Source organism: Lactuca serriola, chromosome 1 (assembly GCF_051521515.1).
Source record: "Lactuca serriola cultivar US96UC23 chromosome 1, Lser_US96UC23_V15, whole genome shotgun sequence".
NCBI lineage: Eukaryota > Viridiplantae > Streptophyta > Magnoliopsida > Asterales > Asteraceae > Lactuca > Lactuca serriola.
In genome coordinates, this window is record NC_136408.1 from 193,153,680 (window position 1) to 193,225,768 (window position 72,089).

Consider the following 72,089-nt stretch of genomic DNA (forward strand, 5'->3'; position numbering starts at 1 on the left):
GATTCATCATAAACCCAGTAGAGCATATTTTTTTAGAGAACATCGCAAAAATTCTGCAACACTGGAATTTGTCTCACTTGGTTGGTAGGTGGCCACAATACCATCTTGAAAGGCTCATTAGTTCTTGGATCCAATATGTGACAGTGTGTTTTGATGATAGACTCAAAAATATTCATATCAGAAAACCCTTTCTTTACTTGATTCTCTAGGAAGATGTTGAAATGGGTTGCTCGTGGATCATTGAATGGATTAGCGAATGGAGCATTAGCAAGTTCAGAGAGATCAACTCTTGTCCATGAGCTGAAATCATGAAAGTCCCTGTAATACTCCACATTTGAACTTTTACGTTTCACAATCCACATGTTCAATCTGTCATGAAAGCCCCACGAAACAATCCCTGATCTATCACCATACTTGTGACCAAATTGTTTCTTTTCAGATCAGTTACAGTGATATTGGGTTGATCTCCACGGACATTTTAATATGAACTCTTCTTGAATAATAGTTGCGGTTTCTTAGCAGATGCTGCCAATTTGGCACGTTTTAGCGAGACTATATGAAGAGCTTGAATTGGCTCCTTTTCAAATCTATCAACAATTCGAGTTGTTCTCACAGTAGGTGGGTCAACAGGGGGGTCTTGAGAAGCCTGGCCAGCACTAAACTATGTAACTGATGATTTGAACTTGTCTCGAAGTTCCTCAGCCAATTTTCTTTTCAAATCATAATAACATGCAGTTAGAGTTCCAAGACGTGTCTGCAGATCTGAAATTTGCTCCCACTTCTGAGCAACATCTGCTTCAAGCTCAGCAATTCGAATGTCATGTTGTCCGATTAGAAGGTATTTCTCTATGTTTTTCTTATTGAGAACAATTATTTCTTCTCTAAGCTTGGACACTAAAGGATCATCATCCCTTGAATGGCCTTCCTCAATATATATTCCTTTTACACGGGAGGAAGGCACTGAACTTTGTTCATGCGCCAAGTGCATTGCAAGCCTCTCAGACGCAGCATCATGCGAATGCCTTGCTGGAGACGATCCTTGAGCAGCTGATGGGCCATCAGTTTCATATATCGTGCTTGGGCCTTCTTAGGTTGGCACATGTGATGCAGCAACAATTGTTGTTGTTGTTGATTGAGTTGGTGGGGCATGTTTCAGAATCCGTACTCCCAGCCTTGGATCATTTATTCTCATTTTTAACGGAGGCTAGGAGGTTTGAGTTGTCAGAATATCACTCACATATGGTACAGTAATTGGAATAGCACCATCAAGGGGAGGAATCCATGAAGTTGTATCTATTTGACTTGAGGAATCATCCATCTGCTTTGAGGTAGGAGGCATAGTTTCTTGAACATCTTCAGGATCCCTTATCTGCGTTGCTTGTTAAGCAACATGATATGGTCAAAGAAAGTGTCATGGTATGTATTTGATAGGAAACCCTCATTGCTAAAATTTAAAGGAATGTCATCCTTATCAAAGGCTGAGAGATCAATATCATTAAAAGAATCATCCTCATCATCATTTACAATAACATCTTCCATCATACTTTCACTGAAATCACTTTGAACTTGCACAGATGTCAAATTATGTTCCTTGGCCACGATTGCGACCGGAGGAGCTCTGTCATCCTCATGTTTATGCTCTGAGGATGAGATGACAATATCCTCAGATTCTGTAGGGCTAGAGAAATCATTAGAACAGGAGCCATCACTTAATTCAGAAAATTTACCAAACTTCACCAATGGATACTTACATTCAAACACGAATTTTCCCTTCCGGTTCTATTTCATAAGACCAAAAGCGCTAGAACCGATGGACTTGAGGTCCAAAGTTTCTCCTCTTATCTCAATCTCTGGGTGGTTGAAGTTGAAGATTAATTGAAGAAACCTTGGATACATAAGAAACTTATCCCTTGTCTTTCCTTCAATGTTCACGATCATCTCATTAAATATGAACCTTGGGTAGTTGAAATCCATGACCGAAGCAAGAGCTACGATTGCACCAGTGTTGAGTAAGGAAATTTCATCAGCTCCTGATTTTCGACCAGAAATACAACTCACAAATACGTGAGCTAAATATCTCCAATACGTAGGCAACAGTTTCTTAAGAGTTGGAGGAAACACCCCTTCATATCCTATTTGATATGTTATTTCTTGAGTTTGATCCATATCAATCTCTGTTGGAAATTCTGGCTCATCATTAATTTGCAACGCCTCACGGATGATCTGCTCAGCCACCAAAATCTTCTTTCCTTTGATAGTGGCTTCAAGGGACTTTGTTTCCTTCTTATCTGTAAGTAAAACTACATTGCTCCAGAATTCTTCTATCAATTACTGATAAATAACAAGACTGGTAGTAAGAGTAGTAGACAGACAACATTTTCTCAATCCAAGGACCATGGATTTGAAATCAGAGTGAAATTCTGGAGGATCAACCAAGAAGATGGCCAAGTTATGAGCATCAACAAACTTAAGTCCGGCCATTTGTTCTGCACAAAACAAGCTAAGTGAGAAAAACACAAATTTTAATCAATAAAAATCGAGTTGTTCCCGTTTATCAATTGATTAAGCTTTTTAATTTTGAGTTGTTAAAAAAATTGCATTTTAGGGAAAAGTTGGGGGTCTACGGCCGTACACGGTTCTATGGCCATACACGGGTCTACAACTGTACACCCTTCAAGGGCCGTACACCCTTCAAACGAGACGAAATGACGATTATATTCAATTAACCCTCGAGTTATGGTTGGTTTTGTTCAATATTAGCATCTTTAAGGTTGATTTGATGATACCTATACGAAGCAACAAACAATTTCAGGAAAAATGATGATTCAAAGAGCTGATTAGAGTGAGAGTTTATAGAAGCGTGTACGGCCGTACTCAGTTTGAGAGGGAAAAGTGTTTTTAGCCAGACACTATAGCTTATATACCTTGAACCATACCCAGTCTATCTTTAATGGGCTGCAACCCAAATAGCTTAAGCTCCAAGCCCAATGACACAACTAATTTTAAAACAACACATTTTAAGGACTTAAAATAAAAATTAAAATTAAAATAAAATAAAATAGCGATGAATTAAATCTAATTTCCATTTTTCACTAGAGCAAATAATAATTTTGTGTGCTTGGGATCAAAGCTTTTAGACAGTCCAAATCCATTTATCGGTACCTCTACCTTCATGTCTAGATTTGGTCGATCGTCAATATTGGGGTCCACATAAGCACGAAAGATCATGACAAAATTTTGACATACTATTAATGACAAGGCATTGTGACCTTACGTTTCCAGATTAAAATTCCTAAGGACCATTCATCTAACGACAACCAAGGATATTGTTGTCCACCTAAATTGAGCAGTGATATCTACAGACAACCTAGTGATAGTTCAATTTTAACTCTACTAGAACATGTTTCCCGCTTCCTAACATACCCCAATAATCAGAAACTTCCAAGGTACTCCTTACTTTAGGTGAGCAAACAATTATTACGAGAGAAGTTAGATTTAGAATGTATATGCTATACACCAAGGTCGGATCTCTTCCAATCTTGCAGAGGGTGAAACATATGACTAACCAGATTTAGAGGGATTGAGAAGTAGAATGGTGCATATGTTGTGTACCAGTTTGGATGTATTTCAATCACACAAAAGAGACAGCATATGTCTAACAGATAGGAAGAATTGCATAGATAGAAGATGCAGAGAAATAGAATTGCATACGGTGCAGTCCAGGTCGGATGTATTTCAATCACACAAAGGAGGCAATATATGACTAACAGAAAGGACGCAAGAAAATAATTCCCTACAGACCTACTTTATCGGAATTCCCCAGTTGCCCCATCAATATCAGAATTAAGGACAGAGTCTGTACATCGAGGAAGAGTTAAACCACGGTTCTAGATACGAATTACTTTAGTGTGACCAGTGGATTATCATGTATATCTCCCTGCTCAATCTACCTAAGCGTTGCATCATCAGGCTAAATGGAACTAACTAAGTTAAGATTTATCAAATCTCTAGATTCCTTAAGTTCATCTACACCTAGTCAAGTCCATTAAAATCTTTCGTGCCTACCAGCGCATCGAACACAAATTCTAGACAATTTAGCTTTGGTACTTTACACAAATTTTAATTGCCTGTTATCACACGTGTTGATATCACTTCCCATTTCATTACCTGCAAGCAAACATCATTAAAAACATATTTTTTGAATTTGCATATCTTTCTTGTCAAAAATGAAACAGGAATAACATTGTTTTTGAATCTTTAAATTTTCTGATTTTTGTTTGGTTTTTGTTTATTTCTCCCCCTAAATTTGTGCATGGGTGAGAATGAAAATAAAATGTGCAAATTTAAACTATCCTAAAACAAAAAATAGTCCTCAAAGCATATCAATTTCAAAAATCTCACAAGCACATTGAATCGAGCTTTGTTAAACTGTTTTGTAAACAGGTCTGCCACATTATCAGTAGTGGGAACCTGTTCCAACTTCCAACTGAATGAGCAAGCACTCATAACAATCTACAATAAAATGTATTTTGATAGTGATGTGCTTGGTTTTCGAGTTTTGAACTAGATTTTTAGTTATCTGAATTGCAGCCTCATTGTCAGAAAAGATAGGGTTTCTAGATAATTCAAACCGTAATCCAACTGTTGATGTTGGATGTAGATAACTTGAGAACAACAGGCAGAAGCAGCAACATATTCCGCTTCTGCTATTGAGGTTGAGACTGTGTGTTGTTTCTTGCACTACCATGACACCAGCCGATCACCAAGAAATTGACACCCACCAGAGGTTGATTTCCTGTCAAGCTCATAACCTCCATAATTACTGTCAGCAAAAGCATATAAATCTAATTCAGAATTTTTCGGATACCAAAGATTCAGTTTTGGGCTGCCTTTGAGATAACGAAAAATTATTTTGACAGCAATAAGATGTAAAAGTTTAGGATTAGCTTGATATCGTGCGCATTGACAAACCGTAAACATAATATCTTGCCTGCTTGCGGTTAGATACATCAACGATCCGATCATCGATCTGTAGTCGGTTTGATCTATGGATTCGCCATCAATATCCAGAGTTAATAGGGGTCTCTCGGCCATTGGCGTCAGTTCATGTTTTGCGTCTCGAAACCCGAACTTCTCCCACATATCTTCAACATACTTGGCTTGATGTAGCAGGATACCCGTTGACTTTTGTTGGACCTGAAGCCCCAAAAACATGGTCATTTCTCCCAGTGAACTCATCTCAAACCTCTTCTTCATTACGACTTCAAACTCCTTGCAAAGCTGAGGACTTGTGGACCCGAAAATAATGTCATCAACGTAGATTTGAACCAGAATTTGATCAGCACCAACATGCTTGATGAAAAGAGTTTGATCAATTGTGCCTCATGAATAGCCATGTTCGAGCAAGTGCTTCGTAAGAGTGGCATACCATGCTCGTGAAGCTTGATGTAGCCCATACAAATCCTTGTCCAACTTGTAGATGCGATTGGGAAATTTTGAGCTAACAAACCCAGGATGCTGATCAACGTATATTTCTTCCTTCACTGCGTCGTACAAGAAGGTAGTCTTGACATCCATTTGGTAACCCGTGAAGTTCATGTAGGAGGCATACGCTAAGAAAATACAAATAGCCTCCAAGCGTGCCACCAGAGCATAAACTTCGGTGTAGTCTAGACCCTCGATTTGACGAAATACACGTATAACTAATCGAGCCTTGTTTCGCACAATGACTCCTGAATCATCTTGCTTGTTGCGATAAAGCCAACGTGTGTCAAGAAACTTCTTTCCCTTAGGTAATTCAACCAATTTCCAATCCCCAAGTTTTTCAAACTGATTCAATTCCTCATGGATTGCGTCCACCTAGCTGGGCTCATTCAAATCCATTTCAACATTCTTTGGCTCTATTTGAGAAATGAAGCAAGACTAGAGACATGTATTTGTTGGATTAGTATCTAAGTCCATAACTATGTTGGTATGTACTTGGCCCGATGGTGCATGGTCCTTTTGGGTTGCCTTCACCAAAGCAACTTGATAGGATGAATTATGGAGAGAAAGGATTAAATATGATTTATTAATATATTATGGGAATAATATATTAAAGGAGAAATCATATTGTTTAATTAATATTAGCCAAGAATTAATTGGTAATTAGTTTTGTGACTAAAAGAGATTAATTAAACTTAAGGGATTGGAATTGTAATTATAGGATAATTGCAATTTGGGCTATGGATTGTCTTAAATTAAGAAGTGGACGAATTCTATGGGGAAACCCATAAGGAAATCGTCCAAGGCCCTAATTTAAGGAGTCCATGGGTTGCTTAGGGCTTAAGCATCCAAATTAGGGTTTCCTTGTTAGATAACCCTAATAGCCTCACTATATATAGATCCCTAAAGGACCAAAAACGTGGCTAAGATCCTCTAGGGTTTGTAGACATTTTTGGGCAGCCTCCATCCTCTCTCATCTTCATCCTCTTGCTTATAGTGTTTGTGAACCATTAGAGGAGTGACATTTGTGACTCTAGACTTTCTAAAGTCAATACAAGGAGATTTGGGATTATTATTGCTACATAACAATCAAGGTAATATCTTAAACCTATTCTTATGTTAATATGATTACTTGTATGCTAGAATTAGGGTTTATAGTCTTGGATAACTTGCATGTACAATAGAGAAACCTAGATCCAAGCATTAGGGTTTGTATGAGCACATAGGATGTTCTTAGGACCAAAACCCATCAGTAGTATCAGAGCCTAGACTGGTTTCTATTGTATTGATGCATTATGTGTTTGAAAAAATCGATTTTTTAGTTTCTGGAGGCTGGACTCGCCGAGTCCATAGCTGAACTCGCCGAGTCCATGCTGACTCGACGAGTCCATGCTTGACTCGACGAGTCAACTCGTCAGATGAAGCAATCTTCGGGATTTCTTGCTGTTTTTGCTTAAGGATAGTTGCCTTATCATATTAGATCAATATAAATCCAATTTTATGATATATTTGACTATATTCTTGATCTAATTGAAGATATTTATCAATTAATAAGATAATTGTTTCCTTATGTGATAATTGATTAATTATTTTGATTAAATTGGTAAATTGCTTTGCAAGAAATCATCAAATATGGATAATTAGGTGATTAAATGTTAATTTAGATTATTTGTTATTTGATCCTTGTTGTTATGAAAAGTTTCATGTTTTCCCCCTTTAGGTTTTATAGTTTAAATTTGAACCCAAAAGTTTTGTTGTTTTGAAATTTAAATAGTTGAAACCCTATTGTTTTGAAAAAGGTTTCAAAACTTGCCCTCAAGTTTTGGAATTTAAATTTTGATGAACAGTTTAATTTTGATGTATATTTGAATTCTAAACCCTAATGTTTTGAAATGTTTCAAAACTTGCCCTCAAGTTTTGGAATTTAAAAGTTGATTACAAGTTTAATTTAGGAATGTTAAATTCTAAAACCCTAGTATTGTTTTGAAAAGTTCAAATCATACCCATATGGTTTTATTAATTAATTAGTATAATTAAAAGAGGTTTAATAAATCCATAAAATTTTATGTTTACAATTTAATTGAATTAAAGGTATAATTGTTAAATTTAACCACCTAGTATTTTAAAAGTGTAAAATATACCCTATACTATATATAACATTAAAAGTCTAACATTATATATATATATATATATATATATATATATATATATATATATATATATATATATATGAGTAAAAGTCAGTCTTACCGTTAGTAGGCCTCATTCACGAAGCTGGTCTATAAGGGGTGTTTAAGGAAATTGCCTATAAAATGGCGATTGAATGGGTATCCACTCTTACCCACCGCACTCTTGACTAGTGGAGGGTCGTTAGCCGAACGGGTAGGATAGGACGAAACCTTCCATTATAAGTATAATGAAGTATAAAAGTAACTAAATGTTTTCATAAAATTACCAATCTTAGTTACTTAGGCAAAAGTGAATTGATGCAATTCCATGAAATTACACTTTGTGCCCTTGCGAAGACGTTAGTGGAGCATGTGTGGTTAACCGACACACTAAATGGTTCTAAGCAAAGGTAGCGAAGGGTGACTCAATGTTTGTCATAGTTCGGTGGAGCGTGTGTGGTTTACCGGCACATCGAATAGGTGACTGTAACATGTGAGGGCACCATGTAAGTTTGCATGGTTATTCACACCCGCTGTGTGATCCTCCGCATCCCAGTCACAAACTAGAGGGGCATATCGAGATTTAAACATGCCATTGAAAGTTCAATGAATCTCAAAGGATCTAGGAGTTTTCATAGATTTAAAACTTAAATTTCTTTTTCATTTTTCATGGTGGAAATTAGTGAATCGTCATTCACTTACCGTCAAATGTTCTGCAATTTGGGTTACGGCATCCCTCTCCCAAGTTGTAGAATATTGTGTTGGGTCCTAGCCTTAGTATTTCATTTGGGTGGTTTACTAAGGACTCAATCAATCAACTAACTTGAGTTCGTTTTCTCCCGTTTTGTAGATGTCAAAGTTTGACAACTATGATCTTCCCAAATCCCGTGGAACAAGCTTTCCACATGAAGATGATATTCCACGATTCGATCGAGGAACAAGAAATCATGCTTCACTTCCTCCACCTCCTCAAATTGTTCTCCCTAACCCACAAGTTCGAAAACTTGAAAAGTTCAAGATCACTCAAGCCCTTTTGGCAAGTAGACATAAAGAAGGAAAGCCGGTGTGTGCACACGTCCTAGGGATGAAGTCACACATTGATAGGTTAAGAATGTTGGGATCCGTTGTCTGTGAGGAAATGGATGTTGATTGGGTTCTTCAGTCACTTCCTAACTCATATAGTGAGTTCGTAAGAGAGTACTATATGATGAACCGCGACGTGACCCTTATAGATCTCACATATATGCTTATTGCTGTTGAATCAACAATGGTTTGGCGCAATAGAAAAGCAAAGTTGATTGGTGAATCTACCTTCAAGACCTTTATGGATATAGACAATGGCAACGAAAGACATGTTATGATCGAAAAGTTTGATTATAAGAGAAAGGCAATGTCTGAAGTAGTTCCATGTCATGTTCCAAAAGAGTCAATTTACTTTTATTGCCAAGAGAAGGGGCATTGGAGACGAAGCTGCCCCATTTACCTAAGAGATCTAAGAGATGGGAGAGTCGAAAGGTATGGCTCTAATATAGGTAAAATCCATTAACTAACTCTTTTAAGTTTCTATTCTAGATTCTTAATACATAATGTGATAAGATTGCAATTGATGTTTTGTAGGATCGAAGAAAACAAAAGAAAGCTTAAGGGAAGAAGTGAGCAGAATCTAACCGTGAAGGAATGGATTTCGATCACATTTCTCGAAGATTAGATTCTTGAGCTACTACTTAGAGTTATAATTAGATTGCTAAGAAAGATGTATTAGCATAGTTTTTCAATGAATTGCATTGTAAGGACAAATTTTTCCGCAATAAAATAAATTTTGATTTTATATTATTTATTTATCCTTGAAATGGCGTATATGAAAAATTGATGTTTGAATATTATCAATAATGGATTTGGTTCTTATTATGTTATTTATGGAAAGTCGAGAGTTTAACAAATAGGGAGAGTTTCTCATCGCCCAAGTATCAATTGGACAGAAACTTGGAATCATGCAACTTGGTTGCACGATGAATGAGAAATTTCATATTTGGAAATTAGACTAATTCATTGACAAAGTGTCAAGTAAAGGACTAGGAGATCGAGCACACAAAGTTGCGTGTTGATCAAGTCCACCATAAGAGTAATAATGATATTCGTCATGATTTACTAAAGGTTTAGTAAATATGATTATACTTACAAGATTAAGTGTAATTATGAATTGATTGAAAAAGTTTAAATCAATAGCAGAACGAATAAGAAGAATCGAGTAGGCAGAAAGATAAAAGTTTCTCCATTCTAAGAAGAAGGGAGAGTACCTTTTATGCTTTATGATAGGTCTTAATGATTAAGAACCATATCTCAATTGATCATCTAAGTGAGTCTTAGTACAATTGTATGTCTAAGAAGAGGAATCAAGAATTGATGAAATGGTTAAATCAAGAAGTCAATCATACTTCGTTCCAAAACAAGTCTTAGAGTTAAGACTGTGACATTGAGTGATAAGTATTAAGAAGGTTTATAACATTCATCAAATGTGGAGAGTTGTGATGTCTTGGATAAGACAAAGACCAACTAGGACCAATTTATGAAGTGTTTTGATAAAAGCTACACTAACTCTTGAATATTTGTTTGTTAAGAAATGGTTATTAACAAGAGAATCTTATATGTCAAGGAGTCAGTGGGAGTCTTAATGATCTTGAAAGGTTTCAAGAACAAATCAAAATAAACCTTATCGGTCATCACTAGCACATGAGTTGAGGTTTACAACCCATCGTGTTGACATTATTTTGTTTCTGTGCCAATCCAATCGAGTTAATTATGCATGTGAGTCCTATGAGTTCTCATTTGAATGCATAAAAGGCAAGGACCTTGATCAATGGAAAGTACATTGATAAGAAAAGGTGAGCTGCTTAACCACTTGGAAGACATGGTGGGCAGCTGTGCTACCATAAGGCAAGAAATCGAGATTAAGAAAGTTCGATCCATATGAGTTTGAATTTGTCGTAAACCATTTAAATCTAAGTGTCATAAGATTTCCTCCTTCAAGAAAATAATTATGAGAAAATGCTTTCACTAAGAAAGATTTTAAGAAGATAGTGATTGTAAAATTGCATTCTCGAATTCGATTATGGTTACGGTATCCCTTTCCATAATTTGAATTGTGAGGTTTGGCAATTGTTTAGACACACATATGAACTATCTAAGGCAAAGGTGTATAAGTTCAAGAAGCCTTGATAAAATATTATCAAAGCACTAAGTATTAACTTAAGAAATTCAATAAGCATTGTTTTTATGAAAGTTAAGTTGTTTCTGAATACATGTCGAAGCTAGTGGGAGCATAAGTGTTATGTCTATAATAATCATCATTGTGGGAGCATAAATGTTATGATTTAATGATTATTAAGGAAAGTATTGCAAGTTGGCAATATTAATTATAGAAAACAAGAGTTATACCTTGCAAAGTAGTAAGGGTTGTAAAGTTGTTTTGCTATAATTAAGGGAGAGAATATTATGCTTCATTTCAAATCTAAAGGCTTAGGTTGTGGAATGTTAATAAAATTTAGTCAAAGGTACATAGTGTGTTCTTAAAATTTCGATTATGATTACGGCATTCCTCTTCACTATTTGATTTTTGAGAACATACCAAATAAAACATTATGCGTCGTGTCCCATACGCTTCGGATATATGATCGATTGCAAATGCTTTAATGTTTGACCATTCTAAAATTTTCCAAATGTCTAGCGCATTTAGAGGGAAAAGGGACTAGAATCAGTTTTGACTAAAATAATTAAACAACTATCAAAGGACAATCCAAAGTTCGACGAGGATTGGTCGCTTGTGAGTAGTTGGAAGCATGGTATTGGATGGACCATATCGACATTATTATGAATAGAAAAGATTCTATTAAGAATGAGTTGTCATATGGAAATTATGGAAATGTTTCCATATTGGATGGACCATATCGACATTATTATGAATAGATAAGATTCTATTAAGAATGAGTTGTCATACGGAAAATATGGAAATGTATCCATATTGGGAATTGAATATTGAAAATCGATGTCTAGATTAGAAACTTTTATGCAAAAGGATGTTCAAAGGAATGTACTCTGAATGAGAGAAATCATATCTAAGGAGTTGTCTTGTAACAATTTCCGATAGAGGACTTTGTAATTTCATTGGCAATAGTCTTTGTGACTTTGGTGCAGTGATATTACAAATGGATCGTTGCATAAAATGTTAGAATCTAGCATATTCTATAAGTGGCAAGTATTTGATACTCTTACACTTATGAAAAAGGATTTGGAGTTGTGAAATGAGAATGGTTGGAAATGTGTTCAATTTGATCTATTTCACAAAAGTAAGAACCATAGGTAAACATTGTGTGCATGCTAAGAGCATGGGACAAGTGTAATAATATAAGTAAGAAGTTGATTACCCGAAACGACAAATAATGAGTAATCGATATGGTGATAAATAAAAGGAGTTTTATTTATACTCAAAGGTTTGAGGCCATATGGGATTAGTATTATTCTTGTGTTTCACTTTGCATGTTTTGACTTCCAGAATGATTGAGTTTATTAAGAAAAATCGAATTATTCGAACGGGCCACAGTCGTTCATATGTTGGAAGTAAGTATGAATGAAGACTGTCATGAATTGGTGTGTGGATTGTCTAAAAGAGTATTAGACATAAGCAAATGTTTGCTGCAACGTTCGTGAGTGCTTATGAATATGAATTTGAGCATTGGATTAAACCCACGCTCACTTGGATCATTCCATGAACTGTATCACGAATGATTGGTGAGACAATAACATCTTATATTCTTGAAACCGAGATGTATGAGTTGTATCTTGCAAATTGGTTGCACATTGATAATATGTAAACGCACTAGTAACTTGGTGTTATAAAACATATTATTGTGTGTGATTCGGTGAGTGAGTGCAAGCAAGCATTGTATCAAATTTATCCGTTCCTTCTATCCAAAGTAGGATAAAAGCGATATCTTTGGGCCCCTCGATGATTTTGTGATGACAAACGTAAATGCTCGGCCGGGCTAGGGCTAATTTGATTTGTTCAACTAGTCAGTCGTCATAAATCGGGAATCGAGATATAGTACAAAGAGAATGATTTGAAATCATGTCTCATACGATATCTAGAATGGAGGAATATATGATCCCTTATCTAAGGACACGTGTATCTGATTGGATCAGTGTTGACAGCGGCTTTGGAAAGCTACGATTGCAGATCAGGATCTGAAGTCATACGCAGAATAGTTATTAGACTTATCCAAGTGAGAGACTGTTGGATTAGTGTCTAAGTCCATAACTATGTTGGTATGTACTTGACCCGATGGTGCATGGTCCTTTTGGGTTGCCTTCACCAAAGCAACTTGATAGGATGAATTATGGAGAGAAAGGATTAAATATGATTTATTAATATATTATGGGAATAATATATTAAAGGAGAAATCATATTGTTTAATTAATATTAGCCAAGAATTAATTGGTAATTAGTTTTGTGACTAAAAGAGATTAATTAAACTTAAGGGACTGGAATTGTAACTATAGGATAATTGCAATTTGGGCTATGGATTGTCTTAAATTAAGGAGTGGACGAATTCTATGGGGAAACCCATAAGGAAATCGTCCAAGGCCCTAATTTAAGGAGTCCATGGGTTTCTTAGGGCTTAAGCATTCAAATTAGGGTTTCCTTGTTAGATAACCCTAATAGCCTCAGTTTATATAGATCCCTAAAGGACCAAAAACGTGGCTAAGACTCCTATAGGGTTTGTAGACGTTTTTGGGCAGCCTCCATCCTCTCTCCTCTTCATCCTCTTGCTTATGGTGTTTGTGAACCATTAGAGGAGTGACATTTGTGACTCTAGGCTTTCTAAAGTCAATACAAGGAGATTTGGGATTGTTATTGCTACATAACAATCAAGGTAATATCTTAAACCTATTCTTATGTTAATATGATTACTTGTATGCTAGAATTAGGGTTTATAGTCATGGATAACTTGCATGTACAATAGAGAAACATAGATCCAAGCATTAGGGTTTGTATGAGCACATAGGATGCTCTTAGGACCAAAACCCATCAGTATTGACATCTCCACTCTGACTCCGCGTTCGAACACCTTTGCGCAGCTGACCAATGACATTTTCGATCGAATGATCATGGTGAATTCTGGAAGGAAGCTCCTGGCTAAAGTCATTGAGCGAGACGGGAACATTGTGAATATTGACAAATCCATCATCTGTTGAATGGTCCACTTCAGACGACCCTGACAAATCAGCGGAAGCGAAAGCTAAGTCCCATAAAAGTTTGAGTAGCAGTGGAAGCATTTTTGTACATAAACTCTCTTTCATCGGGAGTAAGAGGAGTGGCATCAACATCTGGATTGTTTTGTTGACTCGGAGATTCAGAGAAAGTAATTGGAACAGATGCATCAGTTGTAGGAGTCGTAGAGGACACCACAGGTGGTCTGTAAACAACTACTTCGTCTTCATCTTCAATCATAGTCTTTGAACCAGAAGTGGAACCAAGTAAATCATTTGATAACACAGTAAGGATTTGAATAAAGATGTGTAATCAAACAGCCAATCTGGACCCACTCTAGCATCCGTCTCGTTCTCCTCCAACTAGCGTACGTTGAAGGATTCTACGATTTGTTTTGTCTTCTTATTGTAGACCATATACACAGTGCGTGCAACATACCCCACAAAGTAACAGTCATCGGCTCTGATACCAATTGTAATGACTCAAATCCAGGAACCAACCAGTGATCAAACAATTATAATCAAGAATAGAATAGAAGAAAGCAATTAACTCAAGCAATGCACACGATTTTTTAGTTGGGCCGTAAACCGTCTAGTACACCTTGATTACACACACATACGTCAACCCTTGATAGACACTGACAAGCCCTATAAATAGGGGATTGTTGACCATACACGGGTGTACGGCCGTACACCCGTGTACGGCTGTACATACAACCCAGACCGTAAACATTACAAACATCAACAAAACATGACCATTAACCCAGTAAGACCTATACATATGATTGCCTAGCCCAAACCACAAAGACAAGACCTTTCAATATATATATATATATATATAGAGAGAGAAAGAGAGAGTCAAGATCAAATAAGGAAATTTTTGGTAGGAAGGTAAGAAGTTCTTTTTCTACATATTTTTTTCGCGAACAAACAAAATGAATCATCTAATGATTCATTTGTAAGATGATTCACAAAAAAATTCTCAAAAAAACATCTCGATGATTCATTTATACAATGATTTTGTTGTTATTCACTAAAATTGTCACAAAAGTGAATTTTTTCTTAATTTACTTAAAAATGAATCATAAAGATGTTTTTTTGAGAATTTTTTCTTGTGAATCATCTTACAAATGAATCATCTAGTGACTCATTTCTTTTGTTCGTCAAAAAAATATGTAGAAAAAAAACTTCCTACCAAAAAAAGTTTCTTACCGGATCTATATCCTATATATATATATATATATATATATATATATATATATATATATATATATATATAGATAGATAGATAGAGAGTGCTAGGTTCTAATGTTTCTCACATCTATTATGTGCTAGAATGTACCAATAATAATTTAGTAAAATTAAATTATTATTTAATCCAATAAAGATAGATATTAAATGAATTCCATAATTATATGTATATTAAATGATATCCATAATTATAATTCATTTTTTATGGAAACTAATAAACTCATCATAAATATCAGCAATGATATTCTTTCAGAATGAATTCACAATCTAGTTCTTCATGTATAGGTTTGTATTTTGTTTCATGAGACACTCACTCAGAATACAACAAAGTTGCTTACAACATGGAGACAGATAGTGTATTTTAGTAGAATGCGAGTTTATTCTAGAAAATAACAGTATATTCTAAAAGAGTGAGAGTGTATTCTAGTAGAATACACTTTTGTTCTTCGTATTCCATGCAACTTTGTTATATTTTAAGTGAGTGGGTCCATAAACAAAATACGAACTCATATATGAAAACCTAAATGCGAATTCATTCTAAAAGAATGTTATTTCCGTCATTAATGACGAATTTAATTAGTTTTCATAAAAAAGAAAACTATATATATATATATATATATATATATATATATATATATATATATATATATATATATATATATATATATATATATACTAGATTTAAACCCGTGGAACTCCACGGTTGATAAAGTAACAATATATAGATTTTAAAATGGTTTTATGTAGAAAAGTCATGATTCTTTAAATTTACATGATAATGTGATATTTCCTATCAAAATAAAAATAATGACGTTTTCGTTAATTGGGCAAAAAAAATAAATAATCGGGATTTTTCCTTGTTGAAAAGTTTATTTTTAGGACTTTATCTAAAAAGTTCCTAAAATATTGAAACTTTTTTTGCATAAAACCTGATCTTAAAAGTAAAAAACATAACTTTGTTTGTCCAGTAAAATAAGATTTTATAGCTTTTGAAAAAATAATGAATGTTGAAAATGTATTTTTTTTAAAATTAATTAACATTGTCATTTATAGGTATTTAGTAATTAAGTATGAAAAAAATAACTTATACTTCAATACTAAGTCCTGTGTAATTGTTTTCCCTGATATCCATAAATATTCAACTAAAGAAAAATAAATAAAATATAATAAGATCTAAGAACAAAAATAACAATATTTAAATTCAATTTAAAAAAAATTCATGTGCTAAATCTGCAATTTTACTCGCGTACACAAAATTTGCAACTAAACAAAAGCATTTTGTGCTAAATAATATAACGGGTAACTCTTTAATTCATTTTAACGCCAAGTTGTTTCTTAAAATTTTAAATATAAGAAAAGACAACACCACCAACTCGTGTATCCAAAAATACGGAAGTATAAATAAAATAATTTAATATTGTTGTGTTTTTATCAAACAGAGCCTATATGTTTACCAATATAAAAGATGTTGATGAAATGAATGGACTTGAAAGGTGTACAAACGCTGCAATTGATCCAACTCTTCGAAGCCCACCAAGATCATCAAAAAGGTCAAAAAATGTTCTAAAGGATTCATCAAAAATATTCCAAACAACAATAAAAATGCAAGAAGCTTATCAAGAAGTTCTACAATTAGTAATACATCAATACTACACCCAAATTTATAAGACCCAACAATAGGAAATGTTACCCTTTTAGGATCATTTAAACTTTAAAAATTTGCATTGCTTCCCTTCCAAAATAACTTTTTTTCGAGAAAAAATAAGTAATTTTTGTAAAAGGATCATCAATATAGTTTAAAAGTTTATAAAACTTATAAAGTTCTCTTTCATTGTCTTCAATTAACTATCATTGATTTTAAAAATACTCTGCTAATGAGCAATCAACCACATTAGCTTGCGAATAACCTTTAACTAAACTTTCACACAATAGGCAAGGTCTCCGAAGGAATTTTCAAGTCTGGTTGTCTCCAAAGACAAATAACTTTAACTTTAATGGTGTAAGTATCTTTGTAGAGATCCCTACCTTTAATTTCGAATCCATTAATCTGTTGTTAGAATCAAGAATTTGTTAAAAACATTGTATTTTTGTATTCGAATGCATATTCTTTGAATCCACACAGTTTCATAAACATACAATCGAACGCAGTCACACTTTTTGCTGTCGACCTTAGTACTTAAGTAGGAATTTTCTTGAATTCTTTGTTTTTTACATTGCAATTATAGTTTTGTAGATGTAACTGATAATCGTTTATATGAATTTAATGGTTTAAGTTATATCCCTAAAAGTTTTTAAAATCCAATTCATGCTGCAAATAAGAAAGAAATTAAGGTTTGAATCTTTAAAGTCTAATCCATGGTTCTCTTAGGCATTTTATCAAACATATGGTAGATGAAACTTACCTGAACTAAAAAATGATAGATTTTTCAATTGAAAAGCAATTTTTATCCTTCTCTGATAAAAATATATGAGATGATAAAATCAAATTAGTAAGTACCAACCTCCGAAATTTTAGTAGTGCTATATGATTTTGAAATCCCTGCAACCTCTCATTGAATATAACATAAAGAGAATTCAATGAATTTGACCTTGAAAATCAATTAACCTATACACATTAATCAAATTAAAGGTTACCTTTAGGGCTTGGAGGCTTCGTGATCTCAAGTTCGGAAGATGTTTTGCTTAATTTCTGAGTTGTTCTCTTTTGACAAATTTCTTCCACTCGAGAATTCTTAAGCAAGATTGAGATAACGTGAGACGCCAAATAGCACTTGGTATTTAGTTTTTCTTTATCGTTACCAGTTTAGTTCCTCTTCTTCTGATTGAACAAATTCTTCAAACCCACCCGCTACATTTTGAAAGAAACTTTACAAGTAAATCGGGAAATTGAGAATGATTTGGAATTCATTGTGTAAAAGAAGAGAGATTGATTGAATGGAGAAAAATCAGGCTTTTAAATAGATAAACAAAATATTTTGATTTCAAAATTTGAATCGACAAGATAAACAGCGAGATTACAGGATTCTGATTAAGATTAAGAAGAAGGAATAGATCGAATAGCAAAAGCAAAAGGGTAAAATCGGTAGTTCAGTTTGATAATATGAGAGGGAAAAAAACTTGAGGGGAGGGCTAGCAAATGACACGTGGACTAAGCGTACTGTTTTATTATAGTAGAGGATATGCCGAAACATTTGTTTTCTTACCGTTAACATGTATACCCATCGTTCATCTCTTAAGTAAACAAGATACATCGCCAAATACACATATATTATATTTTGTATTTGTTTATTGAGATACAAAACGAATGAATATAAAAATTATTGTCTCGACTGAACGAAAAAAAACCATTGTTTTGTTCGTTTGCTTAGATAAAAGAACAGAAATCATGTTTAAGTTCATTAATTTATTAAATAAGAAAAACTCAATGAATTTTTGTTGAGCAGTTTGTGAACGTTTGGATATATGTTAAGTTTATCCTTATATTTTAATAATAAGTCTAAATTTAAAAATAAAAATGTTAAATAACATATTAAATAAAAAAAATAAAATATTACTAAATATTTTATTTGTATTTTACTTTAATATAACATAAATTAAATAGAAATCTTTGAAAAATATCATATCATTAAGCTTATAACAAAATAAATACTATAAGGTTTAATAATATATATTATAAAATTTAAAGGTTTAAATTACAAGTATGATATATTTTACGGGCTATTTCTACAATGCAAATGTGATTTCGGACAATTGAAAATTTTCTGCAACGTCACATCACATCTTCCCTGTTCTTCTCCTTTGTTTTTCCTGCCAAAGAACACCACTAGAGATGGGTAAAATTCCCAGTAATCAAGAGAGCAACAACCCTCTCTTGGTCATCCTTGCTCATCACCGATTCCATAAGCAAAGGCCACTGATTTCTTGCTTCCATTACCATTAAAAATAAAACAAAAAAAAATGAAAAATGAAGAGGTTGAATAAACAACCCCCTGCTCACCTGTTTAACTGCAACTCCCCCTTCCCCTTTCTATTTCAATGGTCAATAGCCCCAATTTCATCGACCACAAAGCTCGGAGTCCACTGCAAATTATTCACCAGCTCTTATATCATCACAACACAATCAAACAATTAAACACAATTAGCTTCAACAGGATAGCATCGATCCTGCTCAAGTCCAAAATTTTATATACAAACAAAATATAGACATTTAGGACTCCGATAGTAATCAACTAGTTGAATGTAGACGTAACCTGAAAACGGCGATTTATGTAAGTGTTGATTATCCAGCATCGTTTTTCCCTTCTTGACTTCTCAAATCTGATCGACACATCCCAAAATCGCACCTCCTCTTATTCGCGCCTCCTCCCTCCGGTCGACAGAAGTGAAAACGAGCCAGATTGACATGAAAGTCGAGTGAAGATAGGGAGAGACGAGTACGCTTCATTGAGCGATGAAGATTGAGCCACTACCATTGATTTTCATCAGAAACTTTAAATGGTATTAGGCGGAAGAAGCAATGGCTAGGAGGACGATTAATTGGTGATGGAGACAATGAGGAAAGTGACCTACGACACAGAGAGGAAGAAAGAGGCGGATTTAGGATTTAGTTCACCAGTGTGATCCTATTACGGTGGAGGTGGATTTTAATAGGGTTAATAATAAACGGATCCCTAAAATAAAGGGACTATTTATAGAATTCATTTATCAAATTACTAAATAACCCTCATTGATATCTTTAATTATTTATTTTTATTTTAAATTTTGATTGGCCCACATTGATGCATACAATAACACAATACTTAGTTAAAACACCTAAACCTAGATCTCTCTCTCTCTCTCTCTCTCTCTCTCTCTATATATATATATATATATATATATATATATATATATATATATATATATATATATGTTGTAAATACATGTACAAAATGTCTTTTGGTCTGTCATCTTCGTTTATGACATGGCTTTAAATGACACATATTTGTCTCTCATCTATAGGCAATTACGACATGAGTTGTCCATCACGAAAAGCCTTTTCCTAATAGTGACTTTTGGTTTTTTTCATTTAGACAATAAATTACTACATATATACTACAACAAAACAATAAATTAGTTCTTTCCACAACTTACAATTAAAACATTAAATTTCTCTTGCTTTTTATTCATATATTCAAATCAATAAAACTATATTACACATAAAAAACCATTCAAAATAGATTTGGTGGTAAGACGAAAACCAACATTAAAATCATGCATCACTGACTACATATCCAACTTCTTTGTGTGTTAAAGGTAATATAGCTGTTGAATTGTATAAAGGAGAGAGTGTTTCATATGCCTTTGTTCCATCTATAACGTTCACCCTCTCTGTGGGATGAAAACCATCCCAAAATATATAGTTTTCCCTGTTGCTACATGGAACTTGATTCGGAACACAACTCCCCTTTCCAGTGGTGCTCACCGCAATTTCACAACATGGTTTATCAGTAACATTTAAATCTGTTTGCATGGAAACTATGCACGTTAGTAAAATGTTAAATAATTCTATTTTATCCCACAAAAATATAAAGTTTAACTTGGAAGGTTAAATAGTATCGTCAAAAGTGACGATTTATACCATTAGGATATTCTAAACGGGCGTCGATCAAGATGAACTTTGCGTCAAGGAATCTATTGTTTAGATCATTTAGAGTAGTATTAAGTAGGGTGTTGAATAATTTGACCGCATCATTAACTAAGTCGACGCAAGAGTTCAAGCCATAATCGGACATGATTCCTGGGCAACAGCCCGAATAGCCTGCTGCAAAAATTCCAAACTTTCTAGCTCCAGATTCGTACAATTCCTGTGGATTAATAGTTGTAAATTCGTTTTATTTTTTTCATCAAAAAATAGACTTGATGAAAAAATTATCTCAAAATAAGAAATCTAATCCAGAAAAAAATAAATTTAATAATACACACCAAAATTTAGACACATTATTGGGCTCAATCCAAAAAATTTCTTTACTGTTTAGCTTTAAGAATAAAAAATATATTCAAATGTATTTATATTTATATATCTACCTATTATAAATCTTGTTAGCAGGCTTATATAAATATATATTCATATGTATTATATTTATCTTGTAAAATCTTATCGCAAAATATCTATTGTAACCTTCATATATAGTTGATCATTATTAAGAAGAGGGCATGAAAGAAAATCTTATCGCAAAATATCTATTGTAACCTTCATATATAGTTGATCATTATTAAGAAGAGGGCATGAATTCTTTCATGCTAAATTAAGGTTCCAAAACGTTCGTCATGGTGCCAAAGCTTGTAGTTGACGTCAACCTTTAACAAAATGTTGTCTTATGTAATATATATATATATATATATATATATATATATATATATATATATATATATATATATATATATATATATATATATATATATATATATAATAGTAGAAAATACATATAAAAATATTAATTATATACAAAATTGTCACCTTATGTCATGTCTTACAAACGATGTGGCTCACCACGGCTCGTAAAAGCTTGAGACTTGACATTGCCTCTAAGGCATGTCTAATTTTATTTAGAACCTCGTGTTTAATTCATCCTTGTTAATATGTTATCAAAGTGCAAGTAAATTGGCCCTATCTCTCTACCTCATCTCTCATTCTTAGTAGCAGCAACATCGTTTAGGCTTTTCTAACCACAACAAAACACCTTCCTCTTCTCTTTAATCTAGTCAACCTTCTTCATTTACCATGGTGTAAAATATAAGTGGAGTCTATAATTGTCTCGCCAAAAAAACCCTTATGGAGAGAGAGAGAGAGAGAGAGAGATGATCCAACATATCTAGACACTTATAGGTCTCCCTCTCAGAGACAACAGAGACTTGATAAGGATACCCAATGATGTTTTAAGCCATAGGGGTGAGGGACACTGAATCTGATACTATATAAGATATATATGAAGTATAAGATTATCTCTACAAATAGATCTCTTATGGAGATAGGGGGAACCAACATATGTAGACACTTATATGACCGTGTAGCACCAATGTGTAGAGAACTATATGTGGACTCCAAGATTATGGCTCCAAAAAAATGTTTATGAAGAGAGTAGGGACTCCAACATATATAGACACTTATATGACTATGTCGCACCGATGTAGGATACACTAACACACGATGACCACAAATTCAACCTTATATGTAAATAAATTCCCATTTCATGTGGCTTTTGTAATGACTAACAAAAAGAATTTTATATCTCTTCCACTCAATCAAAGTGACTTGACACTATGCATCGTGTATTGAACTATTTCAGATCTACACATACACCGATAATGTGCTCCATCACATTGAATCGAATACCCCTCACCCTACTACCATTGACAGTCCAATATGGAAACGGTTAGACATCGTTAAAAAACAATAGATCCACAACATCATATTCACTAACCTTCTTTAGACAAATAAGAAACTATGTGTACGTGCCCAAGAACTTTGCGACAGCTGGCAAAAATATTTCAATACAACAAACAACACGAACCTCATATACAGAAGAGAAATTCAACACAGCTCATCTTCATGTAGTCTCCAACATCACTAATGTTTGTTCTCCCTTCAAATCTCTAGTTACCCAACTAATGTTGGTAATCCTGTCTCATAAAACTAGATGGTGATATAGTTGGTGTCTAGTATTTACAAAGGTGATTATGAAATTTAATAGGGTATATGTGTAATTACATATATACCCTCGCCAATAAGGTTCACCATGATCGTCTTGACATGGGCGATCCATGACAACCGAACCACGATCACCTAATGGAACAATTATGGCCAAACCATGCCTACTCACGAACAATGGATAACGAATCTACACTATAAGAAGCTAAGCAATTGAATGGAATAATGATGCATCGATTGCAAAAAGGTACGTTTATTACAGCAAGGGTTAGTTGTACCTTTTGTCATAAGAAAAATGCTAATGATAATACCTGCAAACACAATCTCGTACTTTCAGCCTTACGAACATTTAATATGATAAGACAACAACATGCTTGGCACGGAAAAATAGTAATTACCAAGAAAGAGAGAAGAAGAAAGAGATAAATAGATAGATAGAAGGTAAATTATTTATATACTCATTCTTACACCTACAACATACGAATACACTTATCGAATTCAAACCTAATTTGATCGTCAAAGCGTTTTACTGAGAATACTATCCATGGTAAATGACTTACGATTTGTATATGCTCTCAGGTTATTTGCTCAACACTCTTGAAGACGGATCAACTTCGTTACGTCCATTCCCCTGGAAAACTGAGTCGCAACAACATCATTGCTACATTTATTCAACAAATTGATCACTTACTCATTTAAAAAAATCCATGTCAAAGCTACTTTTGGAGGAGACACTTAGAAAAAAAATAGAATGAATCACATACTCATCAACCCTTGATGACACATGTAATACCCGATTTTAGGGGCTACAATTTTTTAGTAAGCTAAAACTTTAGATAAATAAAATAAATTAATAAATTAATAAACAAATAAGTTAGAACAAATTGAGTTATAAAGACGAATCATAATAATACTATAAATGATAGTTGGAGAAGTAAAAGATCAGAATTATAACATTTGAAAGGCAAGTACTAAAGTGGTTAAAATAGTGAAAGTTTGTTTGGCCAAATGATTGGCTAATACAATTGACACTTTGACCAACATATTCATGAAATGGATGGAGAACGACTAAAAGAATAAACTCCCAAAGTTTAAAAAACATATTGGTTGGTAGAATGAAGCTTATGGGAAAAAACCGACAAATTGATGAAAAATGAGTTGAATTTGACTCAACTAGTAATTGTTATGGTGTCAATTTTTCAAAATTTGAAAGCTTTGTGGTCAAAAATATGATGTAGAAAACTTGAAATAAGATGCATACCCTCACCATTTCCCCTCATTTCTTCTCCTACACATTTTAGAGAGCTAGAGAGCATCACAATGGAAATTTCATGAATGATTTCACAAAGAGTTTGAATTAAAGAAGTAATTGGTCTACCGGAGAAAGATTTGAAGCATATTAGGGTTTGTAAGGTATAATTCCTTATTATTTCATCTAAAATTCGAGTTTGTGAAAGGGTTGTAAATCTGAATTCGTTTTTATGATGAATTGTGGCTAGAATTTTGTTTCTAACACTTTTTATAATGTTGACGTGGTTTAATCCCAATTCCAACACTCTTTTCATTGATTTTGTATTTTGGATGGAATGATGCCACAAACCCTAGAATCTCCATTTATGATCATGATTTTTTTAAGTAGTATTCCTAAATGATTATGATCATTGATATAATTTTCTTGCAATAAATCCATCATGGATACACAAACCCATTGGAATGAGAGACGCATAGCTTAAATGATGATTTAGGGATTTCATTGTTGCCATTAGAAAAATAATATGTAGACTTGACCATTTAGATATGTAAATGATGTTCTAAATCATGAATTCATATATTAGGAATGAATTGGATGCAAAACATAAAGAATTGCTTGATCTCTAGGTGACTCTAATGATTGTTTGGTCATAAGGGAAATTTGTGAAACTATAAAAGGAATTTGGTAATTCCATAGTTACATTAAGTATCTAGAACCATTTAAAATGTGTTATAGCATGATACTATGCACTTGGTGGCATTCATATGAATATTGGATGGTGTTGGATGAATCATATTAGTCATTTTTAGTCTCGTATATAAATTAAGGTTATAACTACTTTATTGTGAGTTTAATGATCATTATGCCCTTAAGACTTTTAAATTGTTAAGTACTTATGTAAATGGAACATAAATGGGTATCAAATGAGCTTCATAGACTTGTTAGCTCCCTTAGAGTCACCTGGGTGATATATATGGAAGGTTTAGGTGCATCGAGACCAACATACAACACTTAGAAATGAAATTTGGGACTTTTTTGGACTGTTGGCATAACAGACATCGTGTTATTTTGAGACAGTTCGTATCCTGTGTTTAGTGAAGAAGTCCTTAGTTATCCTTAAAACATTCATTAATGTTTCTTCCAGACATGAAATCATGTGCAGTTTTCACCTACGTTCATCTTTTCACATAATTGAAGTAATAAAATTTAAGAGCTAGGATTAAGAGCTTAATAAGTGACTTAATGGATCCCTTAATAGAGTTTTGATACACTTTTTAATGCAATTAGGTTCCACTTCATTTACTACATTCTTGAGGAGTAAAAAGGTTGTTATAAGCCTTTTACATACCTTGAAGGTTAAAAAGGATAGCTCTAGACTAAGGTGAGTTACCGGAAACACACATGCCTTACCTTACTTTGAATTTTTATTGTGTTTTTTCCTTAGTGGTACTATATGTATTTGTGCTTCCATGAAATTCCATTTTACAAAATGGTTTGATTATAAAATCAAAAAACTTATATACTTTGAAAATGATTTAAGCATCGTACTTGTGTAAATCTTGCTAGGATGGGTGTCATTGTGAGATCCTTGGTTCAAATTGGACATTTGTTTTGTTTGATTCATGTGTGTAGATTTCTAAATAATTCTCACATTCACAAGTAGAGGATCACTACCCCTTGTATGACCTAGGATAATGTCCCTAGTGCATGTTTGTGGATATAAGTGCAAAACTTGACAATCAAATCAAGGGTTTTATATGCTCAAAAGTTTTACTTTAAACAAAGCCTTTTCTAAAAGGGAGAACTAAGTCCCAAAATTTACATAAAAAGGTAAACCAAAATGAAAATAGCAAGTAAGATGTAATGCATGAAACTATTCCTAACCCTTTCTAAATCTCATAAGTCCAACTCACCAACAAAGACCAAATATGTAGAGCTCATGACAGATGACACTACCAACTTTTGCACTAATATCCACAAACAAGGTTTGATGGACGAATAGATTACATCCTCTCACTCTAAATCAACTAATATCGGCTCACTTACTAGGAAATATATTGTCTAACTTATTTTGATATGTGTTCAAATTGAAGACCCGAGCTTGGGTTAGGGATTAGCTTGAACTTTAAGAAGGCAACTGAATGTATGGCGAGCTAAATCTTGTTTTGATATATTTATTGTTAACAATCTCTCTAGATTTCAAACTAAATTATGTTTAATAATTTAAGACCAAATTGTTTTTTCGCAAAAAACATAAATACTGAATCTTTTTAAGGATATGGTCACAAATGATTTTCTTAAGTATAAATGTAAATAGGCCCTAGCAAGGGGGTGTTACAACACAATAACCCAATGATTTTCCTAATTAACCCTATCCTTCTTGAGTGTGCCTCTAAATATCATTTGGCTACCCACTCACAGTGGATATCATTGTGGAAACAATTACCGAGAATGAAACAACTACCGTGGGGATGTCTAGGACATGATCGGCAACAATTTGCAGTTGCAAAACAACTCTCTAGCAACATGGAGCTTAATTTTCCCTAAGTATCTTTAACAGTGATAGGAAAACCCACCGTGCCCTTACCCAACAACATTTCTGCGCCACCAAGTGGACATGCTTGGCCCATGACCCAATACACATCCCTAACAGACTCCAAAATACCAGCTCACTTGACTTCTTATGCATAATCGACCCATGGCCAGCCCATAACAACAAAATAACTTGAGGTTGCCTTCCACTTTATGTAATTGTCGCAACGGGATTCTTCTTGGTACATGGACTTAGGCTATACAACTCATCTCATAAATGGATTGGGTAAAATATTCGTACTCTCTCATTTAAGCAATCAACATTATATTTTATTTGGAAATGAAAACAATATTCCAATTCCTAGTCATGGAAATACCACAACCTCACTCTATAATCATAAATACACTCTTAACCCAATCCATATATGGCTTAAAACAAGTAACTAATCCATGGTACCAACACTTTGCTTTTTATCTCCTTAAATTGGGCTTATGTCGTTATTTGTTTACCGGTGTGGCAATGACTAAGCTTATTTGTTACTATATATAGATGATATCGTCTTAGTAGCTTCCTCGTACTCACTAAAAGATTTGTTAATTTGGTCCCTAAAATCTAAAATCTGAGTTTGACATGACTGACATGCTACATCTCACCCGTTTTTGGGCATCTCACCTGTTTTTTGGCCATTTGTATAACTCATACATCTCAATGTAAGTTACATGACCAATGTAAATATGATGTGGAAATTATGAAACTAAGCAACCTATAAAAATTGCAAACCAATTTTATTCCCACAGACACCTAGTTTAGTATGTTTCCTGCAATACTCACATTTACAAGACCATATATAGCATAATTTGTCCAACAAATATGTTTCTTTATGCATATACCATGTGATCTGTATTATAATGTCTTAAAACGCATTCTATGATACTTAAGGGTACCCTAGAACACATATTACATCTTTTTTTCACATACATGATTAACTGATTTCTTATAGATTAGAGTGACTGCCATAATACTCGATGATATACCTGATGATACTACATTTTTTGGGCAACAGTCTCATTCCGTGGTCTGCGAAATGACAACCTACCTTGTCCCGATCTAGCACTTAATCTAAATATTATGGAGTCACCAATGTAGTCTCTAAAATATGTTGGTTACACAGTCTTCTTCTAGAGTTTCACGTTCCCCTTAGTCGTGCCACATTGGTATATTATGACAACATATAAACAATATAATTCTTCGAAGGTTTGATTCAACACCAGCAGGCAAACATATCGATATAGAAATACAATTTGTATTAGAAAATGTTTTCTTAGCCATATAAGAGACCTTCGCATCCCATCCACCTACTTGTATGTATATATTTTCACAGAAGGGTTGCCTCATCCATTTTTCATTAACTTCAAATCCAACTTGAGTGCCCGTCCACCTCCCAATCAAACCGTGGGGTCTTGTTTGCCGACTTATAATTAATATATTCAAAGTTATTATATTTATCTTGTAAGATCTTATCCAATAGTTATTGGGGTCTCTATTGTGAAATTGATATATAGTTGATCATGAATGAGAAGATGGCACAGAATCATTCCTAACAATACATTTATATATAAATAAAAACCCTGAACTATTTTCATGTTAAAAAAACACGATCTTATCCATTTTTTTGGTAAAAACTTATTAATTTGTTCCATTTAAATGATGTAAAAAATAAATATGATGCCACTAATGACATGGGTGATCTATGTCACCCCTTTGATATCCTATAATGTATCGATACACAAAACTCGATCATCAACCACGTCGTTAGCAGACATCACAGTCAATATTGTTTTACATCGTTGATATATTATAAGAGGTCAAGGGATGACATGGACAACTCATGTTATGAGCCACAATTGTCATGTGTTTTTTTCTAGACAAGAAAATAATAATATGTTGCATAATAGCTTTTGTTTTAATTCGTTTCCTTTCTTTTAATGGTTAAATGAACATCTATATTTTCTTTAAAATACGTAACAAAACAGTATTTATACACACTATGCGACAATGTTTCGTGATATAATGAAAAGACATGATATTTGAGAAGTAACAACAAGATGGTTGCATCATCCATTTCAATTTTATAAGTTGCTAAACAACTCAAATAAGATCTCACTATTGGATTTTTCATCTCTTTAATGCTAATTCAAACATAAGGGAACAAAATACAAACCTGCAGTTGTCGGGAATACTGTTCAACAAGGACTTCTGCATATTCCTCAGGCGTATATTCAGAACTCGTCTCATAATAATTGGGAACAAAGTAGTTGCTAATGTAATCGTTGTTCCCCATCCCGATAGTATATATGCACCGATTTAAGTATTTTCTTATCACAGAAACACTTCCTTTTCCATTCAAGGTGGAGAGTTGTGAAATCGTTATTCGATGGTTGATTATCTGGTTGTTTAAGCTTATTCGATAACCCTACAATGACCAATTGACATTATATATTTCACTCAAGTATGGAATGAGAAAGCAATTGTTAACTGAGAGATTCGAACTAATTAAGGTTTATGATTTATAGTTTAATAAACGTATTAGTTTAATAAACAAACCATTGAAGTGTCATTTAATAAGGTGATACTTAGGTTTACGATGTGATTTGAATGGGGCAAATTCATAAAAAAAAAAATATCCTGTTTTGGACTAATGATATAATATAAGTTGAAAATTTGTTTTTAAATTTATCCACAGTTTTCAGAACCTACATGGACCAACTTGTTTAAGCCATGTAGTTTGTTTTTCTGTTGAGTTACTAATCTCTAAATATTATTAAAAGAGAACCTTTAATTCTAACTTGAAGAAATCAGGGCCATTGATTGCATTTCAATCCTATATTTTCCACCGTTGGATTATTTGTTGACATCATCTTTGTCAACCCTTTTATTTTTGTCCACAAATTTTATAAAACTTATATTACGTTTTAAATTAGGAAGTCTATTAATCACAATTAAATCTCACTAAAAATAAAATGAATTAAATTAGGAATTCTATTAATAACAGTTAAATCTCACCAAAAATAAAATGAATTAAATTAAAAATTCTATTAATGACAATTAAATCTCACCAAAAATAAAATGAAAAAATACCTCGTCCCATCCCTCATTACCAGTACCCCTACCCTCTCTCCCTTTTTTCCTTACATAATTTATCTAACCTAAGTTTTGTTGAGGGGAAGAAAATGGGGAAAGAAAAAATAGAATATATGTTAGCTTCGATCCGTGTAGACTAGTCTTGTATTCGATCATCATTAAAGAAAGATGAATGATATAGATATAAACTTCTTTAGATTCTAATTTAATTTGTTCGTAGTTTAGATCGATTTTTGGGTACGTTTTAGATTATGTTTCTTTTATTCTGTTTCAACTATGAAGTTCCAATCTGTAAAACCTTTCTATTTAAGTTTAAATCCATAATGGTTACATTTTCTGAATTTGCTTCGATTTTTGTTCTTATGATCTGTATTGTTGATTTTGATTTTTTAAGTTATAGATATTTGGAGAGCAAAATGATGGACACAGCAACATAGCTATCTCTCATCCATTCTTTCAATTTGGAAGATATTTCCACTAGGTAGTGAATTTGTATATATCGATTTTCTTTTTTATTTTTACATTTTTGTATATTCATTTAGTCAATGATTTTTTTGTGGCTTACCAGGTCGTGAATGGAAGATATACTCGAGTCAATATCTATAATGCTTTACCCATTCAATCCCTTACTGGATTTGGAGATGGAATTTAAAACCTTATACCATTGAGTGATCCATATATTCTACAACTCAGCAAAACCCAGTAGTGATATGTGTTTTGATTTATTGTAAAAAACATTTTTAAAAATACAAAGTGGGCTCTCAGAAATAAGTTATTACTTATCCTTTTTTAATATTATAAAAAACATCTTTTAGACTCAATAGCAAAGAAAAGACAAAGTTTTAGTATACCATGTAAACAAATTACATCGATAAATCTTATTGGAAAATATTTGGGATTGATTAATTTTGGTTAATTAGCAAGGTTTTTTTTTGGTTAACTTGTGTTGTCTGGGCATGTCGAGAAGCATAGTAAGAACCTTGCACAACCTTATTCTTTTGTTTAACTGGTTTGAATCTTCTTATTGAGTTTACTTTCTCAATGATAAATGGGTACACCCTACACTCTTGAAAATAGGGTTGGTAACATTGTGAGTATCAAGGTTTTCTCAGCAATAAGAGTATATATTAGTATAAAAGTTGCAATGTAAACCATTTTTAGTTACATAATAATAACTAAACAAAGATATGTGAAGGATCATCTTTATAATTTAAATTGCAATATATGACATAAAAATCATATGAAATTTTCATTGTTCCATTCCATGCCTCACAAATATGTTTTTGGAATGAAATTACTTATTCTATTATCTTGCTTTTACGATTACCTATCAATTCCATTTCTTTGTTGTTCCATTCTTTACAACCTCACATATCTCAAAAAAGTAATTCAGAAATCCATCATACAATAGAAAATGTTTTATAAACTCCTATAAGGGAAGAAGAAAGATAAGACTAAATGAGTGTATGGTGTTAATCTAATTATGATGTTTTTTTGTCTCTATTTCCATGTTTCTAGCTTGTTTGTTGTATTGTCTATAAAATATTGTTGTTATATTTGAAAGTTCATTTTACCATTTTCATCTTTTTGTTTGTATATTTTAATCTTTCAGGTTTTTTTAAAGTATTTGAGGGCCCGTTTCTGCTTGGGAGTGGGGTGAAGTCATGGGCCCTAAAACTAGAGGGTAGTTGTATTTAGAGCCACATAAATATTGAAGATTTTTGTTGGCATTAATTTCAATAATCATATGTACCCTAGAAGAGATATCATAACCACAGTTTATTTTATATAATGTTTTTTGTATATTTATTAAATGTTGTATAGATGATGTCTATAAGGTGTTGGTATTTTTTTTGTTGGCAAGTTATTATGTTATCTAACACCCCAATAATCTATAATATTTGTATAAGATGGTGACAATTATTATTTTTTATCGCAACTTATCTTCATATTGATTATCTATTGAGGTTTGAGTTCTGGAATGCTGTCACTGAGAGGATTCCACATTGTGGGACGTTGGAATTAATTACAAAATGAGGCATGATTTATATGCCATTTTTGGTATTGATGGAAATGTTTAATTCTTGCTCATATAGATCGATAAATATTTTACAATATGCTCTTTTAACTTTATATTAGGACATTTTCTGGAAAAAGTTGCTTTTAGTATTGAACTTTGAAAAAAAAAGTTCATATATAGCATCGTACTCTTAAAAAATGAGTTTTTTTGAATTATTTTTAGTTGATATGGAAAATTACATTTTTTGTATATTGAAGATCATTTAAAGGATTGTCTTCTGGAAAACAAAATATTCATTAATAGCATTAAACTTTGCAAAAAAGTTCATTATCATCGTAGTTTCAAAAAGGATTTTTTTATATTCTTTTTGGTTAATCTAGAAACGTTTTATTTTTATGTACATTCGAGCTCATTAATAGGATTTTTTTGAAAACATTTTGTTAATGGAAAGTATATTTTCATTTCATTTTCTTTCGCATATAGACCATTTATGTAAAAAAAACATTTCAAATATGGATCATTTATGTATTTTTGTTCACAAGTGAACCATTCATGTAATATATAATTTTAAATGTTAATTAGTAGGTCATTAATATGACAATTTTCTAGGGAAAATTTGTTTTTAGTATTGAAATTTGCAAAAAAAAAAAAGTTTATTAATGGCATTGTACTTTAAAAAAATATTATTTTGTAATATTTTTAGATGATATTGAAACGTTTCATGTTTTCCAACATTGAAGCTCATTTGTAGGACAGTGTTCTAGAAGCGAATTCCATTAATAGCGTTGAACTTTGCAAAAAAATTCATTAATAACATTGTACTTTTAAAAAATAACATTTTTGGGAATTCTTTAATTGTAGGTAGATTCCTTGAATGCCTACCTTGATGAACATATGTGGAGAAATATTTTTGGAAAAGGATAAAATCCTAATATGACAACCCAAATAAGAAAAAGAAAAACCCAGTTTTGACTAACCCAATTTATTTAAAATCTTTATTCATTTTAGTAGCTTACACACCATTTAGATGCTCTCAAAATAGCATCTGAAATAACTTCGAGATGTAATAAAGCTAAAACGTTATTTGACATGTTTTGTACTTTCTAATGATCATTACCAGGGAAACATTTGAAGGATTTTTTTTACCAGAAAGAATATGATTAATATACAAAACAATGTTGCATATTCATAACCTAATGTTCTTAAGTTACTGTAATAATGTCTTCATGTAATAATTGATTGGCCCTACCCAACTATCCCATACAAGTTAATGGATTTATGTTGTTCTAAATGTGTTAAAATGCTTCACTTAGGTGTTACTTAGCACATGGTCTGTGGACTATCTACATTGATTTCATGATTGAGAAGAACACATCACATCGACCAAGATCAGACCATCAACCATATTAGTGACCCCCACTGAGATTAGCAATGTAATTCGAGTAATCATCCAAAACAGGCAATGAACTTTGAACTGTAATAAATCTAAAATCAATTCCTAAATTATACGTCAAACTTCCAACGTTAAACCTTGAACATTTTCAATTAATGTTATCGAGTTGATATGCATTTGATTATTTAGGTATATCGTAAATTGTTTAGCTTCCCCTGTTTAATTATGGTGTGAATGTATAGTTTTACGTTTAACCGTAAACATGAGGCTTTAGTTTGGTTGTCTAACTAATGCTTTAGATGAGACAAAAGCATTTGATGAGTGGATTCTTAAAATTAGTGAATGTAATACTGGTGGCCCTAATGATGGTGAAGTTGAAGTTGAATTTCCAGAAGACGTTGTTGTTCGCTCTACAAGTGACCATATTTATTCAAACGTATCCACCATTTATCCATCATTTGAAAACCATCTTGATGATCCATCATATTTTCAAGATAAAGCTATTTTGGTACCTACAAATGAAGAATTCGATGCTACCAATGATTACATTTTAAGATTGATGAAAGATGAAGGGAAAACATATATGTGTTCAAACTCTTTATGTGAGATAGAGTTAGCAGATTTTTTTGAGAAATCAATCTACTCTTCAGTTGTGTTGAATGGTTTAAGGCGTCTAGAATTTCCAACCATAAAATTACACTAAAAATAGGTGTTCCAGTCATGTTACTTCGTAGTATCGAACAAACCAAAGGACTATGCAATGGTACTAGGTTACACATTGTTAGAATTGGAAGACATGTCATTGAAGCCTGAATCATATATGCTAGATTCTTCAACAAGACTACTTATATACCTTGCATGAAGTTAACTCCGTCTAATAAAAGAATCTCATTCCGTTTTTAGCGCAGACAATTCTCCATAGTTGTTTATTTTGTTATGGCCATTAACAAAAGTCAATGACAATAATTATCAAATGTTGGATTATACTTACGTAGGCCCGTCTTCACTCATTGTCAGTTATATGTTTTTTGTTTCTCGTGTCACAAGTGAAAAATGATTGAAAGTACTCATATATGACGAGGGTCGTCCAACTAATAAAACAAAAAATTATGTCTACAAAGAGATCCTTCAACGATTATAGATATTCAAGTGTTTCATTGTTTTTTTTTCAAGACATTTCAATGTTACCAATAATACTAAATCTGTTTTTGTTACTTTATTTTTTTATAGTGCTAACTTTTTTATACCTTTATATGTATATTTTTATATGTTTTTTGTGTTTTACGCGGGTCGTAATCTAGTTATTATATAATTAGTAATGGAAATATTCTAAACTCTTTGATCTATAAGGCTATACATACAAGGATATCCGTAGATTTTAAACTCGTTTGACCTAATTCAAGATATAGCTAACTTTCTAAATTGTGTTTAATTTTAAGTTTTTAACAACATGTTTAAGTCATTCTTATTTTTCAGCAACCATAGTTATAATATTGTATATTTTGATCGAGAACCAACATAATTGTATGTTTTTCATAAAAAATAAAAACATAACGATCATTACGTAAACCGAATTTAACCTAAAATGTAAGGGGCCGTTGGCTCACATAATGATGCTTAAATAGGAATTGAAATCTTTTCAATTAACTAGAATATAAGGGAGTTAAAATCCTTTTGAATTTAAATTTGTTTTGAATCTCTAATGCGGTTGGTTAATAGAAATTTTGTGTTCGATTTGTGTTTGGTTTGAAAATCTAGGGTTGAGCATATTAATCGAAAAACTAAACCATAACCAAATTAACTGATATAACAGAATCAGTTTAACCGAACCATTACAAAAAGATATTATGCGTTTTCTAATTTTCATTAACCGAGTACATATGGTTCATTTATGGTTTTCATCTAAAACAAAACCACTATAAATCGAAGCAAGAATATAATAAATGATTTTTTTGAACGACAGAATTTAATTAAAAAACTAGCAAGAAGCTAGAAAAAGAATATTAAAACAAATTACAAGATAGCGCAAGATTATGAAGCCACGAGGTCCAACCTATTTTAGCTTTGCTACCCATATTGGAAACCCAAAAAAAGAGTTTTTTACTACATCGTCAAAAATGGTTGATTTCCTATGCAACACCGTTCCAAAGATAATGGAATTTCGGAAATTCCATATACACCATAAAACAGTCATAATCACCGCATCAAAAGCTTTTCATTGACCACTTCTCCAAGCAGAAGAATTCGACCAAAACAAGATAGAATCTATGGACAGATGTTTAGGAAGCTAAACACCCTACCAAATGGCAACTCGAGTCCAAAGCTCAATCAAATCATTACAAGTTGCAAACAAATGCTCAATGGACTCAACCGTAGTGGAACAGACCGGACACAAGATTGAATCCATCAAAATACCCTGATTTGAAAGAGTAAATCGAGTAGGTAAACCATTTAATCTTAATCTCCAAATAAAAATATTCAACTTAATTGGAACCCAATTATTCCAATAAGTATCGACACCACCTTTAGACAACATTTCCATTATCAATAAAAGAACGAGATGTGTTGACAAAAAAAATGATCAAACGTATCCAAAGGCCGCCCCAAACGATTCGGTCTGAAATCAAGCTACAACCCCTGCATCAATGCCAAAATGCCTCCCACTATGACTACTCAATGCCACCCCGAGGCACTCTCCTAAGAGAGACTGTATCCTAACCCAACAACACCCTGTCATGAACCAAGGCGATCCTATGAGTACCCAAAGCAAAAATCCTATGAAAAGAGACTGCAACAGAATGACCCCCTTTCCATATATCTTGCCAAAAAGAAGTCCAACTCCCATCTCTAATCCGGATCCGACATAAGGAAAGCAAGTCTAAACCACGATATTTAAGTGAGACTTCATACGAATAACTCCATTCTAAGGACCCATCCAACCTGCTTTTTGGGACTAAAGAACCACAACCTCCATCAGAACCATAAATAGCTCTAACAGGATGAACCCATATCATATCTAGGTTATGAAAAAAACGTCACCGCCAACGGAAGAGCATAACCCTGTTGAAGCAGAAAAGACTACCAACTCCAAGACCCCTTTCTTTCCTACCAACCAGAACTCTATCCCATCGGACCCAATGTATACATCTGTCATCCAACTCCGCCCCCAAAAGAATGCTCGAAAAGCCTCCAAGGAATTAGGAACGGAGATCGGAACCAGAAAGATGGATACCAGGTAGCTTCCCAAACTCCCATGAACAGACTTTATTAAAGTCAAACGACCACCAAATGAAAGAAATTTCGCCTTCCAATCCGATAGCCTGGAACGAAAATGGTCAACAATAAGGGACCAAGCCGAAACCCTAGACATACATTGACCTACTAGCACACCCAAGTGAAGAAAAGGAAGGCAATCTGGGGCACAACCCAATGCCACCGACTCCACTTGATGAGGAGAGACGCCAACTCCAATAAACTTGTTTTTTTTTTTTGCAAATTGATTTTAAGGTCGGAGGCTAAGTAGAAACAACGTAAGATTCGAAGCACCGAGTTAGCATTATTGGGATCCCAAGGAGAAACCAAAACGACATCATCCGCATAAAAAGATGTGCGATATCAATCCCACAAATAGAAACGCCCCTAAACACATGCCGGAGATGAGCTTTTTGCAAGGCTACATGCAAACCCTACATGCCAAGATAAAAAGGAAAGGAGACAAGGAAATAGGGATCTCCTTGTCTCACACCATCCAGACATAAAACATTAACCGACATAAAACATTAACCCACTAAGCTAGTTTCATAGTACTAGATTGTCGCCACTTAATACTTTCTTGCACAAAAGATAAATAAATAAATAAATAAATAAAAATTTTCCAAATGAATTTTTGCCTCAAATTAGGGAATGCATCTAAATTAGCTAACCATTCGCGGGCACTATATAATTTTGTCAAAGTTAAAAGAAAAGAAAGAATAATACAAATATATTTTTTATAGTAAAATTAAAAAACTCAAACTCCAAGTTTATAGTTATGGTTAAGATAAATTTACTAAAAACAAAAATAAAAGAATATGTGCTTAATATGGTTAAGTTGTATGGTTATACCTAAGATATAGGTTCATGCCCCAACAAAGAAATTAGAAATCATGTTTATTTTTAAATTGCCAAATTTTAATTTTTTTAATGAGATTTAATTCCAAAACCTCTACTTAACAACTAGCAAGACATGCACTGATGCACATTAACTATTCTAAGTAAAGTATCCGTGTTTTAATTTTGTTAATTGCGGAAAATATGTAGTACTTGTAAAGGGTTTGCAAATTTCAATGTATTCATTAGTTCGTGAGCTTTATGCCTTTATTTTTTTTTTTTGTAATAAAAGGCCTTAATTGAAAATGACTTCATTGGTGTTTGGAGCTGTCATAGAGTGTTTTCTCTAACTTCAAACAACTGAAAATGGCTTAGTGGTATGGAGTGACCATCTCATATGAGAGATCAGGGGTTCAAGTCTCGGTAAAGACATAGGTGGTTATTTAGAAGTATATTAATTAGTTTGTTGTTTAAAAAAAAACAACTGAAAATGATTTAACTGAAAATTTTTCAACTTTATATATTATGGGTTGATGAGTCGTCAAACAACATACAATCCTCCAAATGGAAGCCCAAAGGCCTTAAATCGTAGTTCTTTAAATTCGGTTAGGCCGAAACCGTAGTTTTCTTAATCACCTACTATTTCTTCAACTATTTTTAACTAAAGGCTATATTTTAAGTATTTAATGAAAAGTCATTATTGATAGCCGCTATTTTTATCATTCTCTTAATCAATATAGAACTTCAAATTTTGGGTTATTGTATGTATAATCCGTGTTTGGGACATATCTTATCTGTACAAATTGTCAGACTCAAATATGGGAGAAGGACTACTCCTCAACTACCCATTCATGGTTGGTAGTCAGTCACAGCTGGCTCTGTCTCTATCTATCTTCATGCCATGTTAAAATCATGATCATATTCAATCAACCTTCTAAAAATAGAAAACTAAAATGGAAAAGAATGGATAGGTGTATAAGAGGTTTATTTTAGTTTTTGACACAATGATTTCGAAACTGTTTTGAAATACTTACTTTTTATCTATATTTTAAATTTATTATAAGGGTATAACTTGTGGTTTTGCTTTTTTGTTATTTTGTATCTCAATTTAAAATGGTTTTAAAAAGGTAATGTGAATCTTGGTTTTGATGATCACTCGGTGGAATTGAGCCGGATAGTAGAAAATGAATTATAAGGATAATTAATTGTTATTTTTGTTTACATTTGGTTAAATCTTTTTACTCGTTTGAGTTTTGACCATTAAACTTAGCTTCATCGCAATAGAAAGAAAAAAAAAATGTGGAACTTGGCTCACTTTCCTCATTAATTCTGGATAAAACATTTTGACAACTCGGTTATCCTTTTCCGATTTGTAAATAACAGATAAATGGAAGCCCAAACTTTTTTAGAAATTTTCGTTTACAAATAAGTATTTTTTTTGTACAATTTTGTAAAAATGAATTAGATAAAAGAAAATGCGTTTTAATAATTTTAAATACATGAAAACGAATTTACAAAAACAAATTAAATAATTTGTGAAAGCGAAAAGATATTAAAAAAGTAAATAAAAAAATTGCATATGAGGACATTGGAAAAAATATGTAAAAGGACATTGAGAAAAAAAATAGCGTAATAGGACATTGGGAAAATAAAAATACGTAATATGTCCGTGCAATAACTTAAAAAATAGACAAAAAGTTCGAGGGTGAGCAAAAAACTTAGGAACCAGTAATTTAGTCAAATTTTTAACAAAAGGTATATCGTTATAAATCATATTTATTATTTAAAATAAAAAATACACAGAAAAAGGACGATTATTAGTATCTTATAAACTTTATAAATAAAAAATAAAAATAACAGAACAAAAATTTATATTTTATATACGTTCTTAAAAGTAGTAATTTATTTTTTCAGAAATAACATTGAAAAAAGTAAAATGTTTAATTGAATTGATTACTAACAAATTAACAACAAATGAGATTATCTTGTGCACAGAAAAGAAAAAAAAACTCTAGAATTTTACTATAAAATTAATAATGTTGATTTAAATTTGTTAATACCATTGCCATAATCTCCATATGGTTTTATACAATAACTTTACAAAACAAGTCACTTATATAAACAATAATTGCCAAAGCATGTGCAAAAAGCATTTAGACAATCAAAGAATGCGAATTAACTTAAAATAAATGACATAATAAAAAAATGGCGTACCATATGTTGTCCCGTTTCATCTCGAATTCCAGCTCCCCCAGATGCATAGTTTACGCCATTTACGATTTCTTCAACTTTTGCAGTCGCAAAAGGCGGAATGAAACTCTTGAACCCAAGTAATTGAGCTATTTATCACATAAGCAAAACCAAGTTAGAAGGACCTTGCATCACAACTAATGTCACACACACACACACACATTCAGAGAGAGAGAGAGAGAGAGAGAGAGAGAGAGAGAGAGAGAGAGAGAGAGAGAGAGAGAGAGAGAGAGAGAGAGAGAGACCAATGACATCGGCGATATTCCGGCCATTGGAGAACCGGCCGGTAGGGCCGTCGGGGAAGTCAATGCCATATGGTGGAAAGTTAACTTTTGCTTGAGTACGATGGTGGTTGTTGTTGCCGTTGTCCATTAAGGAATCGCCAAATATGAAGTAACAAGGGACCTGAGGCGGAGGGTCGCCATTGGTGAGTAAGAATGTTGCTATCAACACCAAGAACACAAAGAGGGTGAGTGTCGGCATTGGAGGTAAAGTGGTACAATGATGCTCAAAAGGATGGTTCTACGTTTACACTACATTATCACCTACCCTTCCCCCATAAATTTAATATATATTCAACAATCACAACTACACATATCAACACGTGTTATTCACTAGTAAGTACAAAATAGCATAGTGTTATTAATTATTTGCTTTTAGATTTTTCTTATGATAAAGGTTTTATAAGATTTAGGGATAATGACTTAAAAGGAAAATATTTTTTTATTTGTGTATATTTAATTATTGATTTTTTTTTGTTTATAAAGGTAACAACCGGTCATAAAGGTAAAATGTGAACAGTTTCAATAGTTCAGTGGCAAACAGATAATGAAAAAAAGTTTAGTGACTAAATGTGAAGAAAGTTGAAAGTTCGTTTTCTCTAAAAAAAGTTCAATAATTAAATGTGAACAAACTTTCCTCTTGTATTATGGTTTAGCAAATTATGTATTTTTGTTAAATTTTAACATTTGTTGATGAAGAAATCTATGAAAAAAAACAAAACCCCGAAAAAGATATAAAAAACAAAAAACGAAACCAACATTATTTATATATATATATATATATATATATATATATATATATATATATATATATATATATATATAAGTTTTATGTTATAAAACTATGCATATTATATGTATAAAAATTATCCTAATATTATATGTATGAATTTTGTGTTATAAAATTATGCAACATATAAATTGACATACATTAAACCATATACATTGTTTATATAAAAAAAAAAATACATATATACATTGATACATTATATATATATTGTTATACTCCATGTTTTGACATACAACATATTAGTATATTTATTACTAAAAAGGATATCGAAAATAAAAGTCATGTTGTTTGGAATTTAGACATTTTTTAATTTATCCGGACAATTGATTTATATTTGAGATTGTACTTTCTTAAAAAGTTTGAATAATTATTGAAATTTATGATTATTTAACTAGATATATAGAATTAAGTAAAACCGTTAACATGTATTATGAAGTATTGCGTCCAAACCACCTCATCTAAATTACCTTTACAAAAATATTTTTTTTTAGAAAAAAATAGCTATATATTCAACAATTAACACAACGTTATTTTTTTTTTCTTTCAAAAAAGTCACTCATAATTTTAAAATGTTTTAGAAAAAAACAATTCATATTTAAATAACTATTTTAAAAAAATAAGGTTTTTAATTTTTTTTCTTTAGAATAAATCGTAATTTCTGACCATCAAACACAATTTCTTAATAGTTATGGGTGAGAATGATTCATTTTTTTGTTAAACAAAAATTATATTTGAATTTTTGATTTTTTATTGGAAAATACCAAACCATTGGTTTTTTATTTTGGTTTCGGTTTTTCGTTTTTTTTAATATATTTTATGGGGTTTTATTTTTTTATTTAATAGATTTCTTCATCAAAAAATGTTGCTAGAATTTAACAAAGATAAATAATTTGCTAAAACATAATATAAGAGGAAGTTTGTTTACATTTAGTCATTGAATTTTTTTAAAGGGAAACGAACTTTCGATTTTGTTCAAATTTAGTCACTAAATTTTTTTTCATTATCTATTTGCCACTAAACTATTAAAACTGTTTATATTTTACCCTTATGATCGGTTGTTATCGGTCATAAGGGTAAATTGTGAACAATTTCAATAGTTCAGTGGCAAATAGATAATGAAAAAAAGTTTAGTGACTAAATGTGAACAAAGTCGAAAGTTCATTACCCTTTCAAGTCATTATCCCTTACAAAATAACATAGTGTTATTAATTGTTTGCTTATACATTTTCTTACAATAAAGGTTTTATAAGATTTAGGGATAATGACTTAAAAGGGTAACATATTTTTTCATTTGTGTATATTTAGTCACTGACTTGTTTTTTGTCTATACTTTCCCATTGAACTTTTTTTGTCTATATCTTGCCCTAATGATCGGTTGGTGTGGGTTAATCCGGTTTCTTGCGGCCTTTGCAACTCTGGGAAGATTCCGATCATCTTCTCCGGCGAGTATCCGAAATTTTTTTCAACAAGAACAATATTTTCCTAGAGCTTAAATCTAAACAGACATCCACACATAAACTCGATTTTGTAACCAAGAACCTCCATATCTGTTATGGTTTGCCGGAAACTCGAAGCAAGTTCTCCCGATCTGTGATGAACATCAACGACATAGAAGATGGGTGGTGCTCCAGGGGTCGAGTAGCACTCATGGCATGAGCCTATTAATTATTTGAGTTTTTATCTTGAGGTTTATTTTCAGATCTGATGAAGAACATAAACACACACTGATGAAGAAGTTAGATTTTTCAGATCTGATGAAGATTTTCAAGTACCCATTTCATATGGGTGTTCGATTTGTAGAAATCGAAAAAACAAACTAAGTGTATGTATGATTTTCTAGAACTCGATTTTCAAGAACCCATTTCATATGGGTGTTCGATTTCAAGAACCCACTTGTATGTGAGTATGACTTATTTCTTATTCATGTTTGCATATGAGTTGTGTTTGTGCATATACATGTGTTTAGAGAACAAACTCAGAAGAAGATGAAAAAAATGAACACAAACCCAAAAAATCAAACTCAAAAACTCACACTCACAAATTGTTTGTGTTTGTTTTATGGATGAACCCGATTTTTATGTTCATCACAATTTCTAAGTTCATCATGATTTATGATGAAGATAACTTGATTTGTGTCGGATCTGATGTTCCAATGGATTTCAAAAACCCAAATCTGATGTGTGTATGTTTTCTTAATCTGAAAATCAAAATATGAATGCGATGTGCGTTCCAAATCTGAAAAAATGTTGGTTGGAGAAGATGACCGGAACCTCGCTGGAGAAGACGGCCGAAACTTTGTCAGAGCTGTAAGATAAGCTGGAGCCTGACAAATCTATGATTCTAGGTCATAAGGATGTTTTCTAAACAGATCAATAAGTCCAATGGGAAAATATGGACAAAAAAATTTTCAATGACTAAATATGTACAAATCAAAAAACATGTTACCCTTATAAGTCATTATCCCTAAGATTTACTCATTGTAAAACTTTTTGGCATGTCTAGACCATGCAATAAAGGTTATACCCTCCGAGAAAGGTTTTAAAATTTAGCATATTTACCCTTTGTAATTTTTTAATTTATAAAAAAGGTTCCTATAAAGTTTTTTTTTTCAAAAACAGTCCATATGCATAATATTTTTGTATTTTGGCAGGTTTGACCATGTGTTCAAATCTAATTAAAAAATTGTCCCTATAATTTACAGAAAATTTATACGTGCTTCACAATTCTGCCACCATATTTTGTGGAGTCGTCACTTCTACTCCATGGCTTTCACTAAATTGCTGATCACATGACTACACGTAAAAATAAACAATAAATATTATATTTTACCGAAAGAAAAATAAAATTCATATAAATTGATGGTTTTGATACAAAATATAAGTTTATTTTTCACAAAAACCAGCAACGGAAGTCTTTATAAATTAGAAGTTTATTTTTAGTTTATAACATAACCAAACCATGAAGGGTCCATTTATGGAGGTTAGAATGAAAGAAAAACAACCAAATGGTTTTTAGAATGTGAACATTTGAAGAATTTGAACCCACTTGGTTTTGGGGTGTTGATGAAGATAGCAAAAATCAGAGAATATTATTGCTCTATGTGTATCCACCATCAAGAGTAAGGCACTTGGAATGTTAGTTACTTCTTGTATTCTTGAGTGTCTTAAGCCTTTAAGTGCTTAACTCAAATAATCACTAAAATAGACAACTCAAGGAAGCTTTAAACCACCAAACTAACTTCAAAAGAGAGAGAGAGAGAGAGAGAGAGAGAGAGAGAGGAGGGGGATCTAGTGAAATTTTGGCCATAAGCTTTAAGAGACGGATTAAGACCAAAAACTAGCCAAAAAACATGCAAGACCATCATTTATATACCCCATGTGAAGTAAGGGCCTTATAATAAAATACTCTAAAATATGTGTAGCCTTTAGAAGCATGGGAAGACAAAGCATGGGGGTTGACAAGCAACCTCCATATTACTTTATTAATTTTGGCCATACCTCTCAAAAGATGATGGATTATTTAATTTTTATAAAATCTTATTTTATAAAATATAAAGTTTGTCTTTAGGTAAAAGACAAGAATCCAACTAGTCCAAAAGGTTGTGCATGACTTATTAATTCATACCATATGAAATAATAACTAGTTATACTCTCTTATAATTATTATTTTCATAAAACAATAATTATTCCCTATTTAAATTGCAATAATTGATATTATTTATTAATAATCATATTAATAATAAATATACAAAATGTGCCAACTTGATAAAGGTGTGACCTTATAGGATCATATATTATTAGCAATGTCACTCAATAATGATTCGTGGGCATATAAATTCAACAATCTCCCAATTTCACAAGGTTCATTATAGATTGACTTAGACAGTAGTTGACGTCTAGCAACGCGCTACTGCCCCTAACAATATATGAAGGGTGTCATCTCATCAACAACCAATTCGAGGATCTATAAGATATAATTGTTACTAAAGGTGTGGTATCAATTATTTATTTGTCTCAGACATCATGTTGAACATGGGATATGGATCACAATCAATCTCATTTAGTGTTCAACTTTGAGTAAGGACTTAGATGTCTAACCCTCAACGAATAAGAGAGACAAATCCCATCTCAACTATATATGCCCATCAATGTAGTTCATGTCATACCCATCGATGGCCCTTATGATTGCCTTTTACATAACAATGTTAAGCCATGCCAAGGCACAACAATTACTACACTTCAAGTCCCAAATATGTATCTCAGGTCTAAGAATACAAAGATATAACATTGATCAAAACATCACTCTTGACTACGATCCCTAAAGTGATTTTGATGTAGGTCAGGTCCAATACTTATTCTCCTAATCAAGTACCTATGAAGTTGGTAGCGACTCTTGCTATTCTCATCTCTATGAGAATCCACCAATCCACTCATATCAGTCTTACTTCATCGATGCTCCCAAAGTTATGAACGATTATGGACATTTAGAATAACCTAGTTATTTAAGGATTTAAACATATTAATATAGAACATAACGATTATTCAATGAAAGACTCATATCAAATATATCAATTCATTACGATATATGTTGCTTGTACTGTTCCAATATCGAAATACTAAATTTCAATCAAATACATCTACTTATATCAACAAGGCCTTATAGCAACAACTTGACTTTCATGCTTTAACTAATGAAGGAGCTTTGGCAAGTAGATTTTTCAAACTTGATTTATGTAAACTTTACGAATACAAACATATTCAGTTTTATATATAACTCATATATAAAGAAAACTATTGAGCATGTATTAAATGTTTAAATATAACTTAGAAACCAATACTTGCTTAATAGGATTACTCATAGTCATAAAGAACTATACATTAAGCATATTTGTATGTGGTTCTCCAAACCACAATGTACTCTAACTCTGATGTATACATGTAATTAAAATATACATGGAAACACTATCCATCTAACTTTCTCTTCATTCATAATGAGGATACGTCTGATTGTGACTGAGAGTCATCTCAATCTATTTGAAAGTTTAGCACATGTGTAACAGCTTTAAACATAAATTTATTTCAAATACTCCACATATTAGGAATATTTCTCTAGTTCTCGCAAGTACCTTAGAATGTTCCCATAAGTCACACAATGGATTGTTCTCAGATTATACTGGTATCAATCGACATGCTTTAAGCATACGACTTATTTGGCCTTTATGCATAATCATGACATATATGATTAATTCCAGTTGCAACAACACATTGAATACAATCATATAGTTCAAAACATTTGCATTAGGATTTTGCTAAAAATAATTTCATGTGGTATTTGACAAGATGACTCTCTTAGAGTCCTTTATCTTAAGCTTTTTAAGATCCTTGACAATTAATGTAATTTTACTTAGTCCTTTAAGTTGCCATGACCTATGTATATAGATCCTTATTCCAAGAATTAGTATCTCGACTACATATAAAACTAGGAATGTTACTGTGCTCCTACTAGCTTTGTAGAAAACACAAGATTCTTCTTGATTTATAATCATATTACACTATGTAATTATCTTATAAGAAATAAGATTCTTACTTTGAGATGTTAGCTTAAATCTTGGAAAGATTTTCATTCATGTATGTTTTCTCATATAAAAAATCACTTACTCTTTATATTCATAATATATATCGAGGAGCATAAATCAAGCCCATACTTTATTATCATACATGAATGCATCTCTATGTGTTTTATTAGTTTCTGATCAACTATTGAGTAGATTCAACAATAGTTGAAAACATGCTAGTTCCAAACTATGATGCATTTATCTTATGGATCTTTAGCACTTAAAGTTTCGAATAGCTCCCACTTAGAAAAAGAACTTTTTAAGCACTTGTCTTATGGAATGACAATTAGTGGGATTAGTGGAGACTTCATCTTAAACAATTATTTAGGATAGTCTACATAAATGCAATTAGTAGATGCTAAAGTAGTTAAGCTCATTGTCTAATATAAGCTCCATAACTTCATACATTTTAGATAAGGACAAACCGTTAGTCTAATAAAAGTATTTAATCCACTTGTTTAGTTTGAATATATATATATATATATATATATATATATATATATATATATATTTGTTGCAGTGAGAATAATTCCAAAATTTTATAAAGTAAATAGTTCTTTTAAAAACATCATATAATAGATTGAAGGGTCTATTTTTATCCTCTTCAAAACTTGTACTATTGACATTCAGCTAGTGGCCAAGTGACGCAATTCCACTAGAGAATACGAAAGCTACCTTGAACATCAATAGATAGATCAAAGTGACCAGGTGATCTTGTGCCACAAGAACCATACCAATGATGAGTGAGTGTTTTGACGAAATCAGTTGTGAATAAATTCCACAACTCCTAAGATGTTCCAAGAAGACTTGGTTTACAAAACTCATTTTCTTTATCACAAGGAAAGGTTAATGATGATATCATTAAGTTGAATCTCAATCTTTACTATGAAACAATTTGAGCAAATCAAAGGTTTCAGTAATAACAAATAAAGTTGTCAGTGAAATTAGTTAAATATCTATCACCAAATCTATTTTATCCACTTTAAAAATTGTACTATCGACATTCAGCTAGTGGCCAGGTGATCCTATTCCACCAGATAATACGAAGGCTACCTCGAACATCAAAAAATAGATCCAGGTGAGCAGGTGATCTTGTGCCACAAGAACCATACTAATGACGAGTGAGTGTTTTGACGCAATGATTTGTGAATCAATTCCACAACTCCTAAGATGTTCCAAGAAGACATGGTTTACAAAACTTGTTTTCTTTATCACAAGGAGAGGTTAATAATGATCTCATTAAGATGAATCTCAATCTTTACTATGAAACAATTTGAGCAAATCAAAGGTTTCAACAATAACCAATAAAATTTGTTAATGAAATTAATTAAACATCTATCACCAAATCTATTCATGGGTTGAAAAGATTACATATATCACTTATGTATAATTCTTTGTCAAGCCTTTTGTTCTTTAACTACTAATAAATAAAGACATTTGCGAATCATCTTCCCATATAAATAGGATTCACATATATCAAATGAATCAAGCTCATGTGCCTTAAAAAATCCCATCCTTTTGAAGTTGGTATATGTGTTTCATATTTATATAGTCATGATGATAATGGCATAGATAAGTTTAATCAAAATATCATTTGATTATTTAGGAGTTATGATCAGAACTATCAATTTAATGAAAGATTATAGATTTACTTCATAAATGACATCATGAGAAAATATTTTTTAACACAAAATATGTCACAACTAGCATCTTGGGACTAGAAATTTCTAACCATGTACAACTAGCTTCCTTTGTGTAACTATGTAAAACTATGTGTAGTAAAGGTTAATTTCAATACAATACGAATTTATACATCCAAAATTTTGTTTCAAGTCGAAACCTTTCCTTGTAAGCCTAAAATCTAATCTAATAAGCTATGTGAATTCAACGTTGGGCCTTAATGGGCCAAAACTCTCTTATTGGGCCTAATGGGCCACTAACTTCTCAACTTGTTTCCATTGGGCCATAAATCTTTTTTAGTACCATATTGGGTCTTATTGGGCCATGAAGAATTATTTCAAGCTTCTTGGCCCGAAAACCCTTTCCATTTAGCCTCATTGGTCCGCAAACCCGTAAATGGGCCTTCAGGGGCCGAAAATCTTTATTGGGCCAATGGGTTCTCGACTACACTTCAAATCCAAACCCAAAGTTCCTTTCTTTCTCCCCTCTCCAAATCCGATCGACCCTTATATAAAAAAATAGAAGGAAGTAATGGTTGGTGTTGACTTTGGGTGACACCTCACCTTTCCATGCAAGATAACTATGCAATTTGTTCATCACACTTCTAGGAGAGTTAGGAATGACCACCATGTAATAACTTCCTTGATCTCTCTCTTCATCTCTAAATCAGCCGACCCCCCCCCTAAACCGCCTTAGTTTTCATTTCAAACACATAACTCTCTCATATCTCTCTCTAAACTCCAAGCACTTCTTTCCTTTTCTCTCCAAGAATCGTGAATTGTAAGTGGGTGTCAAGAAGGATTCTTCAAAAAGATCATCAACTTGGTAAGTCCATTTCACATCTAAGTTGTTTTATTCTATTTTTATACTAAGATCATTCCTCATAACCACCTTATTTTTGTGATTATGATCCTAGAACACCAAAACTCCACCAATCTCTTCAAGGAAGCCAGCTAAGGCCGAAAACTCACTCCATTTTCCTCTTCAAACCGAAAAAGGCCAAGGTGAGCTTCATACCCCTTGTTTTTTGTGATTTTCTATCTTTAGGGAGGAATACAAGCTTAGTTTTGTGTAAAATCTTAGTATTTATGCTTGCATGTGTATGTTTCATGTTATGGTGTGTGAAATGTTATGAAATCTTGATGAATACCCATGAACTTGAGATCTCATCCAAGTTTTGAAGTTTTTTTTTGGGAAACAAGTTACCCTATGTAACTTCTTAAGATGGTTGGATATGTTAAACATGTTTATAAATTCACCATGAAGCTAAAGAAAATATAAAAATGGGCCTTTTATAACATTCTCGGTATTAATGGGCTAAAATAGTCATTTTTGATAAAAATGCGCCTTTTATGACATTCTCGGTATTAATGGGCTAAAATAGTCATTTTTGATAAAAATAGGTCTTTTATGACATTTTTAATTAAAGTGGGCCAAAAAGGAACTATTTATCAAACTTGGGCCAAATATGACATTTTTATTTAAAATGGATCTAAAATGGATATCTTTATAAAAATGGGCTATTTTTGACAACTCTGGTAAAAATGGACCATTTTTAATATCCTTAACGATAATGGGTCATTATTAGTTATTAGAATGAAATAAAAACAACCAAATAGTTTTTAGAATGAGAACCTTTGAAGCCTTTAAACCTACATGGTTTTAGGGTGTTGATGTAGATAGCAAAAATCAAAGAATGTGATTTCTCTATGTGTATCCACCATCAAGAGTAAGGCACTTGGAATGTTGGTTCCTTCTTGTATTCTTGAGTGTCTTAAGCTTTTAAGTGCTTAACTCAAATAAGCACTAAATGAGACAACTCAAGGAAGCTTTAAACCACCAAACTAACTTCAAAAGAGAGAGAGAGAGAGAGAGAGAGAGAGAGAGAGAGAGAGAGAGATAGAGAGAGAGGAGGTTCTAGAGAAATTTGACCATAAGCTTTAAGAGAAGGATTAAGACCAAAAACTAGTCAAAAAAACATGTAAGACACATCCTTTATGTATCCTATGCAAAGTAAGGGCCTTATAATAAAATACTCTAAAGTATTTGTAGCCTTTAGAAGTATGGGGAGACAAAACATGGAGATTAACATGCAACCTCTATATTACTTCATTAATTTTGGCCATACCTCTAAAAATGGATGGATTCTTTAATTTTTATAAACTCTAAGTTTATAAAATATAAACTTTGTCTTTAGTTAAAAGACAAAAGAATCCAACTAGTCCAAAAGGTTGTGCATGACTTATTAATTCATACCATACGAAATAATAACTAGTTATACACTGTTATAATTATTATTTTCATAAAACAATAAATATTCCCGGATTAAATTACAAGAATGGATATTATTTATTAATAATCATATTAATAATAGATATACAAAATGTGCCAACGTGATAAAGGTGTGACCTTATGGGATCATATATTATTAGCATGTCACTCAATAATGATTCATGGTCATATAGATTCAACATATATTTAATTCCTTGGGAGTACATCAACACCATAGAAACTAGCACACACTTCCTGAACTTTGCAATATCTGGCAACGTTCTTGACAAAGTAAAGACACGTGAAAACAAGATGCAAATAATCATTTCCTCCCTCCAAGAAGAAATCAGAAAAAAAAAATTAAAAATAACTTATCTAACTCGAGTTGAAGCCTGAGATCATTTTCTAGTTATACGAAAAACAAGCATCTACAATGCATTAAAGTTTATAGAATGACACTACTATTTTTCTCCCTAGGAAGGAAAAACCTTCACAACCATCAACTAATAAAAATACCAACTGAAGGGATTTTAGTCTAGTGATATTATTTGTTGCTTTCCTGTAACGAACTAAATTCTCTCTCTATCAGTGAAGTAGTTTTTTGCTATGTAGGATTAAGCTTTACATGTGTTTTATGTACAATTATATGCTTAAAATATAATAAAGAGCTCACTAATCGAGTTTTACGATAAAACCAAGAGAGTAAAACTAGTTATTAAACGATTGAATTTATTTTTTCATAATAATTAAGTAATCTAGGATGACCGGAAAAATTATTGGATCAATCAGATGAAAAATGGTAAGTTTTAGAAGCTCTAAATTTTTCACTATTTACTATTTACTATTAATTTTTACTATTTACTTTTTCTATTTACCAACTACTATATATTATTACCCAATTATTATTAACCATTTTATAGAAACATTTGTTATGGTTACAACACAAATGTGTCATATACCTAACTAGGAGCACTTATTATTAAAGAATTATATATGAAAAGTAATTCTTACTAGTATAAATAAGCATCAAGACTCTCATTTTAAGTCACACCACTAAAACTTCAAAAACTTCCCATCAAGTTTTTAGTAAACCCTTGGAAGCAAGGTTAGGGAAGAGTTCCCAAAAAAGAAGGAGTTCTAGAACTGATAGTTCGTGTTCCGGGAGTTCGAGAGTCGTATCAAAGTCTTAGTCGGTATCTTATCACTCGTCTATAGGACTTAAGGTGAGTCGATAATGGTTTTTAAGTTAGTACATGATAGAGTATGATATTTCTTTAAAGGTTATTGATGTAAATTAAGATATTGCTAAAATACATATGCTAGTATTGGTAAATTAAGATATTGCTAAGATATTTCTTTAATGGTGCCTTGACTATGTTCCACGTGTACCACTACCGATTCCTACAATATTGGTATTCACTAGTGAGTCTCTAATCGAAATGTAACACTAGTATACTTACTACTACAATAGAATTATGCCAATACTAAGTCAAAATTGAATATTGATAAATTATAAATATTTTTCTGTGGAAATTAAGTTTCAAAGAATCAGTTGTTATATAACAATTTAAGCGGAAAAATTCCATTATTGAAATGTTAATATTTAACATTTTAGAGGTGTTCCAATGATTAAATATTCAAAACTAAATCAATTTAGTTCTAAATTTTCCAAACTTTGCATTTTAGTTTTAATAGAAGTCAAAGACCTCAAGATAAATTTTCTTGACTTTTTGATTTGTCTAACTATTTTTCACCACTTTAGTTTCTTGAATAACCATAAAATTATGAAAAAATACTAAACATTTAATAAAATTACCAAACTTCAGATTTTGGTTCTAAATGTGTTAAAAGACTACTAGATAATTCTTCATGGATTATGGATATCCATAACCATTTTTCATATATTTAATTCTCTAAATATATAAAAATTCATGAAAAATAGATATCAGTTAAGAAAATGCCCCAAACTTTTTATAGTAATGTCATTACACATACTTAATCTGTGAAAAATATGAAAATGGGTTTCTAAACTATTTTACCAATTTTTATGATTTTTATGCATTTATTTTAATAAAAATTGAAATAAATAGAAAACAGTTTCCAAAATTACCCAAACGTTTTTATTTAACTGTTATTATACATAAATAGGCTGAGAAAAATATAAAAGATATTTTTCAGTGGGTATTTCTATTTTTCCTTGTTTTATCCCCTTAAATAATCATTAATTGAAGAATAAATAATAAACAGTTAAAATAAATTACCAAAAATTTTTGTAACATCTTTCACAGTGTAAGTAATCTGGGAAAAATACCAAAAGTGGTTTTCATATTGTATAATCCGGTTTTGGGTATTTATGTGTATTTAAGTGTATTTAACTTTAGAAAATAGGAGAAAAATAGTATACAGTAGAGAAAAATCATCAAAATTTGTATGTAACCTTCTAATGTAAAACATGACGTGCTGGCAAAATGTCATGGATTTTAGATAATCAGAACTGTTTTTCCTATTTTTAGGCCATTATAATTACCAAAAATTGCGAAAAATAGGAAGGCATGATGAAAAACTCTGAAATCATTTTTCTGAGTTTTCCACCACAGGTAAGAGCTGCGAAAATTGTTAGATACAATTTTAACACTTTCTAAAGTGGTTTTGTGATTTATTATACCAAAAAAAAAGAAAATGGAAAATCATACTAAAAAGCAACATAAATCGATAACATTTAATGAGAGATCCTTATTCACCATAGGGGTCATCCACGAATTTATTCCGGATTTATAGACCTCTGGAAGTATTTTAAATGATTTATTGCCCTATTTTATTGCATTAATTATAGTAATTCGAGAAAAATGAATTATCTTCTGGAAATTTACAGAGAATCTTATTTTGTTGATGAGAATCTGGTAAAAATCGGATTTGGTCAGAAAATGATTTTTAGATATTTATTTGGAAATAAATCTTTCATTAACATATTTGAAAGCTTTTTAACAACAACTTTGATCATCAAGCATCTAAGCTTGAAGATCATCACATGCATGTTGTTTTGAAGACCATTCATGAGTTTGAAAATGTTCAAAAATCGTTTTTGATAGAAAACTTTGGATTCATGTGGTGATTTTTACCCAAAACTTGTATAAAAGGGCATTATGTTGATTTTGACTTAAGGTTTTGGACCTTGGATTTCACCATTAACAACATGCATGTTGTTTTTGGGTGAAATCCTACCACCATCATCATCAAAACCGTTAGTTTGTGTGTGTGTATGTTTATGTGTTCATGATCTTTCATTAGAATGGTTTAGAAGAACAAAGAAATGCAAGAAAATCCATGAAAACTTGAAGGAAAATGAAAGGAAATCGTGTTCTAACTTAATGAACACCATTAGATGATGAATATTTTGAGTATCTTGAGTGTTCTTGGACATGTTGGCTGTAAAATTTCGTGGTTCATAGTGGGAGGAAGAGAGAAAATGTGTGTGAGAGTGTGAGAGAGATATGAGAGAAAATTAGGGAAGATGGAGTGTGAGAGAGAAGAAGAATCATTTTGTGTTGGAAAGAGGAGAGGCATCTTGGGAGGAGGGAGTCCGACTTTGGAGTGGAGAGAGGGTCTCCCTCTTTTAAATTTTATAAAATTATAACTTTATTTTATAAAAAATATCAAGTTTTTATAAAATATGCACCTTATTTTAATTTTCATTCACAAAACCTTGATTTTTTTGCATAGAAATAAGGTTAAATACTAATCACTTAATATTTATTTTTCTTAAATGCATTCTCATAATTTTTATTATTATAAGATCATATTATAAGTTTCATAATTATTTTTATAGAAATTTTTAAGGTTAAAGTTTATAAATATGAGTTTTTAGGGCATTTAGGGTTTTTGAGAGTTTGTAAGTCTTTGGATATCAAAATTAATTAAATTTTGAGACTTCAAAATATTTTAGACTTTCATAACTCTTATTCAAGTTAGAAATAATGTTTGTAATACTTTTTTCAGTTTATTGGCATTCTATGTAGTGATTCCGAGATTCAAGCGAAATTGAGGAATCAAGTATACTAGTCCTACTCTTCAACTTTGACTTAAGTTTCTATGAGACTCTGGCCTAACTTTTACTTCTAGGTCAAGTACATGATGTGTGTATATGATTCATGATATGGTGTTCAAGTCAAAGAGTGACCCTAATATAGATAGTCACTGAAGTTAAGTAGTAGTAAAATTCACATATCAATGTGAAATTTAAGTACACTATCCATTGATTCTAATTGTTTCTAAGTTTCTAGTAGGTTATAACTTAGCTTCTAGTTACTAAGTCTAGTACGTGTAGTGCCTATATGTGCAACTAAGTCTAGTCAAATCTAGAACCGACTCGAATTTTGACGGTTGTCACACATATGTACTCAAACTGGAGTGATGTTGGCTTTATGTTGTGGCCAGATCAAACATCACGTGGGATTTGGGAGGTGTATTGTTAGAATTGACACTGTTGACACAATCCTGAACGACATCGTAAGTTATTATAATTTGCAAGTCGGAGTAGCGAAAATGGAAGTATTGGGGTTAATGTTTAAGGTAGGAGAGATGAATTACTTAGAACATTATACTGGTTTTGATCCCCCAATGAGCCCCGTCCAACTACCCTATTGCAAAATCGGACTGAAAAGCTCTAAGACGATCGTCCAAGAGTTCCATGATCCCTTCCTTGATGGTACCAAACTGTTGGATTAGGTATCTAAGCCTATAAATAGAATTGGTTTGTAGTTGACCCGAGAGTAGCATGGTCCATTTTGGGTTGCATTCACCAGAACAATCTTATAGGATGGATATTTGAGAAAGAGGAATTATATTATTTAATTATTATTGATAAAGAATTAATTTAGTGATCAAAAGAGACTAATTAAATATATAGGGGTTGATTGTGTAAATCAAAGATACATACTGGTTAGGTTAATAATCCATGATTGATTAAGTGATGGGCTAAGCTTATGTAAGTATCCATATAGTGTTCGTCCATTACAAGCCCAAGTGTAAGAATTAGGGTTTACACATAACCCTTGGAATTCTACATTATATATATGTAACCCCTTGGATAGATTTTGAACACACTAGTAATCTTAGAGATACTATAGTCGAATTCTTGAGTGCCTCTAACCTCTCTCTTAAGTTCTCCAATTGTTCGTGGTGTTTTGTGAACCATTTGAGGCATCACACTTAAGGTGCTAAGTTCTTAAAGGCCAAGTAATTCAAGCTACAACAAGAGGTAACCTTCTAACTAGTTTTTATGATTCATATGTCAATTTGCATGCTAGTTAGGATTCATGCTTTGAATAATTGTTTATTGCATGTATAACTAGAGAAAACTTAGATCCAAAGCATTAGGGTTGTATGTGCACCATAGGAGTGTTATAGTGCTCAAAACCCGTCAGTGGGTATCAGAGACTAGGATTGTTTTCTGTTATATTAATGCTTGGTTATTTTTTGAAGTTGAAAAAAATCGAATTTCTGGCTTCTGACTGATGAACTCACCGAGTCCAATGATCTGAATCGACGAGTTAACTCAAAAACTGGCAACTCGACGAGTCCAGTTCATGTACCCGTCGGGTAGAACATTCTTCTTGCAGATTTTCGAGCCTTTTGGCCAGATTTGGATTAGGATCATTACCACAAACTGTTTTGTATCATAAATTTTGTGTTTTCTGATATGGTAATGATTATCCTCATCCAATTAAAGGACAACTGTCAAATTTTAAGATAATAAGTTGATTATTTGTATGATTTGATTTTAATTTCCTTAACTTATAAGTTAGATTAGATCAAGGTAAATTATATGATAATATTATTAATTAAAATTTATCTAAATTTTTTTTAAAGAACTCCATAGCTTGTCCTCAAGTTATGGAACATCAACAGTCTTTTTCATTAAAATACATTAACTCATAAGTTATGGAACCCACGAGTTTTGAAGAGTTTCAAAACTTTCCCTCGAGTTTTGGAATTTGTAAAGTCTCACTAATGAAACATTTAATTCCAAACCTTACAATTTTAAAAGTTTAAAATTCAATGCTTATACTATTATAATATTATAAGTTTAATAATTATATATATATATATATGTATATATATATATATATATATATATATATATATATATATATATATATATATATATATATATAGAAGACAAGTCAGTCTTACCGTTAGTAGGCCTTATTCACGAAGCCGGTCTATAAGGGGTTATAAGGTTGCTGCCTATAAAATGGTGGTTTAATGGGTGTCCACTCTCACCCACCGCTTCCTTCACTGGTGGAGGGTGGTTAGCCGAACTGGTAGGATAGGACATTAATTATCATAAAAAGTATAATGATAAATATAAATTAACTAAATGTTTTATAAATTTCCCAATCTTAGTTACTTTAGGAAAAAATGTGAAAATGATGTTATTCCATGAAATTGCACTTTGCACCTTGCCAAGTCGTTAATGTAACTTTGCACCTTGCCAAGTCGTTAATGTAACGTGTGTGGTTAACAGGCACATTAACTTGGATTAGTAAGGGTGGAAAAGGGTAGCTTGATGTTTGTTATAGATCAATGGAGCGTGTGTGGTTAACTGACACATTGATTAGGTGATAAATGACATCAAGAGTACCAAGCACATTTTCATGGTTATTTACACCTTGTTTGTGATCCTCGGTATCCCATTCACAAACTTGAAGGGCATAATCGAGATTTAAACATGTCATTGAAAAGTTCAATGAATCTCAAAAGAATCTAGGAATTTCAATCCAATTAAAACTTAATATTCAATTTCGTTTTTTATGGTGGAAATTGGTAAATCGTCATTTACCTACCTTCAAATATTTTGCAACTGGATTACGGCATCCCTATTCTAAATCGTAAAATATTGTGTTGGATCCTAGCCTTAATATTTCATTTGGGTTTTATATTAAAGATTCTTATCTAATCTAAACTTTGTCTTTCTTTTTCATATGTCTTCCAACATTGCTTCTGGCTCAAACCCTCCGGGCTATTTATCCCTCATGAACTTGTGTGGGAGGTTCATCTTTGATGGTTTGAACTTCAATGATTGGATTCGAAACATTAGGATGGTCACTCGCTACGAGGACAAGGAATATGTCCTCGAGAAAGAGCTCAAGGAGATTGATGAAGTCACTACTACTCATGAAGAGGTTGTTGAGTATAGGACACATGAGAAGGATGCCAAAAAGGTGTCTTGTATCGTGCTTCCCACCATGACAACTGAACTTCAAAAGTCCTATGAGGACTACTACCCTTTCGAGATGCACTAAGACTTGATGGAAAGATACCATCAAAGTGCTCGTCAGGAAAGGTATGAAATCATTGCCTCCATGATTACAACAAAGATGAAGGATGTAGAGTCCATCACGACCCACTTGCAGAAAATGCGAAGGTTTGTGGACCGCTTGCTGAAGTTGAATGTGAACTTCGATGAAGAGTTGGCCATTGATATTATTCTACACTCTTTGCCTCCTTGTTATGATCAGTTTCATATGACTTATCATATGAACAAGGAGGAGGTCACTCTTAGCAAGCTTCAAGGCCCTTTGAGGACTGCTGAAAGTAGTCTAAAAGGAAAATTTGTTGTATCTACTCCTATGCCTACTGCTGCTTCTAAGAGCCACAAGGGAAAGTCTCATGATGGATCCTCTTTCAGTAGGACCAAAGCTGGTTCTGCTAATCCCTCTACTAATCCAAAAGAAGTATAGTGTTTCTATTGTCATGATAAAGGGCACTGGAAGCGAAGCTGCCCCAAATACTTGCAGGATGACAAAGATTGGAAGATAAAGTCCACCCATGTAAGTATTTATACTATTGTATCTAATAACTCATCACATTCCAATTCTTGGTTCCTTGATACAGGTTTTGGTTTCCACATTTGTTATGATTTGCAGGGTTTAAGAAGAAGTAGGGATGTGGAGCACGGGAAGATGAACTTAATCATGGGGAATAGGAGAATGTCACCTGTCACCAAGATTAGAGTTTATTCTTTATTGCTTAGTAGTGGGTTAGAATTATATTTGAATAATTGTTGATACTTGTCTGATATGGCAAGAAACATTATTTCCTTTCATTGTTTGTACAAACAAGGTTTTAGATTTTCATTTCATAATAAAATTGGTTCTATTAATGATTTTTATAATGGGTATTTTATTATAAAGCATTCCCTTGGAATGGTGTATATGAAACTATGATGGTTGTAGAAAACTTAGAAAATAATGTGTTGCACATTGATTCTTCCAATAGTTTGGATAAGGCATGCTTGTGACATTGTCATATTGGACATGTCAACAAGAAGCGCATAGGCCAACTCCAAAAGGCTGGTGTGTTGGAGTCATTCGAATTAGAGTCAGATGACACTTGCGAATCTTGTTTTCTTGGAAAGATGACCAAGTCACCCTTCACTGGTACTTGTGAAAGGGGTGAGGGATTGTTGGATCTCATACACACCGATGTGTGTGGAACGTTCATAACCGCCGCAAGGGATGCTAACCGCTTTTATATGACTTTTACTGATGATTACAACAGTTATGGCTATATCTACTTAATCAAGCATAAGTCAGAAACCTTTGAAAAGTTCAAAGAGTTTAAACAATAAGTGGAGAATCAGCTGGGTAGGAAGATAAAGATGCTCCAATCCGATCGTGGTGGTGAGTATCTTAGTATCGAGTTCCTAGACTATCTTAAGGAATGTGGAATTATTTCACAATTGACGCCACCTAGGACACCACAACTTAATGGTGTGGCTGACAGGCGCAATCGAACATTCTTGGACATGGTTCGTTCCATGATGAGTCGAGCTTCATTACCTATCTCATTCTGGGGTATGCCTTATAGACTGCTGCCCATATCCTTAATCTAGTCCCTACTAAGAAGGTTGCCAAAACACCTCACGAGATGTGGATAGGGAAGGTCCCCTTGTTAGCACACATCAAGGTTTAGGGTTGCGAATCTTTCGTGAGCCGTGAGACTCACGAAAAGCTCGAACCTCATAGTGAGTGTTGTATTTTCATCAGCTACCCACAAAAGTCTTTTGGATATCTCTTCTATAGACCGAGTGACAATGTCGTCTTCGTTGCGAGGAAAGGGATTTTTACGAGAGAGAGAACTCATATCCCAAGAGGACAGTGGGAGGAAAATTTACCTTGAATAGGTTCAAGAGTTAAGGATTAAAGGAACCTCCAACACTAGTGCTCAACCTGAAGAGGAAACTCTTGTTTAACCAGTTGACGAGTCCTTACCTCTGAGGCGTTCCATTAGAGTTAGTGTTCGATTTGTATTATATGGTTTCCATATTACTACAAATGGTGATACATTTATCAGTGATAACACATTGGTAAATTTGGATGAACCTAACAACTACAAGGAAGCCATGGCAGGCCCCGAGTCTGCTAAATGGAAAGAGTTGATGGACAGCGAGATTCAGTCCATGTATGACAATCAAGTTTGGAACTTGGTTGACAATGTACCAGGTCGTAAGAAAGTTGGGTGAAAATGGATCTTCAAGAAGAAGACCAACATGGATGGGAAAGTACACACATATAAGGCGTGATTGGTTGCGAAGGGATTTACTCAAACTCATGGAGTTGACTATGATGAGACCTTCTCACCAGTAGCGAAGATCAAATCTATTAGGGTTATGCTAGCCTTAGCTGCATTTCATGATTATGAAATTTGGCAAATGGATGTCAAAACCGCTTTCCTTAATGGAAAGTTGACTGAGGATGTTTACATGAGTTTTCCAGAGGGTTTTTTTCGATGTTGAGTATCCTAATAGAGTGTGTAAGCTTGAGAAATCCATTTATGGATTGAAACAAGCATCTCGTAGATGGAATCTTTGTTTCGATGAGAAAGTCAAAGAGTTTTGATTTTCGAGAAGCGAGGATGAGTCCTGTGTATATGTCAAAGCTAGTGGGAGTAAAGTTAGCTTTCTGGTGTCGTATGTGGATGACATACTTCTCATAGGAAATGACATCCCAAACTTACAGGAGGTTAAGTCATGGCTTGGGAAATGTTTCGCTATGAAGGACCTAGGGGAAGCTGCATATATTCTAGGGATAAGGGTATTGAGAAACAGGAGTAAAAGACTAATTGGAGTTAGTTAAAGTACCTACTTGGATAAGGTGTTGAAGCATTTCAACATGGAGAATTCCAAGAAAGCTGACTTACCTATCCAAAGAATTACCAAGTTGAGTAAGACTTAGAGTCTGAGTACAGAGGCCGAGATAGCAGAGATGAGTCGAGTACCGTATGCTTCCGCAGTTGGCTGTATTATGTATGCGATGACTTGTACTCACCCTGATGTGGCATTTTCTTTGAGCATGGTCAATAGATATCAAGGGAATCCTGGTAAAGCTCACTGGACTGCGGTAAAGAACATTCTTAAGTACCTGCAGATGACTAAGGATTGGGTCCTTACCCTTGGTGGGAGTGATGACTTCAGAGTGACAGGGTATAGTGACGCCAACTTTCAGACCGAAAAATATAATTTCCGCTCTCAGTCGTGCTGGGTATTTAACCTGAATGGAGGAGCAATAACTTGGAAAGGTTCCAAATAGGAGACTGTAGCTGATTCAACGTGCGAATCAGATTACATAGCAGCAAGCGAAGCGTCGAAGGAGGCGATATGGCTAAAGTGATGGGTTTTTTAGCATTCTAACACTCCTATGGTGTGCATGCAGCCCTATGTGCCTTGGATCTATGTTTTCACTATTATATATGCAGATATACAAAATTCCAAAGCATCATCCTAACTAGTATATTATGGAGCAACTATACTAAAAAAGACTAGTTAGATGACATACCTTTTGATGGAGCTTGAAGTCTTGAACCTTTAAGAGTTTAGCCCCAATAGTGTGGAAGCATCAAATGGAATCACAAAACACCACCAACAAATGGAATAACTTGAGAAGAAGGTTACTTTGGTTCTCCCTATGAAATCGGCCCTTGTCCTCACTTTGTGTATCCACTAGTGCTATTTCATGAACCATGGGATCCTTTATATAGTGTGGCTCATTAGGGTTACACCATGTAAACCCTAATGTGCATGACTTTCCATTTCCTTCATGATCCATGGGTTTTAACCTACATGGAGTGTCCATGGGTTACCACATGGGTTAAGCCCAACATGAAGGACAATGGATCACAAACCCATATATAAGAATGAATGATTTACATAATCAATCCCATATATTTAATTAGTCTCTTTTGATCACAAAATTAATTCCAAATTAATTCTTGATCAATACTAATCAAATAATATGATTCCATATTAATATATTAGAACTTATAATATATTAATATATAAATCACAAGTAACCTTTTCTCACTTGTCTAACCAATTGTTTCGATGCCATGCAACCCAAATGGACCATGCTATTCTCGGGTCGAGTACATACCAATAATAGTTATGGGCTTAGACATCTAATCCAATAGTCTCCCAGTTGGATAAGTCTAAAAATATTATTCAAGTATGACTCCAAGATCCCGACTAGCAATCGTAGCTCTTAAAGCCGCTGTCGAACTCTGAACTAGTCGAATGATGTGTCCGTTAGATAAGGGATCATATAATCCTCCATTCTGGATATAATATGGACTGAGACATGGATTATAATCATTCTCTCTTTCCATTGTTGTTTCCCAATTTTCGATTTATGATGACTGACTAACTGATCAAATCAGTCCAGGCTTGGCCAAGTACTTAGGGGTGTCATCACTAAATCATCGAGGGGCCCACAAATATCGCTTTTATCCCTCCAAGGGTAAAAGGAATGGATAAACTTCGATCCAAATACTCGCTTGTACTTACTCATTAAATCATACACAACGATATGTTCTATAACAACCAAGTTACTGCTTGCGTTTACATATGTCAATGTGCAACCAACTCGCAACTACAACTCACACGTCTTTATTTGAAGAATATAAGATATTACCGTCTCATGGTCACTCGTGATAAAATCCATGAAGTGATTCAAATGAGCATTGGTTGAATCCAATACTTGAATCTCATTCTAGGAGTACTCATGAACACTGCAACCACTTTGTCCTAGACAAACTACAGACCCATTCTTGACAGTCTTGCCTCAATACCTAATTCCAAAGTATGATCGACTGTGGATGGTTTGAATAACTTAGTTATTCAGGAAGTCAAAACATGCAAAGTGAAACACAAGAATAATCGAATCCAATACCATCTTAGAAATTATGAATATAAATAAAACACCTTTTATTTAATCACCATATTGATTTCACATTATTCATTTCATAATGTTTCAAATAATCAACTTAATACTTGAATTAAAACGATAGTTGTCCCATGATCCAAGCATGCACACTATGTTTTCTAAACAATAGTTATGCCATACTCCAAGTATGCACACTATGTTTGTCTATGATCCTTACTTCGTGAAATATATCAATTGAACATGATTCCAATGATGCTCATTTTACAATCCCAAATCCTTATCGTAAATGTAAGAATATCAAATTCTTGTCATTTACTATAATCTGTTAGATTTTAAACTCATATGCATGTTGGGTTTTGAGCATTCTAACACTCCTAAGGTGTTCATGCAACCCTAAATACCTTGGATCTATGTTTTCTCTATTATACATGCAAATATGAACTTTCCAAGGTATTACCTATAACTAGCATACAATTGTCATATACAACACAAGAACCTAGTTAGGATAACATACCTTATTGTGGAGTTTGAATTCTTGATGTATCTAGCCTTAAGAGCTTAGCCCCAATAGTGCGGAAGCCTCATGTGGAATCACAACACGTCATGGACAAAGAATGAACTTGAGAGAGAATCTCCATGTACCCAAAATCACCGTGAACTCCAAGAATACACAAGTATCTTACAAGTCTATCACACTTGCAATTTTGGCTATAAATGGATGTATTTATATGTGGGATTTCTAGGGTCATGGTGTCACACCCTGAAAACCGAAGGCGGAAACATTTCCGGGGTTGACTCCACGTTGAGTATCAAATCCACTGCACATAGTAAGTAAAGTAAAACAACCATTACATTACATAATAAAGTTTTACAGTTGTTTCAAAAGCAAAGTTTGTACAGTTGTGATACATAGTATATATAGACAAAATGGAACGGATCTTCATGTACTCTATCTTCTGATCAGAAGAAATCTCCGGGTACCTGTTCTAACGTTGACCTGAGAACACAAGCGGTTTGAAAATCAACATAAAGCTGGTAAGTTCATAAGTAGTTTTGTTTTGTGAAAATGTTTATGTTTCCTTTCTGTTTCTAAAAATATAACACACACCAAGAAAATCCCATATTTTCTTAAAAGTTGGTTGTTGTTTCATAAGAGTAATGTATGGTATAGTTATCCGGTACATTGTTTTATGTCTTTAATGTATCAGTGTGTTCCCAGGAAAGTCCCATATTTTCCTGAAGTATAGTTATTGTAAAAGATGTAATGTTATCTAGTTGGTTACTCTTGTCAGATTATGTGTAGTTTACCCAGGAATGCCCCATGCCTTCCTGTATGTTTATTTTCAATATAAAAGATGTATTCTGTCAAACCTAGTGATGTACAAAGTTTTCCCCAGGAAGGTCCCATACCTTCCTAAATGTTGGTTATTATTTGTAAAAGATGTAAAAGATGTAAACTGGATCCTGGTTATCTGTAAAATGTAGTATATGGTTCATTATTACTATAAGTAAATCTCTGTTATCCTAATTGCGAGTTCCATAACCATACTGAAGACTGAACCTGTGGCAATAAGTAGTCCACAACCTTGTGGCAATAAGTAGTCCACAATTCTTATGACTTTCGTCACCCTTGAACCATTTCAGTTCGGCTGTAGCTAGCAGCCAGGTGTGGGGTAGTCAGCCCCGTATAGATCTATACACTCACGTCACGCTCTCTAAATCCCAGAGATTCTGGTTACGGGTGTAGTCCTCCACTCGCGTATCTCTGTGGAGTGTTCGCCGAGGACGTGTCTCCAATCATACGGAATAACAAATTTACTAGTAATAATAGGATAATCCTCCATTCGCGTATCTCTGTGGAATGTTACCGAGGACAAGACAGTGTACGAAATATATTGTTCATGTGTTGTATAATCAAGCTTTTAACTGATAAAATGTGGAAACCATTTGTGAAATTTATAAAATATAACAGTTTATAGATCCCATTTCACAAATAAATGTTTAAGTGAGCTGTATATTCTACTGGTTATCAGTTACGTGTATCAGTATTAAAGCATATGTAATGTGAAACACACACACGAAAAATAAGTTTGAGTACAAGAAAACCCTTGTACTTTGCTAGTGTTCCCCCCTGAAAACAGTGAAAAACAGTGAAAAAGGTAGGGGTATGAACTCACCGGACTCTGAAACGTGTCGGTTTTGAATGCTAGACGTTGGTTCGGGGTTTGATTACTCGCGATGACCCTATGTAAAATGAAATAATGTCCATATATATACAATTAGGGATACATTCACTAATCATATGGAACATTACACTCCAATGAGGTTAAACACCTTAAAATGAGCGTTTGGAGTGACTCGGGTGACATCTTTGGACGTATAAAGGCATTAGGGACTTGGGACTTGAGTTTACTCTCCATAAGTAAACATTTAATGAGTTTACACCCACAAAACACACACATACATGAGTTTACGGCCGTAAACTCATGTGGGTGTGGTTTTGGGTGTTTAAATGGCTTAAATGGCTTACATGGACATGGGAAATACTAGAATGATTTATCTAAAATGCCTTGGGACACTTGGAATGAATTTACAACATTTAAACATGAGTTTACGACCATACTCTTAGAGTTTACGGCCGTAAACTCACCCATGGTCAAGAATGGTTAGTTTAAGCTACAAGGGACAATCACATGTGATTTTAGATAATTTTCTAAGCCTTGAAATGAATTTAGAACACCATTTAACACACTTTTTGGAGTTTACGGCCTTAAGGTATGTTCTAAGGCCGTAAACTCTCCTTTACTCATGAAAAGATAGTTTTTGATGCTTAAAACAATCACATGTGATTAATAGGATTTATTTCAAAACCTAGTATGAGTTTTATGGGACATTTGAGGGGTGTTATGGAGTTTACGGCCCATGAGACCCTCTTCATGGCCGTAAACTCTAATATAGGGGGATATAATGTGTTTTAAGGTCTAAAACTTGCATAGAAGGGCTTCTAAAATTCATCTAAAGGCTTTAGGGGTGTTTAGTTTGCATTCTAACACCAAAAATTTTGGAGTTTACGGCCCAAGAACAAGCCTTGGCCGTAAACTCTTAGAAAACCCACAAATGAAGTGTTTTAGTCCCTTAAACTATTTTTGGTTGGTCCCTTGATTTATTCCAAGGCTTTTGGTGGTGTTGGATGGCTTTCTAACACTTTAAAATTGATTTTATGCCTTGTTTTAGGGAGTTTACGGCCCAAGCACTCCCCTTGGCTGTAAACTCTCATAAATCCTTCAAAAGTTATGTTTCAAGTGTCCAAATGCTATATCCAAGGTCCTATAATTCATATCTAAGCCATAGAAGTGATTTGGAAGGGTTTAAAGGCATAAAAACCCTAGATTAATGAGTTTACGGCCCAAGAATGATCCTTGGCCGTAAACTCCTTCAAACTTCACAAAGTTTATGTTTTAATTGTTTAGAGTCCATAACTTAAAGTCCCTTAGCCTTATCTAAAGTCCAATTGAGTTTTGGAAGGAGTTTAAGAGCTTAAAACCCCATAAAATGGAGTTTACGGCCCAAGCTTGCTCCTTGGCCTTAAACTCATGTTCTTGACCCTAAAACTCAATTAATTCATCAATTTGAAGGCTAAAGATGTTGAATAACATGCTAGAGAGGTTACCTTAGAGATTTGAAGCCTTAAACTTGAGATTTGGACCTTAATTCTAGCTTGGAGGAGAGAGGTTGTAAGAGTTTAGTGAGAATTTGGCCAAAGGCTTCAAATGGAGTCTTAAACATGTTTATATAATGTTCGGAAATTGGACACGATAGAATTCTACCCGATACCAACGTTAAATGAGGTTTTTGGTCGTACCCGATTGAGTTACCGTAACCCGATACGGTAATTTCTAGAAATGTTCCGATCACTAAAGTTGGGTGTTTGAAATGATTTCTAATGTATTAAGACACCCATTAAGTCATTTTAGATCAATGTAAACTAATGACTTAATAAAATGGCGAAATTGGAAACGAAATTGAAAATGACGTCGGGTTGATCGGATTGAATTACAAGTTGTGGTACAAGAAGTGATATGAAATTTCGGGTTGTTACATTATCCCCCCGTTAGTGGGAATTTCGTCCCGAAATTCAAAGTTTAAACACAAGACAAGATACAAATCATGGATTAGAAAAGAGTTGTGGATATTTCTGTTGCATCGAGTCTTCTCGCTCCCAAGTGAGCTCCGGTCCTCGCTTGGCATTCCAGCGAACCTTCACCGACGGGATGCGACTCTGTTTCGTACGTTTGACTTCTCGATCCATGATTTCAATTGGTTCCTCCACAAAGTTGAGGTTTTCATCGATCTCAATCTCGTCTAATGGAATTACTAGAGTTTCATCAGATAAGCACTTCTTGAGGTTTGAAACATGAAAGACGGGATGGATGTTACTAAGTTCGTGAGGTAAATGAAGTTTATAGGCTACCGGACCAACTCTGGCGATGATTTCAAAAGGTCCAATGTATCTCGGATTAAGTTTCCCACGTTTACCGAAACGTACAGTGCCTTTCCAGGGCGAGACCTTCAACAGAACACGATCTCCAACCTGGAATTCTAGGGGTTTCCGACGATTATCAGTGTAACTCTTCTGACGATCGCGCGAGGCCTTTAGTCGTTCACGGATTTGAATAATTTTCTCAGTGGTTTCACGGATGATTTCAGGACCGGTAAGCGCACTGTCGGGGACTCGACTCTTGGCTAACTGCGTATCTCCTACCTCGGCCCAGCACAGAGGGGATCTGCACTTGCGACCGTAAAGAGCTTCGAATGGAGCAGCCCTAATGCTGGTGTGGTAACTGTTGTTGTATGAAAATTCGATCAATGGTAGATGTGCGTCCCACGACTTTCCAAAGTCAATGACACATGCCCTAAGCATGTCCTCCAGAGTTTGGATTGTTCTCTCGCTTTGACCGTCAGTCTGAGGATGGTATGCCGTGCTCATGTCTAGTTGGGTTCCAAGGGCTTTCTGAAGAGATTGCCAAAAGCGGGAAGTAAACCTGCTATCCCGATCAGAGATAATGGATGTAGGTACGCCATGCAGTCGGACTACCTCTTAAATATATATCCGTGCGAGTCTTTCCATCTTGTATGATTCTTTAATTGGAACGAAGTGAGCTGATTTTGTCAAACGATCGACAATCACCCAAATGGTATCATACCCATTCAAGCACTTGGGTAGTTTGGTGATGAAATCCATGGTGATCATTTCCCATTTCCATTCAGGGATTTCGGGTTGATGGAGTAGACCTGAAGGTTTCTGATGTTCGACTTTGACTTTGGTGCAAGTCAAGCACTTGCCCACGAATGTAGCTATCTCAGCTTTCATGTTTGACCACCAATATTGTTTCTTGAGATCTAAGTACATCTTGTCAGAGCCCGGGTGAACAGAGTATTTGGTTCTGTGTGCTTCCTCCATGACTAATTCTCTAAATCCTCCGGACTTGGGAATCCAGATTCGATCCATAAAACAATGGACTCCGTCACTTCTGATCTCAAGTTTCTTTTCCACTCCTCTCAAAACTTCATTTGTCATGTTCTCGGGTTTCAAGGCTTCTAACTGAGCTTCTCGGATTTGCATGGGTAGGTTGGAATGGATGGTTATCGACTGACTCTTCACTTTGTTGCTGGTATTCTCCTTTCGATTAAGGGCATCTGCTACCACATTGGCCTTGCCGGGATGGTAGCGGATTTCACACTCATAATCACTGAGTAGTTCAACCCATCGCCTTTGTCTCATGTTCAGGTCTTTTTGGTCAAAGATATGTTGCAGGCTCTTATGATCAGTAAAGATCGTGCACTTAGTTCCGTAAAGGTAATGCCTCCAAATCTTCAATGCAAAAACTACGGCTCCTAGCTCCAAGTCGTGTGTGGTATAGTTGACCTCGTGTGTTTTTAACTGCCTAGAAGCATAAGCAATCACTTTTCCTCTCTTCATGAGCACACAGCCTAAACCTTGAGTAGACGCATCACAGAAGACAACAAAGTCCTCTGTCCCTTCGGGTAGGGATAAGACAGGCGCGCTGCACAAAGCTTTCTTCAATGTCTGAAATGCGGTCTCTTGTTTATCACTCCAACAAAAGGGTACACCTTTCTGTGTTAGAGTGGTTAGGGGTTTGGCGATTCGGGAAAAGTTTTGGATGAACCGTCGATAATAGCCAGCGAGACCCAAGAATTGTCGGATTTCTGTGGGTGTCTTCGGTGCTGACCAATTTTCTATTGCCTTAATTTTGGAAGGATCAACATGAATACCTTCCTCACTTATCACATGACCAAGGAAGCTTACCTTCCGTATCCAGAACTCACATTTTGAAAATTTCGCGTATAACTTCTCGGATTGTAGGGTCTCCAACACTAACCTCAAGTGTTTTTTGTAGTCTTCTTCACTTCGGGAATAGACGAGTATGTCATCGATGAATACTATGACAAACTTATCCAAATAAGGACGACACACACGGTTCATCAGATCCATAAATACTGCCGGTGCGTTGGTTAAACCGAAGGGCATCACTACGAACTCATAGTGTCCATATCGAGTCCTGAAAGCTGTTTTGGGCACATCACTTTCATGAACTCGCAACTGATGGTACCCTGACCGAAGGTCTATCTTAGAGAAGTAACTGGCTCCCTGGAGTTGATCAAAAAGGTCATCTATTCGAGGAAGAGGATATCGGTTTTTGACAGTCAACTTGTTTAGCTCACGATAATCAATACACATGCGAAAGGATCCATCCTTCTTCTTGACAAACAAAACCGGGGCTCCCCAGGGTGAGGAACTCGGTCTAATGAATCCTTTGTTAAGCAACTCGTTAAGTTGACTGGATAACTCCTGCATCTCTGCTGGAGCTAAGCGATACGGAGACTTTGCTACGGGAGTAGCTCCAGGAACTAGGTCAATACGGAACTCGACCTGACGTTCGGGAGGGATTCCTGGAAGCTCTTCGGGAAACACATCAGGAAAATTGCAGACCTCGGGGTTGCTCGCAAGGTCTTTAACTTCTTGCTTTTCATTAATTACATGGGCTAAGAATGCAACACACTCCTTTCGCAGGAGTTTCTGAGCTTTGATGCAGGAAAGGATATGAAGGTTGGAACCGAGTTTATCGCCATAGATCACTAGAGTTTGACCAGAAGAAAGGTTAAGACGGATGGCTTTTTCGAAGCAAAGGATATCTGCATGATTGGGACTCAACCAATCCATGCCAATGATGACATCAAAGTTCTTTATGGATACGGGCATAAGATCGATAGGAAATGAATGGTCGTTTAAGGTGAGAATGCAATCTACGAATACTTCACTCGCACTCTCTTTCTCTCCATTTGCCATTTCGACGGTAAATATTTCGGTTAGAGGTTGGGAATCATGTTTTAGGTTATGTTTAAATGCATGACTAATAAAACTTCTTTCAGCTCCCGAATCGAAAAGAATATTAGCATACGCGTTGTTGAGAAGAAACGTACCCGAGACAACATTGGGATCGGCAACTGCTTCTTCTCGTCCCATAGCAAGGACCCTTCCTGTGTTGCCAGCAGTAGTCTTCTTGGGGCAGTTTCTTTTAAAGTGCCTGGCCTCACCACAGTTATAACAGGCTTGACCAACGCCTGTTCCAGAGGATTGATTTGCTGATTGAGTCGGAGCTTTGCAGTATCGAACAGTGTGTCCCTTCTTACCACAATTGGTACAGGATAATTCTCGACAGGGACCAGGATTGTGGTGATACTTGCATTTTTCACAAAGAGGGAGGTTACCAACATATCGGTTGGTAGGAGTTGGTGTTGTGGATCCCACAACGGAAGCAACAGCTACGGGGGTAGTAGCAGCATGAACTGCTACTGTTTGTTGTTTCTTGGAAGATTCTTGAAAAGATTGACCCTTCTTTTTCTTCCAGAATTTCCTCTTTTCACCACTCCTTTGAGTCGGATCAGAAGTGGTAGTGATTTCCTTAACATCGTCGCTGTGATCAATCAGAATTTGAGCTAAAGTCTTGGCACTATCGTAAGTATTCGGACGAGCAGCCAAAACATGACTCTTTGTCGGTTGAGATAACCCCCAAACGAACCTTTCGATCTTTTTGTTTTCAGGAGTGACTAATCCCTGGCAGAGAAGTGCAAGATCATCAAATCGAGAAGTATATGCAGCAATGTCAGAACCTTTCATCTTCAAGTTCCAAAGCTCATGCTCTAATTTTTGCATTTCGCCACGGGGATAGTACTCAGCAAGGAGAAGTTCTTTCATGGCCTCCCAGCCCATGGCATTGGCTACAGGTAAGGTCAGAGATTTGACTCGGCCATTCCACCAAGTCAAGGCTTTATCATCGAATGTACAGGCCCCCAATTTAACTTTATCAGACTCAGCACAAGCACAGATTTCGAAGATGGACTCGATTTTCTCGAACCATCGGGATAAGGAAATGACACCTCCAGTGCCATTAAAGGATGTTGGCTTCGCGTTCATAAAATCCTTATAGGAACTTCCTCTTTGGTGCCCCTGACTACCTTCAGGATTTTGAGATTGAGGACCACCTCCTGAACCATTAGAGTTCATTTGCGTCATAGCCGCTACCATTGCAGCTATCATCATCGTCTGGAGTGATGCTAGGTCAAACTGGAGAGGGGGTGGCGGCGAAGAGGGATTGTCGTTGTTCTTTGAGCTGGGTCTTTTTCTTGGAGGCATCTTGATCTAAGAAGATCAAGAAAGAGAGGATCATAAGTCCTCTGAATTTAATCAAGAGATATGGGACAGGAGATATCTCTTTAAGGCAAATATAGCATCATACTAAGCGATAAAGCAGAAAGAAGTTATCAAGATAGAACATTTTATCGTTAGAGTAATAATCAAGGAATAACGCGTATACAAGAATTTCTACAAAGGATCGGCTCGAGAAATACTCCCATAGTATTTCATGGTTCGCTGCAGCGACGATTTATTGTTTGGGATATTGGATAAGTTTTAGGCATGCCACGTACCACAATCACTCCCAGGCACATGTTGGCCGTGTCTCGAATGAATATAGTTGGCCAGGCTATATTGACCCTAGGCACGACTACATAACTGCCCAGGTTTAACTGCAATACACAACATCCATTTACTTATGTTTTGTTCTACTTATAGATACGAATCTCGACGGTTCAGTATACTTGTATATTTTTGAAAATACTTGTAGTCTGGAGATACTTTTATTTCAGAGCACTTAGGCCCTTTAGTGTTTATAGTTTTATACCATGTAAGGTTTGGTATACTTTATTCTGTAACACCGTGGATTTCAGAATAATTTTTCGCAATATAAAAACATTTCCCATTTAATTTCATAAAAACATTAAGTTTCAAATTCCAATCTGTATCATACAAATCCCAAGATCACATAAATATATCAAAAGTCCTATGCGTGTGTACAGATCAAGCCGACGCCTTCCCACGGTCATCGCTAGTACCTGAAACATCAACACTAACACTGTAAGCATGAAGCTTAGTGAGTTCCCCAAAATACCACACATAAAACACATATTAGCCACTCGAGGCTATAACTCTATGGGTCCGTGCACCCAAGCTCTGTGAACCCTCAGGTTCTAACTCTGGGAACCTTCTGGTTCCAACTCTATAAACATGCACAACATAAATCACATAGGCATCATGCGGTACAACACATAGCATATACAT

General features: G+C 33.8%; 1 protein-coding gene across 1 annotated transcript; it reads right to left on the bottom strand.

Annotated features, from left to right (window-relative positions):
• Window positions 1-20,280: 20,280 nt before the first annotated feature.
• LOC145102284 (GDSL esterase/lipase At5g45670-like) lies at window positions 20,281-40,083 on the bottom strand. The gene is made up of 5 exons (XM_079039669.1): window positions 39,778-40,083; window positions 39,497-39,621; window positions 28,861-29,112; window positions 20,785-21,010; window positions 20,281-20,666 (listed from the first exon to the last, which is right to left on the bottom strand). Exons 1-5 carry the CDS (start codon window positions 40,013-40,015, stop codon window positions 20,416-20,418), a joined length of 1,092 nt encoding a protein of 363 aa, XP_078895795.1. The 5' UTR covers window positions 40,016-40,083; the 3' UTR covers window positions 20,281-20,415.
• Window positions 40,084-72,089: the final 32,006 nt, after the last annotated feature.

Excerpts from the sequence above, each read along its gene's own strand:
- LOC145102284 (XM_079039669.1), bottom strand. The coding sequence starts at position 40,015 with ATGCCGACACTCACCCTCTTTGTGTTCTTGGTGTTGATAGCAACATTC. Across the intron at positions 29,113-39,496 it reads ATGAAACGGGACAACATATG|GGTTATCGAATAAGCTTAAA; the intron begins GTACGCCATTTT and ends TGGTCATTGTAG. Across the intron at positions 20,667-20,784 it reads CCGTTTAGAATATCCTAATG|ATTTAAATGTTACTGATAAA; the intron begins GTATAAATCGTC and ends CCATGCAAACAG.